Source organism: Gastrolobium bilobum, unplaced genomic scaffold (assembly GCF_033153095.1).
Source record: "Gastrolobium bilobum isolate Gb01-03AN ecotype WA unplaced genomic scaffold, APGP_CSIRO_Gbil_v1 utg38954, whole genome shotgun sequence".
In the NCBI taxonomy this organism is placed as follows: domain Eukaryota; kingdom Viridiplantae; phylum Streptophyta; class Magnoliopsida; order Fabales; family Fabaceae; genus Gastrolobium; species Gastrolobium bilobum.
In genome coordinates, this window is record NW_026896815.1 from 12,411 (window position 1) to 84,499 (window position 72,089).

Here is a 72,089-nt window from a genome sequence, read left to right on the forward strand (position 1 = left end):
TGTGTGTTTAGGGGGAAAACATGCACTGTTGTTTGGTTGTTTGAAAGGGCTTTGAATACAGATGTAGTGGAATGTTATGGAGTGCCATGTGTGTATAAAATGTATCGATTTATTTCTTTGTTGTAGGGGGCTATTTAATCGTTTGCAACCATCACGAATAAGAACATAGGTGTCATGGGTGGAGATCGCTCTACTGTAAGTGGGTGTCAAAGTGTGTTTTCTGTGCATTCTTCATCTTCATGTGAATCAAATGTCAAAATGCGTGACTGTGGAATGAGGGCTGTGCTACGGAAGTCTCGTATAACAAAAAATCCAGGAAGGAAGTTCTATGGATGCGCAAACTTCAAACAAAGTGACAATTGCAATTTCTTTGAGTGGGTTGATGATCCCATCTGCTCTAGCTGTTTAAAGAAGGATAATTTGATTAAAGCACTGGTGGTTTGGGTTATTGTACTCGTAATTGTATGTCGTATTTTATTGTACAAGATATGTAATTACCTTTCATTGCATCGGCCACAACTACAACTAGGGCATCTTCACTCCTGGCTCTTTTCTTTCCCCTCTTAGGGACAGAATTAGAAACAGGAGAATTCTGCACACCCTCTTGGGTAATAGTGTCAGGCATTTCTGCTTCATACATAGGGTTTTGTGTCAGATCCTGCATATACTCAAAGAAATCATCATTTATGCTCTCTGTATCAGGTAACACAGGAGCCTCTCTTTCCATTTCGTCAATTGCATCTTCAGGCCCTTCAGCATTCACTCCTGTGGCTACGTCTTTGCCAAATATTGGCCCGAGTTGTTCATAATATGGAAATGGTTTATTGTAAAGCCCTTTTGCATTCGTGTGAGTCTACAAAACAAAAGTGTAGTAAATAAGTAAGGGGAAAAAAATCAATTACGCAACATAGGTAAAAATATATCATGCACCTTCACCCAATCATCGTAGATGCCCTTTTCCACAACAATCATCTTGTCCTTATCGTTCCAGCCGAACCCAGACCCACCATTCGGACTTGTCATTTCACATATAGCACTGTAGTGTCTTTTCCAAAGTTTAATTTTGGATGTTATATGTGGGATGGCTTTTAATGTACACCCGGGAAGCTTCTGTTGTAATTGTTTCTCTAGGTGAACAGCAAATCCTGCCTTAAAGCCATTATCTCCTTTCCAAGATGGACCTATGTCAAGAAGACACTCCATAAGTGCCTTGTCTTCTTCAGCGGTCCAAGTATGGTGACTTCTTTTTGTCGACTGTTGACTTGATTCAGCCATCTATTTGTTGAATCAAAATAATATAGAGAAAGTGTAGAAAAAAAACATGAAACAATAAGAACCTAGATTGAAATCGAACTAAGATAGCAAAGTTAGAGCATTCAGTCAACCACAACAGCATAATTAACACAGTAGGTAGCATTACATGAAAACAGAAAATAAGGGACCTATGTCAGTTATGAGTACAACAAACGATGACAATATAAATAATTAACTACGAATAACAACGATAGAGATAATGCCAATCATCATGCACGTCTCCTCCAAGTGTTAAACATCTCTTGCGCCAAATTATCTCTCCAATTAGTCCAAGCAGTAGATGACTCTACATGAGTAATGAGCATGTTATCTCCAACATCAGGATGTGTCTCTTGCATATCCTCTGCATGGTCATCCATAGGGTCACTTGCCATTTCTCGCCTAATATGGTTGTGAAGCAAGCAACATGCAGTTATTATTCTGCACTGTGTTTTGACCGGATAAAATGACTTTGACCTTATTATCGCCCATCGCCCCTTCAACATCCCAAAACATCGCTCTATGGCATTCCTGGCGGAAGAGTGTTTCATGTTAAAGAATTTTTGTGGTGTTGTTGGATGTGCTCCCTGCCTCCACTCGCTTAGATGATACCTTTGCCCTCGATAAGGTGCAAGGAATCCTTCCCCATTCATGTAACCAACATCACACAGATAATAAAATTCTACGAATAATTTTTTTTTATCAACATATAATTCAAAATCTTGTGTAACCAATGTGTCAATCATGAACTCGTGATAAAATTGACCAACCTTTTGGCACCCGTAATCCATTCGTTCGAGATATAGCATCTCTGAGGACTCTCGAATCTGCAGCCGATCCCTCCCATCCAGGCAATACATATATAAACTGACAATCTTGAGAACAAACACCTAACACATTTGTTGCTATTTCACCCTTCCTAGTCTGATATCTAGGCTTATCACCTTGTAAGGGGTTGATCTTGATGTGTGTCCCATCCAGAGCTCCCAAACAATTCTGTATTAATAAAAATAATAAACAAACTAATCAATACACACACGAAATGTGAAAGTATGGCATTTCATGATGAAGAAGATAACATGACGAAAATTATTGTATACCTTAAACCATTTCCACTTCTCATCAGTTGAATTTTCGGGGACTGGCTGAGGTCGTTTGAGTAAAACTTTATGACAACGTAAAACAGCCAGCAAGACATTTGTGAACTGTCTGCTTATGGTTTCGCCAGACCTCATGAATTGTCTTTTAATAACTCTATTCTTAACATCATGCGCCAAGATGTGAAGAAATAATGCAACCATCTCTTCTACCCCCATGTGTCGGGTGGCTTCAAGCCTCCCAACAGTTTTCAGCATCTCACACAACTTAAAAAAACAAGTTCTGTCCATCCTTGTATTCTCAATACAAGCCCTGTCACTCATATAAACTATTCTATGGAAATTGATTTCCCTAGACGACGCCCTACCATAACAATCCCAAATTAATCTATTCCTGTTACTTCTCCGTCTTGCAATATTCGCCAATAACAAAGCACACATACTAATTAATATTGCAATCAATCGATTCAAAGACTCCAAATACGTTATGACTACAACAACGACACGCTTCTTCATTCCGTTGTTCATTGCCATAATCTATCACGAAGATGACAAAAGGAATAATCAAAACTATACGACAATACAGTAGGCAACAACGATGGAAAACGATGACAATATAATGGACATATACACAAGTCATTCTGACAAGCATAGGTTAATCACTTGATCAGCTATTTTTGAATAATACTTGAGTAAGAAGCACTTCAATTAACAACCATCGACTTATCATGGTATGTCCCAATTTAACAGTATCAAAGTTATATACCTGCCCTGATATAATATTTACCTCAACAATATTGACAACACATCAAATACCAAACTGATTTGACGTAGAATGTACTAGTTTAAAAAACAAAAAAAGTCAACATACATCCACAAATCCATATTAAAACATACTACTTAAAATCATAGTTTAGTTTGGTACACAAAATGCTTATTTTTCAAAATCTGTTATTGATAGAGATCCACAACAAATACAATATAAGGACTAATCCAATTCATTATTTGTTGGATAAGGACTTCACCTATTCATTATTTGTTGGTCAAGATATGGAGTCTATGTGATTTATTTTAGACTAATTCAATTGGGGTTTATAAATATACTTATCATTGACACACATGTCACTAAGTTATGATGCACAAATGCATACTGAGTTTTCAAGTCCCTAATAATCATAACTTGCAACCAGTTCAAATTAAAATAAAAAATAAATCAGTTATGTTGATGTTTTAGGCTATGTACAGAGAATTCAAAATATATCAAAGTTAAAAAATGTAATTCCTCTATATTTATAGTTATTACTTGTTTGGATTTTGATTCCAAAACTATCAAAATCTGCATCCAGCATCCAGGTCCCTACACTTTCTAATTGTTAGGGTTCTAGTTCCTTCCAACATATGGGGTATGGTGACCTGAATGTCATTCACACATCCAACTTTTTACATGGCTTTTTTAATTTGTCATATCAAATGTCCACCAATTGAATCCCCCAAGAAGGGTATCTCTCCCAATTGATGTGCATAGTTGAAGACTATATTCTTTGGAGTGAGCAAGCCATACAAGCCATTCCTCCAAGATGAATAGCTACAATATTTGGAAGCCAATCAATTACTAAAATTTTATGCCTCCCCTTTTGGCCGAACGAGCATCTGGGGGAAAAGATTTTAGAGGTGCCCAAATTATTAAGTATTTGTGATTCTGCATGTTTTTCAACCTGTTTTTCAAACAATAATCATTAATAAGTATTATATCTTTTAGTCCAAAAAAAAAACACTTCCCATCACTTCTTTAATAGATTTTTATTCTGACTGTGCATACAAATTTTACTGTATTAAAATAATAGAGTTTAAAAGAGAGAGACTGGTACGGTGAACAACACATGAATGTGCAGAACAAATGAATGCAAAAAAAAAAATGATTATTGTATCAATGGCATTTCACTAACTTGATCATTGAAAGCCAAAAAAAAATTATTTCAAGACAGCTAGTAAAAGATAACAAATGAATGTGCAGAACAACACAACCACAAAATATTGGTAGTGAACGACACAAATCAATTTAAATACCTACTGCAAACTTGAAGCTTACCTACAGGCCTTCAAACGAGCGCAACCACGAAGACTAGATTTTGGAGATACCAAACTTAGGTTTTCATGGGTGCTGAAAAAAAAAACAAAAAGGAAATAGAGGAGTCAGCTCGCCAGCGAAGACACCGGGAATATTGCCTAAACCACACAACTCATTCGCATCCATGAACGAAACAAGAATAAACGAGGTGAAGAACACACGAAGAAGCTTACCGACTATTGACGAAAGCAGCGCAAGAGGAAATGAGTAACAATGACACCAGATCTAGATTTGATGTGTGTTGGGGGTAATTTAGTCTAAAAAATAGTAGTTATCATTTCCCTTCGCGTTGCAATCGTCAATTACCACACATTTTTTGGTAATCAGCATAGTAACTTTTGTTTGTAAATGAGATTACCGGTAAAACTAGGATATCTAGGAATTGGCTTTTGGATCCTTGTACCAAACATGGTAATTATCATTACCACACAAGGTTTACTGGTAATCTCCCCAAAATCCTTGTACCAAACAGGTCCTAAGAGTATCAACAAATTTCCAATACATACGTATCAATACAAACCAACCAATTTGAAGTAAGCATTGCATTATTGAAATTTTGTCGTTCTCGTGGGAGGGTCGAAGGGTCGTTTCTCGTTTGTAGTTTGTCTTAAGGTCACGAACATGGTAATTAAAATTGTAAAAATCTAAAAGGAGAATAAAAAATTATAAAACGTAAAATTCAAACATAAAAAAATCATAAAAAATATTTGAAATTTTAATGAAATCGTTTTGATTAAAAATAAATCATAAAATAATAAAATCTCAGATTTAAATCAAACAAAACATTTATCAACCAAACTATGGAATAAGAATAATTAATTGTTTTATTGAAGGAGAGGTAGGGCCAAGATGGCATGTGAGCCAAGGACAAACAACGACCAATTGTAAGGGGAAAAAAATATAAATAGTCCGAGTTCCATTTTTATTTTAAAAAATATTTATTAGTTCATCAATAATTTAATGGGCTTTATATCGACATCAGATTTTGTAACAAAGACACTCATCACTGGAATCCATTTTTTTAAATAATAAATAAAAAATTAAAGTACACAGTTTAATGAGTTTATAACATGAGATTATATTTCTGCAATTATAAGAGAAATATAAATCCTTAAATTAATTAATCCAATTCAAATAAGATTAGACATATTATAAGAGGTCACTCTTCGAAAACCATTTTCTCTAATCCCGAACTTGAATTTGAGACGTAACTCCTCATTATTTAAACTGTTGATGTTATAGTTGAATCTATTACTGGTTCAACGGGACCTACTGGCTACCATGTGATAGAGTATGATAAATCCACTCTTTGAGAAAATCCTACAGGTCTCGTGATAAAATATATAATATTGGACATTGGTGTCGCTAACTCAGTCAACCGGATTCACGTGCTTCAACTATGTGATAAAATGTGTCTTATTAAGCCTAATAACAAAGACTTTTAGGCGTGACATAAAATATATAATATTGGGGATTGGTGCGACTCCCTCAACTAACCGGATTCATGCCCTTCTCCCGTCGATATTGACCATACTGACACATTTTTTAATATAATATACTTAAATGTCGTAGAGTTAAAAAAAATTTGAAACTGGCACCTCACTGTAGTTGCTAAACTAATCAGCTACTATGAGATACGTGTCACTTTTTAGTGGCTAGAAGGCCTGATCGCACCAAAGTAGCTCAGGTAGTCAGCTATTTTGGGTTGAATGAGTTGTGTGTCTAGTCATTGAAAACGTAACACGTGTTCAGTTCACAGTAACTAACTATCTCAGCAACTATAGTACTGTGACAGTCTGAAATTTTTTTTTGATTCCGTAACATTCAAGTATATTATATTAAAAAACAAGACACTACGATCAATGTCCCTCCTCGCATATGATAAAATGGGTCCTGTTATCTCTAATAACAAGACTTTTAGGCGTGGCAAAAAGGGATTTTGAGAGTTGTGGCTCTATCTTTAGATGCATGACCGGGCTGTGCTCCCGAGTTAATTCTGTGGTACATAACTCCTTTTACAGAACCACAAGTTTTCCTCTTCTCCTAGTCTCGCTGTTACTGTTCTCTTCACACCCGTTACAAACAATTATGGATAACATGAGAGCTATTATTCTCTTCCACCTCTATGCTTGGTTGCTATGCTTTTCTCAGCCACCATTACCATGTTTAGCAAGAGATACTTTAAACGCAGGCGAGAAGATAATAGGCAATGAAACTACCCTTGTATCAGCAGGAAAAAAATTTGAACTAGGCTTCTTTTTCCCTGTTGGAAACATCACTGGCGTCAAAGGAAGATACTTAGGGATATGGTATTACCGGCAAGATGGCTCAGAACCATACACAGTTGTGTGGGTTGCAAATAGAGACAAACCTGTAACTGTTGATTCTACTGGAGTTTTTCAAATTGCCAAAGATGGGAATCTTGTAGTAGCAGATACATCATCTGGGAAGAAGAACTACTGGTCATCCGAACTTAAAAACTCTTCATCCGCGAATAAGACAGTGAAGTTGATGGATTCTGGGAACCTAGTGTTACTAGATGAAGACTTGGGAATAAAACTATGGCAGAGCTTTGAACACCCAACCGATACGTTCTTGCCAGGAATGAAGATGGATAAGAATTTGGGATTGACTTCTTGGAGAAGTCTTGAAGATCCAGGAAGTGGGAGCTTCACTTTTAAGATGGCTCAAACAAGTGATCACACCCGTTTCATCATCTTAAACAATGACCAACTTCACTGGGAGAGTGAAGATCAACAGTACTCATCAAATTCAGAAGCAACCCCTGGTGACATAAGCATTGAAGTTTACTTTTTGTTGACCAACTTCACTACCCTAATAGCAAAGAACCTAAGTCTCATGAGCTATGAGAACACGAGGCTGTTTATTAATTCTACCGGTGTGATACAATTTAAGGTGAGGGGTAATTTCCAAGAGGAATCCAGTCAATGGCTGCAGCCCAAAACCATGTGTTTGATATATAATAATTGTGGGAATTTTTCTAGCTGTAATGACAATGACAGGATATGCAAGTGTTTGCCTGGATTTGATCCAATGTCTCCTCAAAATGATGTCATCACGAGAGAGGGAGATTCTTCTCTACAAGGCAAGGGATGTATCAGAAAAACAGCATCATGTGCAAAAGACGCCACATTCTTGAACTTGGTCATGATGAAAATAAGAAGCCCGGATAAAAAGGTAACAGCAGCAAACGAATCAGAATGCCAATCTATGTGCCTTAACACGTGTCCCCAGTGCGAAGCTTATTCATATGCTACACCTACTACACGGCGTGATCTTAATCCCACCACCTGTTGGATCTGGACACACAATTTAACTACTCTTGTAGAAGAGTACCTTGATGGTGATGATCGTAAGCTCTTTGTTCGGGTAGACAAATCAGACATAGGTAATGTTCTTGTAAACATCAGTATAATTAGTGCTATAGTGTTGTCTTTATTTTAATTCTTTTATTTTCTCTTAATATTTGACCACCCCGTGTTAGTTTCCTCTTTGTGATGGTGGTGGCAATTCTGTTGCAACAACTTAGTGTTATATAGTGATAACTTATTCTCTCCCCCTTATCGGTTGAAAATCTTCTCCATCTATTTATACTAGCGACTTTTACACACTTATTGGTGTGAAAACTTGTTATGCACTTATATTTGCAGAACCGACTCCAAAAACTTGTGAGCCTTGTGGAACAAACATAGTCCCTTATCCGCTGAGCACTGGACCAAGTTGTGGTGACCCAAATTACTTCAAGTTCAGCTGCAACAACTCAACAGGTCAGCTTAGCTTCTTCCCGAACACCACCGACCAAACCTACCCAATTACTAGCATGGACCCAGATTCGAAAAAGTTCTCTATTCTGCTTTCTCAGGACTATTCTTTCAATCGTTATTGCGGTGAAAGAGAGAAAAATCTCAGTATTTCTTCACCGTTTAGTAACGACAACCTGTGCTCTAACCAATTAGAGGTCAGTTGGCAACCACCGTCCGAACCCACTTGTGCAGAGTCCATTGATTGCCTCGGTTGGAAACATTCAACTTGCAAAGGAAACAGGTGTCTTTGCGATGCAAACTATTATTGGCATGGCGATCTCTTGAGTTGTACAGAAAGTAAGTAACTTGTTATGTTAGGTTGATCAAAGTCATAACAGGAGAATTTACTTGATTATTACATATTTTTTTTTTCTTTTTAAAACCTGAATTACTTGATTATGTTAGGTTCCATTTTTCTGCAGCCGTGGCAGAAACACACACATATATTTTTCGGAAGCAGAAATACTTTTCCCTTAATTTAAACACATTTTTGTTCTGCTGCCTTTTCAGAAGCTATATCCTCTTCTAATCCTATTCCTACTATAGAAGATTCAACAAGAAAAGGAAACTCCAAAAGCTCACTGTCTTTGACTCTTAGCCTAAGTCTTACAGGAGTGGTTATTCTAGCATGCACACTTATTTTTGCTTATGTATGCAGAAGAAAAATAGCTCTTAAGCAAGGTATATCAATTCCTTCTTTTTTTTCCCTCTTTTTTAATTGCTCTGAAATCTTGAATATGGATAAGTTGAATATTTAATTAAGGTAATTACATATCTCTTTGACGAATTTAGACAGGGAAAACATACAGAGAAATAGAGGGCGCTTTTATGACAGTGAAAGACATGTAAAAGATTTGATAGACATGGAGGGATTACAAGAACAGGACAATGAAGGCATAGAGGTTCCCTATTTTGATTTTGAGAGCATTTTAGTTGCTACGGATCACTTCTCAGAAGCAAATAAGCTTGGGAAAGGGGGTTATGGGCCAGTTTACAAGGTGATGATTTGACTCAACTTCTTCTTTTTTACCTTTCATTCAAAACCAAATTTGGAGTAATGGCATATGGAAAATGTTTTGTTTCAGGGTAAGCTTCAAGGTGGTCAAGATATTGCGGTAAAGAGGCTCTCAAGTGTTTCATCACAAGGCTTACAGGAATTCAAGAATGAGGTTGTTTTAATTGCCAAACTTCAACATAGGAACCTTGTTAGATTGCGGGGCTATTGCGTAAAAGGAGAAGAAAAAATATTACTTTATGAATATATGCCTAACAAGAGCTTAGACTTATTTATATTCGGTTGGTCTCTAAGTCTATTATTTATCACCGTCTTTTAGTATATTTAATATCTCACAATTACTAATTTTATTCTTTCGAATAAATGGAAATGTTTAAAGATGCAACACAAAGTGTACTTTTGGATTGGCCTATGCGGTTTGACATAATTCTTGGAGTTGCTCGTGGTCTTCTTTATCTTCACCAAGACTCTAGACTGAGAGTAATTCATAGAGATTTGAAAACCAGCAACATTCTTCTAGATGGAGAGATGCAACCAAAGATTTCAGATTTTGGATTGGCAAGAATATTTGGACCTAAAGAGACCGAGGCAAACACGGAGAGGGTAGTGGGGACTTAGTAAGTTCCATGTTTAAATGTGATTGTAAAGTTAATGCTTTTCTTGTGTTATGGTATCATTATTAATCTCTCTACTAAGTTTTTTGGTATATTTACACATGCCAGTGATTTTTACTTTTATTTTATTTTATTTTTTTGCAGTGGATACATGTCTCCTGAATATGCATTGGATGGACTTTTTTCAATCAAATCAGATGTTTTCAGCTTTGGTGTGGTTCTGCTTGAGATTATTAGTGGGAAGAAGAACACGGGATTCTATCAATCTAATTCAAGCCTTTTGGGTTATGTATGTTTCTTTTTCTTTCTTTTTTTGTATAAAAGGGTTATGTATGTTTCATCCATTGCACTTAATTTATTTTTCTCCTTAATACTTTTTATTTACTGATTTGTTTCTTAACATTAATTTCTCACCAGGCTTGGAGATTATGGGAAGAGAACAAGTTACTAGATTTAATGGATTTATCTCTAGGTGAAACTTGCAATCCAGACCAATTTGTTAGGTGCGCACGTATTGCACTCTTATGTGTACAAGATGAACCAGATGATCGACCAACCATGTCAAATATTTTGACAATGCTTGACAGTGAGACTATAACTCTTCCAATCCCTAAACAAGCAACATTTTTTGCACGTAAAGATCTACCCAGCACATCTTCTTCAAGTGTGCGGTTTGAGAGTAGCACTCAAGAAGGTCGATAGAGCATTATAAAGAATCATAGAGCATTAATTAATAATGTTGATAGTTTCCTTTTCCCGCTTTCCTTAGAAAAAATCATGTAAGCTCTATTTAGGAGAACAAAACATCAAGTGTCAGCAAATGGAAATGTGAATTTATCATAAAATGGAAATGTTGTAGCTTTGTTTTTTTTTTTTTTGGACAGTTATACTTCGCGGGAGGCAATCATGTTTGGAGTGGGTCCATGATTAAGGTTTTAATCCCCTCCCAAAAATGATACTGGAAAGAATCAAACATATGCTCTGAGCCTTCACCTGCTCAACTCCCATGTGCAAACTGAGCTACTGTCATTTGGTGTAGCTTTGCTCTTAGTCCATTCTTTATCGATGACAACTTTTTTATAGGGAAGATCGATGGCATAACGTATTTCCTTTAGAAGAAAATAAAACATATGTTAGCTTAGTAAATTTGAAATTCTTACTATTTTGAGTGGCTAAGGTAGGTGGTATATCCTAGGGACAAAGATGTCTAATCAAGAGACTAGTGAGTTGATCTTGAATCTAGATGCTCTCGCAGATATATATGGTTTGATACCTTTCAGTGTAGCAGATGATTGTACACTGATAATGACGGCGTTAGCCAAATGGGTGGTATATGTGCACAGTCATAGCATAATAATAGAGAGAGAATAGGGTGTTCATACCTGAAGGTTTTACCTCATATTTATAGGATTTACCTGTAGTAATGGAATTATGGACCTTTGGTGCCTCCTCTGAAGTCCCATGTCCAGGTTCATTGTTGTTGTATTTGGATTAGTATCCTAGATCGATGCTTTCCTTTAGTTGTCTTAGTTTCCTTTTTCCATTGCCTCTTCTTATACTTTATGTAGTATGGACCCGTATAAAAGGTCCATAATAGTTTCCCCCAACCCGATAGTCTGGGTGTCTAGGCTACCTGGGTACATATTATGTCTTATCTGCAACATGGGACTGACATTAGGATCTTGGATTTTGTGTCGAGCTATAGCTCGGTGTAGCCCGATATCTGTTTCTTCATTGCCTGCTATTGGCTGCAGTATCAATTTATTTTTCTTGTTTGAACTTTGCCTATTTGCTGTTATTTTGGCTTATTTTGTCAATGTCAATTCTGTCATTTTGAGAAATAACTTATTTGCCCATCAGCCTAGTAGTCCGGGGGTCCAGGCTACCAGGGTATGTCATACTTTCTGCTTGGCTTTGTCTCATCAAACTTGTTGTTGGCCTCGTATGGGACTCAATCGAATGTATAAATGAAGCTTAGTCTTTCTTTGATCGGAGTTTAAACAAACTTTAGACCTTAACCATTGTGGGGTCCCTGACTCTCTGACCTGAATGCATGTTGGGTGAATAAACGATCATAATATACACTTCAATCCCCCTCGAGATCTTGGATCCAGGGTGAAAATTTTGTACCTTTGTGTTTCTTGCGTGATGATGACATCTTTACATATGGTGGTTTTTGATTAGTGGGACGTGCTAAGACAATTATATGTCATCTTGGTGCTCTGTACGCATTTAATGTGCTTGTCCCATCAGTTTTAAAATCATTATATCCATAACGAATTTACTTTTTTGACCCCATCTTTTGCACTTTGCGCCTTCGGTCGTTACACTTCATTTTACTCCCCATTTTCATTTTCCATCTCCTCATCTTCACACTAAATTTCCCTGAAGTTTTTGTTCTCCTTCATCGAATCTTCGAAGTTTGCAGGTCCCATTGCTCCATTTTCTTTGTTAAGAACACTTTTTAGCCCTTAGAATTCCCCAAATCGGTACCTTCTTAGAACCTTAAACTTGGATTCTCACATGTATTTTGATTTTTAGCTTGTTTGTGTATTTCTGGTACTGTATTTCATATTCATGGTACTCTGCTTCTTAGAAATAACAATACCATTTAGAACCTTTAGTCTTGAATCTCCTGATATCCCTTACCCAGTGCTTTGTTCTAGGTTCTTAGGAACTGTTAGGCACTTTTTTTTGCATTTTTGGGTAAATAGCTCATACTTTACTTCCTTCCCAAATTTTGAAACACTTGGGAGATTGTTACATTTGGATTTCTGTTGACGATGAGAGGGCAATGTAATTCAAGTTGTCCACAAGGCTTTGGCCGTGGTGATGGAGCGGGGGAAGATGAGGCCGAATTTACTCGGAATCTTCCTCCTGGACCTAGATATTTTTTTGGGGCATAGATCGACCGGAAAAGGAGAAACAAGAGGCGATGCTTTGAGGTTATCATAGCGGGGTTAGTAGAAAAGAGATCTGGATCGCATCGCCCTAGTAGCCGAGGTCGTGGCTACTCTCTAAGATCTATGGTTCCATCTTCCTCGGATTCAATTGTTTAAATTCCACCGAGGTTGGCTATCCCAATCACCCCGAATGTTCTTGAAAGCCTGCGGGAGAGGACAATTGGACCAAATTTATTGAAAGCATCTCCCCATCAATCTGTGGATGGGGGGCCTCGTCTAAGGTTATTAATTCCAGATCGCCAAAATCGAAGAAGGAAGCTAAGGTTAATCCTTATTTTTCTTGCGTTTATTTGAGTCACAAGCTTGTCGAGCAAGGCTTGGACTCTCTTGTCGAGTCTACTTTGATGAGGTTTGTAACATCCTCGTCTCGAGCCAGTTCAATTAACATACATATGATACTAAAACATGCGTCAGCGGAAGACTTAACTTATAATCTTGCATTAACTTACAAAAATAGGAGCTAACTTTTTCCTTTTCTTTATTGCGTTTCATATAATATATAGCCTTACGTTCCAGCTTTCTTATCAATCATAATTTCTTTTCTAAACTTTCATCTTTCATACATGATCATATGCAATGGCCCTTGACTGACGTGAGCCGTCGAACTCACTCAAATTAATCAGGTTTGTAAAAATAAGGATCTGTAATAAAGTGGTCAACATGAATCGTCTCTCTCAAGGATTTTGCAAGGATCTTAATCGGTTAATTAAAAACAAAAAGTAAAAAGGGGTGAGGTTTGTGTGATTAAAAATAGAAAGTAAAAAAAAACAAGGATTTAAAAACCGAAATTATCAATTAAAAGCAATCAACCCGAGAGTTAGGATTCCAAGATATCCATCATTGGACAAAGGATTCCCAAATCGTGGTTGACCCTAAGCAATTCGGAATCCTTATAATTTCTTAGGAACCTCTCTTTAGACGATTGCCTAGCGTTTGATCAATACGGCGCATATACTCGCGCAATCGCGGAGTATCAGCCTGTTTGACTTAAAATCATCGGGTTAATCAAGCTAAACATTAAATATAACATTCAATCACTTACCTTAGCTGCAATCACAGAACTCGAATTCGAGTTTAAGAAAGAGAAATGATTTAGGTTGATTAAAGCGCAGGTCCTACAGATTCAACCGTGAAATCCTTAATTCTTGGATTGATTAAAGAGTGTTTAGCCTAGCATGGCTAACTCAAAATTCATGATTAAAAAGAAGATAGCAAAGAACAGAATAGAGAAGAAAAGAAAATTGTATTAATCTCTAAACTATAAAAACAAACTGAAAATAATTTAACAAAAATTAAAACTAAAATTGAATGACAAGGTCTCCTAAACATGCCTTTATATAGGCTCTACAATATTGACCTTGTATAAAAGTAAATAAAAGATAAATAATGGACTTGGGCCTCATAGCCATTGGATTCCCAATTACAAACTTAAATCCATTTAACTAATTAAAACTGCAGCAACTCGTGACGAACTCGGGATCAATTTTCGACCATCATATTGTCCGAACTGGGATTTCATGTCTTCATATCATTTGTAACCCTCTGAGTTAGCTACAAAACGCAAGAAGAATAGGGTCAATCAGATATCTGTGAAATAAGTTATGGTCAAAATATTGCAGTAACATAAATCTGGATTTTTATTACGAATTTCAAAATAAACCCAATTAAAAACCCAACAACTAATTTAACCCAAAGACCATCATTTACACACTAAACCATCCAAAAATCATTAATCAAGAGTAAAAATTAAGTGTCATAAATATCAATTATCATTGACCATCTAAATATAACAACAAGTGTCAGTCCAAACGAAGTCCAAAATCGAACAGTGTAACGGCTGTAAACCAAACAAATGGGCATTAAACCCCACTCTCATAATCCATACCTGATAAACATATTATATCAATCATAACATTTAATCATATTTTTGTCCAACAACGGACCTAATACCCATTCATGAGCAAATGCATAATTGGCTCAGTGCCACTATGTCTAACAACATAAATATCTCAGCACATGAACATATCTGAACACTACGTCGTCATATAACATGCCTGAATACACTAATGTACATGCATCAAATCTGAAAACATGTAAAAAACATATACAGACCATATACAGTATAGTGGATCAGACATTATGATCCCAAAATGAATAAAACACTACTAAGCAATAAATACATGTCCTCCAAAATAATGGCAGCACAATGCTACACACGGATCATGTCTCTACATAGTGATGACGAATCATCCAAAATATACATATCCACTACGGCGCCTCTAGCCACGGGTCGTATCCTTGCCCCGTGAGGGCTCACCGACTATCTGCACACCTGAAATGATGTCCCAAAATGGGGTGAGATAACAAATCTCAGTAAGCTCCAGGTTTATAGAGTAATCTCCATACCCTGGGCCCACTCCTTGCATGAATTCAGATACAAAGCATCATATAAAAAATATTATAATAGAACTGAGCATATTCATATATAATATTAGAGGTGTACGCCATCATTCCCAAGGGGGGACCCCAAGTGAAAATCGACGCACGTGTTCCCAAGGGTGGACCCCAAGCGAAACTTAACACACAATAGAGGGTACACAGTCAATCCCAAGGGATAACCCTAAGCGAAAATCAGTACGCATAAATTTATTGGCTAATAATCATCACAGTAATCACATTTAAACAAAACATATCATATTATCATATAACTTCATATAAATGCATCTATGCCAAGTATCAGAAGACAATCATACAATATCAACCATAGTTTACTAACCATGGTAGAGAACATAGATAGGAGAGAACTCCTTAACCATAGAGCTTACATTTTGAAGCTTTAACAATCCGCTTACTTGTCATGCAAGTTACGTACTTCCTCCAAAAGGATCCACAATTTTCGAATCCCTAGGAAAACCTAGAGAAGGAATTCAAAACGAAACTCAATAAAATGATACCATGCCATGTAATTATACAAGACACACACACTTTATTGCTTACTTTCTTTACTCATAAAGCTTATGCAAAATATACGCTAGCCTACAAGTCAAGACCATAATTCTTAAAACTTACATATTATACCATTTTAGGGTGATTACTTATTCAACAACAACCACATGGTTTCATACTCACATAGGGTCTTATAATGACATAATCATGCCTCTAAAACACTCCTTACAAATTTTAGAACATCCTAACCTACCAAGACCCCATATGGCCGAAGTTACATACAAAGAAGGCAAGGAGTTCCTTTCTTTGTCTTAACATAATCCATAGCTTAACATACTCTTGACTTGACCCTTGAGTCATTCAAACATTCACTTTAACAAACTTACAATTCCAAAATTTATTTTTTCTTTGAATAGTTGTAATGCATACCAAAGGAATTCTTGATATTTTCACATATTTAACGTACTAACATATCATCAATGATCATTTAAACTTCATTACCCCACTTAGGAGTACCTCTCTATGTGACTCAAACTAATTTTTTGCACAATGGACTCCCAATACCACCTATATGGCCAAAGCACAAAGATGAGCAATTTGAGGGAACTTTCATCAACTCAACTCATTTTAATTCATAATCATACCGATGCAATATATTGGAACCTCAACAAATCATCAAAACAATTTTAACATATTCCAACCTTATATAGACCCTAAAATTTGAACCTTAAATGGAAAGGTTCACAAGGGATTTTTCTTCATACATTCAATTACTCTCTTAATTCACAACATACTCACACTTATAAACCTTCACAAAGTGTACAATTTAATTTTTGCATATCACACCCTATAGGGCACACCATGGATGAAGCATAAGGGAGGAAATTCAATGGAATTTTTCCAACTTTCCACACATGTACATGTTCCCCTCATATTACAACATCATATACATCAATAATCCAAAACCAATTCAAATTTCAAACTCAACAATTTCCCACCAAAACATGCTCATAAATTTCAAGACTTAAATCATGAAAAACAAACCATTGGAATAGAGATTTCTTACCTGCAATCACTTGTACAAGGTCTAAGGAACAAAATCGTAGCTTAGCTCTATCAAAATGCACATTTTCTCTCTTGGATGAATAGTGTCACAAATTGGGGGAAGGGAAGAACTCTTCATACAAACAATTTCAGCCCAGAATAAGTAGAGGAATGGATTCCTTAGGTGATTTCCTAACAATTTCATGTAATGCACTTAAGCATTTGGTTGAGTGTGGGAGCAGAAATCAAAGGAGGAAAAATGAAAACATAAGCATCTAAGGTGGGAGGGGTTTCAGCCATGAAGAGAGAGAAGGGGAAGAAGATGAGTGAGTAGTTACCTTCTCACAATTCACTTAAACTTATATGACATGTAGCCAATTAACGAATGTTTTTTTTCTCATTTAATTTCACTTAACTTGACCCATTATTAACCCAAAGCTATGGATATAATTTTATTTTTCTGAGATCATTTACGTTCACTTTTATTTCCTAAGGAACAATATTAACAATTCATAGTTGGGTTTTTGCACCATTTTTGACGAAATGCATGGTTAATCACTAACTGTGCAATGTTTGCACGCAAAATCGTAAAACTTCTGAACTTATCATTTTTGGTCTAAACATGACTTGTTTGACATATATTGGACTTTCATATACTTATCACATCATTTATTCATTTATGGACTCTATCGATTGCTTAAACAACAATAGAAAATACCCGGCAAAAATTACTATTCACGAGATTTTCGCGAAAAGTGCCAGACTATACAAAATGGCATTCTAAACACATATTTGGCATCCAAATCTTCAAATTAAATCTCTATAATATTAATTCACCGTTGAGGGTCATTATAAGATCTTTTCATAATAAGGATTTTTTGAAACCTAATTTGACTCCTAGTGATGCAATTAATCCCATTACGATATCAATCGAGTCGTCCAATTTGTCTAGTAGTAGTTATTTTGATTTAGGTATGTGCGTCATTTTTTTATCCTAACTTTCCTTGTTCTAGGTATTTATGGAGTTATCTTTTGCAGAACTAGTAGCGGAGTCCCACTCTACCGAGTAGGGTTTCGAGCTTCCCTCCGTTGATTTGATTGCAATGCATCTTTGCATTGCAATGCATTCAAATCCTCATTATATGTTGCTTAGCAAAGAAAAATAATTATTTGGGTGTATATTAATCAGATTATTAAATCAAATTTTGTAATATTAATTTTATATATACAACTAGTTCAAGTAGGTTCAACCAGTGATCCACTTGTTCAACAGTGTCCCATTAACCCAAGACCCCGATCGAGTCATAGACCGGACCGAGTTTTATAATATTGCCTCCATTACATAAGAATATCTTCAATTTTTTTCTAGGTGATACTACTTTATCAAAAATAGAAAAAGAAATTATATAAAATTAATCATAAAGGAACAGATATAATAAATGGGTTTTGTGTCTATCATTTAACAGGAGAAGAGAGACTTTGTAGCTGACTCCAATTTTAGGTAGGACCTACCAACATTTATTTCTCTCTCCACTTACATGTGGGCTCCACATGCTCCCTTGTGTATGATATATGAGAAGCAATGTTATTAAACCCGGACCAGTCATCGATCCGGTCGGGATACCGGGTCAGAGGGTTGTAACATCCCCAAACGAGACGGTTCAATTAACATACATATGATACAAACAGAAACAGGGAAAGACTTAACTTACGAAAATACGAACTAACTTTTTCTTTTTCTTTAGTCCTTTTTCACATTATATATCACATTGCATACTTCTTCTAGTTTAATTTTCATTCGACGGAGACGAAAATCGGATAGAGTAACGTCTGTAAATTGGATAAACGGGGATTTGCGAATTCCACTCTCAAGGTATCCTGATAGACATATCATCTTAAACATATCATATAATCATATATAGTCCAACAACAGATCTAATACCCATCCATGGTGCATGCATAACTGGCTCCGTGCCACTATGTCTAACATCATACATATTTCAGCACATGCATATATCTGAATACACAAATGTACATGCATCAAATATGAAAACATGTACAAAACATATACGGACCATATATTGTATAATGGATCAAACATCATGATCCCAAAATGAATAGAACACTATACAACAGTACATATTCTCCAAAAATAACATTTATAATAAATAGTGGCCTCCGGCCACCCAGAACTCCATATCCTCATACTAGTACCTCTAGCCACGGGTAGTGTCCTTGTCCCGTGAGGGCTCTTCAATTAACAGTGTTCCTGAAATCATATCCCCAAATGGGGTTAGAGACGAATCTCTAGTAAGGTCCAGGTTTATGAAAAACTCTTTGTACCCTGGGCTCACTTCCTGCATGATAGTCAGATATATAATATACAAAACATCATATAAGAAAATATCATAACTGAACAAGCATATACATATATTTTATCAAAGATACACGCAGTATTTCCCAAAGGAGGACCCCAAGCGGAAATCAACGCATGCAAATTCATTTACAAAAATCATCACAATAATCATATCAGAACAAAGCCTATCATATCAAAGATGTACGTAGTCATTCCCAAGGGACGACCCCAAGCAGAAATCAATGTACGTGTTTCCAAGGGAGGACCCCAAGCGGAATCAGAACATATCAGAGATATACACAGTCAGTCCCGAGGGAGGACCCGAAGCAGACATCATGCATATGTTCCCAAGGGAGGACCCCAAGCGGAACCAAAAACATATCAGAGATGTACACAGTCAGTCCCTAGGAAAAACCCCAAGCAGACATCAGTGCACATCTTCCAAAGGGAGGACCCCAAGCAGAACCAAAAACATATCAGAGGTGTACACAGTTAGTCCCGAGGTAGGACCCCAAGCAGACATCAGTGCACAAGGATCAATGGTCAAAGATCATTACATAAATCACATCAAAACAAAACATATCTTATTATCTTATAGCTCTATATGAATACATCTATATCATATATCTCATACATATCATACAACCCGACCACAGTCCGTACACTATGGCGAAACATAAAGTAGGAGCGAATCTCATAAACATAGAGCTTACCTTTTGAAGCTTTATTGATTTGCTCACTTGTAACACAAGTTACCTATTTAGCTCCAAAGGAAATCCAAAGACGCTCAATCCCTAGGCACACCTAGAGAAAGAATCTGAAACAAAACTCAATAAAATATGCCATGTTATTACAAGACATACACTTTATTGTTTCCTTTTATTTCTTTACATTTATGCCAATCCACAAGTCATAACCAGTTTTCTTTTTACTTAATCATATTAGGTCATAAGTGGTGGTTCTTTGTTCAACAAATCTCCACAAAATTACACATATTCACTTAGTCTTATGATAGTCCTAAAAGGCCTTTAGAACACTCATTACTCCTCTTAGCACCTAAAAGCATATTTCTCCCAATTTAAGGCAAGGTGCCCATTACAAAGAACCTATAAGATTTCTCTTTGTCTAATGCCTAAACCCAAGCTTAGCCACCTATATAAATTATTTTACGCATAAAAGTGTTCTCACTTGGCGAAATAGTAACTCCAAACATATACGTCCTTTGAAAATGGCCAAAACTCATTTTAAGGCCATACAAAGGAGCTATCTTATTTTCTTTTTTATTTCACCAAAGCAAAGGTTCATACACCTTAGAATATTATTCCACGCATAAAAGTATGATCGCTTTGCAAAACAGTAACTCCTAGCACATACCTCCTTTGTAAATGACTAAGAGGAATATAAAGGAAATCATGTCAATTTTATGATTCCAATGCTTTAGTCCATCAAATTCAAGTTTATCATACAACCATAATCATCATGAGGTAATAAAACTATTTTTACACATTAATTCACCCATTTATGCCTCAAAACATAAGACACCACTAAGCATCATTCAATTAATTCACTCAATTCACAACTTACATATACATATAAACCTTCACAAAGTGTCCAATTATTTTTTGAACATTAAACCCTAATTTTTCACACCATGGCTGAACCTAATGGGAGGGATTCAAGGGAATTTTTCGAATTTTAAACATATGTTAATGTTTATTTCACATCCTATCTTCATTAACAATATTAATCCATCATAAATTTCAATATTCCAACTCAATAATATTCCATAACATATGCTCATAATATTCAAAACTTAAATCATGACATTTTCTCCAAAAACATAAGAGGAGAGTTTGGGCATTTACCTTAGAAGCTTCAAATCATTAAGAGGAAGGCGATCCAAGCCTTCAAGCCAAGAAAAATATCATTTTTCTCCTCTTATAAACAGTACCCGCGACCTAGGGATGCAGAAATCTCTCAATATAATGACTCCCAACTAAAACTATGCTATGGGTTTTGTAGAGGGTGAAATTTGACACACTTTAGGCTTTGGAATGGATTGATTTCATCAATCCTAGCTCAAGTTATCAAGGATTGAAGCTCCCTCAAGCATTTTTTTTCCTTCCCTCTTTACTCTTTGTATCGTCGCGTGGAGAAGAAGAAGAATACAAGGCTTTTAGTCAAATTTCACTTACATAGGTTAAGTGAAATTTAACTGGGTAAGGGCTTATCTATTTAATCACCTCTATTCTTTACCAAACTCTACCCAATGGACTAGAATATTTTTCCAGTTATATTTTTAACTTTACTTTCACTTTTCGGGTAACTTTGCTTACCCGCAATTTTATTCCTTAATTGTCATTTTAACTCCTTTTTCACCAAAGGTGACTTTATTTCTTTTACTTCTAATTATTCTTCAATATTAAATCCACAACTACTAGTGAGGGTTATTATATTCACCCCACCTTTTAAGGATTTTACCCACAAAATCAAACATAAGACATAACACATACCTGACATCAAACTCAGGGTAACGCTGGAGAATATCATTCTCTCGCTCCCAAGTAGCGTCTTCAGGAGTCAAACCTTACCATTGTACCTTGATCATGGGAATAACCCTGTTCCTCAATACTTTCTCTTCGCGAGCCAGAACCTTCAGTGGTCCCACAACAAATTTCAAATCTTTCTTTACCTTAATATCATCCTGCTGGACAAAGTAGGATGCATCAGGAACATATTTGCGAAGCTGACTAATGTGAAAAACACTATGCAGATTTGATAGATGTGGAGGTAAGGCAAACTGGTACGCCACAGGTCCCACCCTCTTGATAATCTGGTAGGGCTCAATGAACCTAGGACTCAACTTCCTCACTCCAAGAGTACTCCCAACACCTGTAGTCGGAGACAAACAGATAAATACATAATCCCCTTCAAAAAATTCTAGGGGTCGATGTTTTGCATCATAATAACTCTTTTGGCGGCTCTGTTCTTTCCTTAGTCGATCCTTAATCATTATAATCTGATCAGTAGTTTCCTGAACCATATCAGGCCCAAATAACTATCTCTCACCAATTTCTGACCAGCAAGTAGGTGCTCAGCACCTATGGCCATACAAAGCCTCATAGGGAGCCATGCCCAAACTGGCATGATAACTATTATTGTAGAAAAATTCCACTAGAGGAAGATACTTATCCCACACAGTCCCTGGCTCTAAGGCACAAGCCCTCAACATGTCCTCCAGGGTCTGAATGGTCCTCTCTGTCTGACGATCAGTCTGGGGATGATAAGTCGTACTCAGTCTCAGTTGTGTACCGAATGCCTGCTGCAATGCTTCCCAGAGTCTAGAAGTGAACTTAGGTTCCCGATCACTAATGTTACTTTCAGGAACACCATGAAGTTTCACAATCTCTTTCACATATAATCGAGCTAACTGCTTAGTAGAGAAACTCCTCTTGACTGGAATGAAATGTGCAAACTTTGTCAATCTGTCTACCACCACCCATATAGAATCAAAACCACCCTGAGTTCTCGGTAATGCCACTACAAAATCCATAGAAATACTGACTCATTTCCATTCCGGAATATTCAAGGGCTGCAGTAATCCAGAAGGTCTCTTATGTTCAATCTTAACTTTCTGACATGTCAAACACTTATTCATAAACTGAGAAATATCTTTCTTCATTCCCGACCACCAGAAATTTAGTTTCAAGTCTTGGTACATCTTGGTAGCACCAGGATGGATAGTGTACATACCCATATGGGCCGCAACCAACACCTCATCCACCATCTGACCCTTCGGAACAATGATCCAATCTTTATAAAACTTAAGACCGAACTTATCAGTAGATGCAAAGTCTTGTTCTTTCATAGACTGAACCTCTTCATCAAGTAATTGAGCCTCTTTAAGCCGCTCTACTAACGAGTTCTGACTACCGTAGTAGTCAGCAAATACAGGCTATCTTCTGTATTCACAGGAATATTGAGATCCCTAAACTTGTCAATTAAATTATACTCAGAAATCATCATACTAGCTATACAAAGCGCCTTTCTGCTTAAAGCATCGGCCACTACATTGGCTTTACCTGGGTGATATTGCAATTCAAAATCATAATCCTTCAGAAATTCCACCTATCGGTGTTGCCTCATATTCAACTTTTTCTGATCAAACAGGTACTTCAAACTTTTGTGGTCACTATAGACAACGAAATCGGCACCATACAAAAAGTATCACCAAATTTTCAGTGCAAACACTACGGGTGCCACCAAAATACAAAATAAATAGAATCCTCCAGCTTAGCCTACGGGCTTCTTGCCCGCCGCCCCGACACCACTGCTACCTCTTGAAATAAAGCCCCCAAAGTGGAGTGAGATATACGAATATATAGCAGTAACCCCGAGGTTTTGGAGAATACTCCGCCCAATGGCTCACTTCGATGCATATAAATAACATAACATAACATCTGAAAACGAGATAAAGCAAGGGATTTAGTGAAATAGGGATCATAGGGATACAAAATACGACGAAGCTGGAATGGTCAATGCCAAAACCACGCAACGTCCAGCCTATTGGCTCGGCATATAAGCCTACGGGTTTCAAACCAAGGCGTGTTCCCAGAACATCAACCAAGGCACCCTCCATCCATATCCACCTGAGACTTCCTAGTGTGCTCCTATCTGGATCACACACCACGACCCCAGGTCAACTGGAACTCCCTCTCGGAGACCTATCCAGTAGAAGTCCGTAACGCCCGAAGGCGAACAGTCTACTGGCCAGAGACACGGTACATCCTATGTACCACCACACATACAATATGCATGAACATGTTATCCTATATTATTTACATACACTTCCTACCATCACCCTCTACGGGCATGGTGGAATACATAAGGGGATCAAACCCCAGTACCAAGAGGTTACCTGTATAATCCTCTCCCACAGCTCCAACGTAATATATTTCCCGAGCTAGGTACACAAACAGAAATGCCTACACAGAGGACATTTCCAATTAATTTCCATTCACCGATACATGCAAATCATCAAGTACATATGCATGGTTCCAAAAGACTTACCTCAATCCCTTTTGGTCCGGGACCAAGGGCAACCAACCGAGCTCACGGTTCATGGTTCAAATCCGCGGGAGGCAACCTACATTGATTATATACAGATCTTTAATATACGGTGAATCCACCAAAGTCACAAAATGACAATTTTTCCTCCCCCCACAAGTGAGGTTCGGCAATTCATGTGTTAAAACACAATTTATTTTTCTAAATTTTCTTTTCATTTTTCTTAAGCATCCTAAGGTTACCCCAATGTCATTTTAGGTGCCAATTTGCATTCTACATCATCACAACCTCATTTTGCCATTAATTTCACTCTAGGTTCAATTTCCAATTTCAAACAATCCAACCATTTTTCTTATGGTTTCCAAAGCATCAATCTATCACACAACCCTTCTAATTATCCTTTAACATCACAACATACCAATCATACAATTCCACAACATCAAATCCCCATTTCCCCCCTCTTTGGCTGAAATCTTCATAGGCCCGTACCAAGGATCATTCCATTCAATTCAACTACTCCACACCTCATACAATCTTATTATTACATCATACAACCATACAACAACTCAATTACACAATCCTAAAACAATTCAAAATCACGAAGTGTTGGATTTCTCATCAAGATTTCCTTAGTTATGAGCACATTTCCTCGATAAATTTTATTGCATTTATCACACCAACACATCATTCTAAGACATATTTATCTAATACACAATCTCATTTTGAGCTCTCTAACTCCATAAATCAAGCATACAAGCTCTAGGTTTTCATGAAATTAAATCATCAAATTAATCCATGAAAGGTGTTGAAACTTACCCACAATTAAGTCACAAGACTCCTCTAATTGATCCTCAAGCAATGACTTGAGCAAACAACCCCAAATTCCCCAAAAAACTCCTCAAATTCGTGGCTGTTTTTTTCTTTATTTCTCACAAATGAGAGGGTTTCAAGGCTAATGGATGGTATGGTTGAGTCCGGATCGTCGTTTACTTGAAGATTGGTGACAAAGTTTCCTCAATTTGGTGGCTAAATCACCTTGAATCAAACCAAACTATTTCCCTCCCCCCTTTCCATGGTGAAACCCGCGGTTTTGAGAGAGAGAGAGAGAGAGAGAGTGAATGTGAGTGATGATGAATAGTGATGGAGCATGTGTGTTTAAGTGACTTAAGTGAGGTGGGCCCCACCGCCACCTCACGCGATTTCAAACTAATTTGAATTTCCCTCCGATTCCACTAAACGTCCATAATCTCATAACCTATTTAGAAACTCTAATTTTTAAAATTAACCATTGTCCTTTGATTACCCTTGATCAGATGAATCCTGAGTTTTCTGGTCGTTCGGAGAAACTGCAGTTTTAAGCTGTTATGCGTGCTGTAGGCACGCTTCCCCAAACTTACTAATTTCCATCAATTTTCATCACAAATCATATTTCCTAGTCATATATACCATTTATAACTTGTATTCAAAACTTAGAGTTCAAAATTCAATCGGCACGCTTTACGGTGCAACTGTACCGCAATATTTTTACCTGGTAAAAACACTATTCACTGAATTTTCTGAAACTTGCCTAACCACTCAATTTTTCGTTCTGAACCCATTTCCAGAGTTATTTTCATCATTTGATACCTCCTACTCAATTTTACCTTCCTAGGGTTGTGTGTTTGGCTAATTACCGTTTTATCCTTCTTTTGCATTTTAACTTAATTTTTAAGATTTTCACTAATCCTACCATTTAATCCGTATTTACTATATTAATACCTGTTTTAGAAATGCGAGGTGTTATAGCAAGTGTACCAAGAACCAAATGTAGGTTAGTGATAAATACTATAATTTATATCTTCACAACAAGGGTTTGATTCCCACTAGATGCAATTTTGAAATAATTCTATTAATGATATGATATATATATTAAATGGTGCATATTAACCAATAGCAAATTCAGCCCAGTGATGAGTTGTTGTTGAACATTTTCACGAGACTTGAGTTCAATTCTCAGCGGATACAACTTTGAAAATATTTTTTTCAAAACCGATTCACAGCATTGAACCTGCTTCTTGTGTGAATTATTTACTCTTATTTTGTCTCTCCAATAGTTGGTTTAATTTCCCAGATCAGGGATTGTGAGGCGAAGCAGAAAAACTTTGGATTCACCGTTCACGACACAAACTAAGGTTTCTTTGTTGTTAAAATAATATGTCATATATCACTCGTCAAAAGTAACCCACTATAGAGTCTTTGCTCGAGACTTGAGCTAAGCTGGTTGGCTGAGTTTAATAGTATTCATCCCGTGAAAATTGCACCACAACTTAAAAAATAAAAAATTCGAAGTATCTGGCCATGATTGGGAACCCGCTTGAGTGCTTCCAGTAGAGTACATCACATTGTGCCAAAAAACAGAAAAAGGATGACTAGTGCTTCCAGTAGATCACTCAATCATACCATCCAAATCCAATATATTGTTTTTTCTTGGTAGATTAGTCTAAAGTACTTTCGGGATTGGTGCACCCTTACCTTCGCCGGTTCAAAGAGGCCGAGAAAGAGGTAACGAAGAATGCAAGTCAACTTGTGTGGGTCAACAAAGACTAGTGGGTAGTAGTACTTTACAGTTTACACTAGCCAGGGAATGACCTTTATATTACCTAGAAACTGATGCCCCTGAAGAAAATTAATAATTGGGAATGATTTTATATTGGTTTAGATTTTAGAAAATAGATTGAGAGACTAGACAGGGACTAGCTTTCTACCTCAATCATAATTTAATTCAAGGGTTATATTACTCTCATGTTGCATGACATAATATAACTTCCTACAGACTCATCGATTTCCGTGCTTTTTTTTTTTTTTTTTCTTTTTTAATAAATAATGGGACCCACTACATGAATGTATCTATCACATGAGATAATATATCTCCTATTACATGAGAGTAATATAACCCTTAATTCAACTCTACCAAAATTAAAAAGTCAGAAAACATGCATGATAGCATACTATTGTTAGATCGCAGTCGCAGGATGTAAATATTCTTGACTAAATATCTTTTTGAATTTATAAAGAATCACCGTTTCTTAAATTTCATAGGAACAACAAATCAATTTTTCTTTTTCAAAGGAATTAAACTGAGTTTTGTATTTTTGTTGAAGACTCAAAAAAGTATTTACTCATATTCTTAACTCCATTTGAAATCAATGAATTTCGAAATCAATAGTTTTCTAACGGGAAATGATTTTCTCATATTGCAGGATAAATCAATAATTCTTAACTCCAAAGTGTAGAAATTAAAAATTCTACCCGCTCTTTTTTTTTTTAAATGATAGATCCCCTTTTCTTCCTTTTTAAATGATAGATCTGACATACTTTATATTTTGCAGCATGAGATAATATTTTCCTTCTTTAATATATATGCTAATTAGAATGCATATTTCTCTTCTCATCTCTGAATTTTGCTTGACCCCACATGTAATTCCCAACAAAGTGAACCAAATTCACATTCTTCAACATTAGCTCTGGATAAATGAGTTTTTAGATCCATAGGGACACCACTAGAAACATATTGATGCGTGATAGAAAGGATACCCTCTCAATATATTTTAAATTAAATATCACATGTAAGAGGATGTAGAAGAAAAAAAAAGTAAGCCAAGGGACCCAGATGAAAAAGATAAAATTGACAAAAACCCCACGAATTTGACCTCTCTGTCCCTTCTTGCTTTCCTCAATCAATTATTCAAATTTGGCAATAATATATCAATCATATAGCAAATCATTTTTGTAGTATTGCATTAGCATTTGCAGCAGGAATATACGTTTTTCTACAAGCTTCCCAGTGTATGACTGTGCTCTCAATATTTCGAAAGATTTTTGGCCTAAAATTTGATGCATCCAAATATTGAAGACAACACAATCCCAAAAAATATCATAGCAGCATTGATTACAAGCAATTCCATATGACATACTTTCGCACCTTCATTACATATGGCCCTAACTAGGACAGTTTGTTCAACTACCTCTAAATAATAATAATAATAATGTATATTATTATAAGATAGAATCATTTCACATAGATCTAAATTTTGGGAGGGGTTTTAATGCCAGAATGAATGAATTAAAATTAAATCCTACCTAAATATGCGTCAATTACTCCACCGATAAACACCAAAAGTACACTATTGTCTGCTAAATTGGTGAGGAACTTTACTTAAGGTTGCCTTTGAATTCAACTAGTGGGTTGGAGCTCTCTTGAAAACAGGGTGACTTGTATCACTGTGCACTGTACTTTTAGAAAAACTCTAATCATTTGTGTTCTTTCACATGGTAAACACCATGGGAGAAACCAGAAGGACAATTATCCTTTATTGTTCTTCTACTCACACGTTGTCTATCTTCCTTTTGTGTTCATTCTTTTTTGCTTTTAAGCATTGCTCAGCTAGAGATATCATAACCACTAACAACTTCTTACAAGATGGGGGAAGGGATACTCTTATTTCAGCAGGAGAAAAATTTGAACTAGGATTTTTCACTCCTAATGGAAGCTCTAGCGGTAGAAGATACGTGGGAATATGGTACTATGGGTTAACACCACAAACAGTTGTGTGGGTTGCTAACCGAGACAACCCACTTCCTGATTCTTGGGGTGCTTTTGCCATTGCAGAAGATGGGAATCTCAGGGTTTTGGACAAGAGTGGGAAATCATACTGGGGCACTAGTGTTGAAAGATCATCTTCACAGAACAGGACAGTGAAGCTAATGGACAACGGGAACCTTATTTTAAGTGAAGAAGAAGGACATGCTGTGAAGATTCTGTGGCAGAGTTTTGCTAATCCAACAGATACATTTCTTCCAGGGATGAAAATGGATGAGAGTTTAGCATTAACTTCATGGAGAAGTTATGAAGACCCAACACCAGGGAACTTCTCTTTTGAGCAAGATCAGGGAGAGAACCAGTATATCATATGGAAGAGATCAATGAGATATTGGAAAAGCAGTGTATTAGGTAAATTTGTTGGAACTGGTGAGATGTCTTCAGCAATATCTTACTTGTTGTCAAATTTCACCTTGAGAATATCCCCAAACAACACTGTTCCCTTTCTCACTTCATCTCTATATAGTGACACAAGGTTGGTAATGACTTACTGGGGTCAACTTCAGTATAAGAAGATGGATACAGAGAAAAAATGGTTGTTAGTTTGGGTAGAGCCTAGAGATAGATGCAGTGTGTTTAATGCATGTGGAAACTTTGGTAGCTGTAATAGCAAGTATGATTCTATGTGCAAGTGTTTGCCTGGGTTTAAGCCTAATTCCCAAGAGAGTTGGAATGCTGGAGATTTTTCAGGTGGATGTAGCAGGAAAACAAATGTATGTAGTGAGGATGCCAACAGTGACACGTTTTTGAGCTTAAAAATGATGAAAGTAGGGAACCCGGATGCTCAATTTAATGCTAAGAATGAAGAGGAATGCAAGTCAGAGTGCCTCAACAATTGCCAGTGCTGTGCTTATTCATATGAAGACACTGAAAAGACAAGGCAGGGGAATGTTGGTGATGCTGTTTGCTGGATTTGGTCTGAGGATTTGAACAATCTAGAAGAAGAGTATGATGATGGTTGTGACCTGAATGTTCGCGTGGCATTTTCTGATATAGGTATTTCTTCTTTTTATCACTCTCTTGAGTTCCTATAATGTCTTGGCTGAAGTCTTACACAGTTGAATGTACTTAGCAAGCTTAGATCTTTGGTTCCAGTCCATATACACACACATGCAGTCAATCGTTAGAAGAGCTAATATTAAGTATCCAGCTAAAATTAAACTAAAAACCACTCTCCAATTAAACCCGAGCGAGTGTGGGGTGAGAATCATCCTTATACATAGTCTTACCTTTACAAATAATTGCAAAGCTATTGTTTCCAGAGCCGAACTTGTGACTCACAAAGCAAAATTAAGTATTACACGTAAATTTGCATTTTGTTGTTTATTTATCTTCTCTTGCAAGTTCTCTTCCATGCTCACTTAATTTCCAATTGTTTTTCAAATATCACTTGCTCTTTTTTTGTTTTTTTGTTTTTGTTTTTCTTATACAATTTAGTGTCATTCTTAATGACACTCTTATTTGTAAATGTATAATTTAGTCTTTGAAATATGTTATTTGTGTTATTTTGATTTTTAAAAGTTTTTGTCTACGTAAATTGATCCAAACATTTGGAGACCAAAAAAGTAACATTTCTAAGAGATCAAAGCAATGTTATTAAAATCGACCCGATCATTGACCCAGTCAAGGTACCAGGTCACTGGTTCAACCAGTGAATTACTAGTTGAACCGCATGACCTGATGATTATATGTACATCTATAATTTATATTAAAAAATTATAAATATACTCAAATAGTTAAATAAAATAATATAAATTCTAAATACTTTAAATAAAAAATAATAAATTATACATTATTGTTCAATAAAGAATCAAACAAACATATAATGCTTGTGATACTGGTATTTCAGGTTCAGTAAATGACATCTCTAACTATAAATCAAATCAAAATTCCCTGCATAGTGCGTAACTGAGATAATATTAATATTGTATGTACATAATTTATGTGAGTCAATAAATAACAAATCACTAAAATATATCAATTATGAAGTTGTTTTTGGAAAAAATTGTTTTTGGATTTTTTTTTTTAAGAAATCAGACTGGGTCACCAGTTAACCTACCAGATCACCAATTTTCATCAAAATTAGCAGGATCGCACTTAGTCACACCAAATTTAGTACTTGACCCATCCAATATGATAACTTCATCGGTCAGGTTTTTACAACATTGGACCAAAATGTATATTTACTCTATTGACTTTATATCTGATTTTGAAGAACTCGCAAAGTAAAATCTATGCAATAAACTTTGATAATTAAGTTCTATTGATTTATAATCTCGCATTTCAAAAAATAAAAAATAATAAACTTAAAAAATTATAGCGTTTGAATAGTTAAAAAAGATATTATTAAATAATTTGAAATTAGGCTACTAAATACGTTGCCTACTCATCTCAATTTGCTATATGAAAAAATGGAGGTCACAGCTCCTTTAATGGAGAACTAGATGAGATTGTATTGTAATTATTGTTTCTAAAGTGCCAGAGGTTCTACTTGTGCAGAATCCAGTAGGAGCAGTTGTGGGACTTGTGGCACAAACTTCATTCCATATCCTCTTAGCACAAGACCAAATTGTGGTGACCCCATATACTCCAGTTTTCACTGCAACATTTCCACTGGTGAGCTTGACTTTGAGACTACTGGGGGCACCTATCAAGTGATAAGCATAAACCCAGAAACACAAAAGTTTTTGATCCACATAAAAAATGTAGTTAACTGTGATGGTCAAAACTCAATGAACAAGCTTCTACTTCTCAACCAGTCATCTCCATTTCATCTTACTGGCAATTGCCATGCTGATCCAACCACCTTTAGTTCTAATGCTCCCCTGAAACATGGAGTAGAAATAGAATTAAGTTGGGAGATTCCATTAGAGCCGATTTGTTCATCATTGTTGGACTGCATGGACTGGCCAAATTCAACTTGCAATGCTACCACTAATGGGAAGAAGAGATGCCTTTGCAATGCAAACTTTCTTTGGGATGGCTTCGAATTAAGTTGTGTTTTAGGTAATGGCATTATAATTATCTATCATTGCACGGATCCATCCATTGATCTTTCTTTCCTTTTCATGTTGATAGATATGCTTGTTTTTGTTATTGTATAATATTTATCTCTCCACATATTATACATTTTTTTATATCTTGCAGAAGGCAATAATAGCTACAAAACAGAAAGGCATATGTCATTACATAATATCCTTGTAGTCACTTTTACAACTGTGGTTGTCTTAATTCTTCTCTCAAGTACTGCTATATGTATTCACTTGCAGCAAAAGAGACAGGCCAAAACACAGGGTAACTTAATTTTCTCTAAAACTCGTAAAGTATTGCCCAATATTCAAGGGGATACTTAATCTAACTCGGATCCATAGTTCATCTGTTTGACTTCAGAAAGCAGGAAATATGTTCAAAAAAACTCTGGGATGAACTTGTATGGCAGTGAGAGATATGTCAGAGACTTTATTGAATCTGGTAGGTTGAAAGAAGATGATGCACAGGCCATAGATATTCCACATTTTCATTTGGAAACCATACTTGAAGCAACTAATGACTTTGCAAATGCAAACAAGCTTGGACAAGGGGGTTTTGGTCCAGTCTACAAGGTAATTAAGAATTTCTTGATACTCATGATTTTCATTTCCAACTTCATGGTTGGTGATAGTGATAGAAATGGATAAAACTTTTGGAACACTGTCAGGGTAAGTTTCCTGGAGGACAAGAAATAGCAGTAAAGAGACTTTCAAGTTGTTCTGGACAAGGTTTAGAAGAGTTCAAAAATGAAGTTGTGTTGATTGCCAAGCTTCAACATCGAAACTTGGTTAGACTTCTGGGTTACTGTGTGGAAGGAGATGAAAAGATGCTAGTATATGAATATATGCCAAACAGAAGCTTGGATGCTTTCATTTTTGGTAAGACTCTCTCTTCTATTCGAAATATTCTGATAACATAGCTTTTTTCATGTACTTGCAACATTCTCTTTTGAAGAAGACTAATGTAAAATGTCATGCCCCCCTAACGGACTATACGATATCAAAGACCGGAAGCAGTGTGTTCTATTAGATTGGGATATGCGGTTCAAGATTATTTTGGGGATTGCTCGAGGGCTCCTTTACCTACATGAAGATTCTAGGTTGAGGATTATTCATAGAGACATGAAAACAAGTAATATTCTACTAGATGAAGAGAAGAATCCAAAAATCTCAGACTTTGGCTTAGCAAGGATATTTGGAGGAAAAGAGACAGTAGGGAACACAGACAGAGTGGTTGGAACTTAGTAAGTTTCATAACAATGCATATTTCAGTCCCATTGAAGTAGCATTATAGCAATATTATCAAATGATACCAGGCATATGTCATATTTGCTCTACATTTCACAATTTTTGTAATGCAGTGGATACATGTCTCCGGAGTATGCACTTGATGGACATTTTTCAGTCAAGTCAGATGTATTTAGCTTTGGTGTGGTGGTACTTGAGATTATTAGTGGAAAAAGGAACACTGGATTTTATCAAGCAGAAAATGAATTGAGTCTTCTAGGATATGTAAGAATACTAAAGTGCTTCTAGGATATCTAACAACTATAGTACTATACATAGTTCCTATTACATTTCATACTTTCATTGAATTTCAGGCATGGCATTTGTGGAAAGTAGGCAAGGCATTTGACTTCATGGACAGGACACTATATGAAACATGCAAAGCAGATGAATGCTTGAAATGTGTGAATGTGGGTCTTTTATGCTTACAAGAAGATCCAAATGAACGTCCCAACATGTCAAATGTGGTTTTCATGCTTGGCAGTGAATCTAATACTCTTCCAAGTCCTAAGGAACCAGCCTTTGTTATCAGGAGATGCCCTTCAAGCAGAGCGTCTAGCTCAAGTAAAGTGGAAACTTTTTCACGTAATGAATTGACAGTCACTTTAGAAAATGGCAGGTAGCTAATATTGCTGCAATGTTCTCCAGGATTGCTCAATTTAAGGAAGAGTATTTGGGGTCAGTGTTATCCTTGGTCAAAATATGTAGGACATGTAATCCTAGTCCTACCCTCTAAGATATTTCTTTATTCTTACATGTTACTTTCTCATTATACATTCCTCCAAGCAAGCAATGGGGGAGCCATGACCCTCAAATTCATCAAACATTTCTCTTAGATTATATTTAGATTTAAAGTAAAGTATCTTTTTGGATCCTCAATAAATATTATGGGGCCAAATTTAATCAATTAAAAAAAAAAGTCAACTTGTGATTCCATTAAAATTCAAAAAAGATTCATATTAATCCTTTTAAGGGACTAACACGAGTCTTCTTTAAATTTTAGAGGGACCATAATTTCGATTAATTGAATCAATTTTGAATTTTTGAGGAATTATAAGTCAATTTTTTTTCTAAGGAATAAAAATAGGTCCCTTTGTTGAGGACCCAAAAAACACTTTACTTTTAGATTTTAAAAAAAAAAAGGTAGTGTAATATAAATTTTCCCTCTTTCATTTTTATTATTTCTTATGTACGAAGAAAACTTAAAGAATTTTTTAAATTTGATTATGTATCGCTCTTATTAAATTAACGTGAATTGTGAATTTATCATAACCTCTCAATTTTCTTTCTATCTCCTACTGCCTCCGAGTGAGGGTAGATTGAAATAGCGAATTAGGCAATTTCTCGTGAATTTCGTATTTGAATGGATTGGATCGATTTCTATATATCAGTGTCACAATGACAAAAGTTCACATGGATTTAATAAAAGGCCGCAACCAAATTGTTTTTGACCTTCTTATTTATGTATTTGTCAAACTGTTTTGCACGTCGTTTTAACCTAATAAAAATGTCCAGTTGAGTTAATCAGTTAAATAATGTACAACTTTCACTGGATGGTGCCGACGTTGCTAGTGCGAAATTGGTTTTATGAATAACACTGCTGTACATTGATTGTTCAATTACATTAAAATAAGGAGTAGAGAAATTTCTACTGTCACTGCATCACTTTTTTTGATACAGTTATCTATTTAAAAAAATAAAATAAAAATTAGAATCCGCAACATATCCTATTTTTTTATGAGTTTAGTGTTTGTCATTTTAAATTACATAAGTTGTGTTATTCTAGGAGAGAGACAGACACAGAAAAACAGAAATCACGGGAGAGAGGAAGTGAGTGATTTTTTAATTTAAAATTCAAATTTTCTGTGTCTGTATCTCTCTTAAAATGATATAATTTTCTGTCATTTAAAATAACAAACAGTTTTCTCTTTTTTTATATGTTGCTATAAAAAAAATTCTGAAATAACAGCAAAAATACATTTCCCAAAAATAAAAGAAGAAAAGAAAAGGGGAAGAGAGAAAGAAATGGGTTTAAAACAGGATAACTATGCTGGTTCAAAAAGTTGGTGCGGGGTGGTGTTTGGTTGAAGGTTTATTTTGGGATTGATGGGAAAGTGTAAGTGGATATTGGAAAATATCATGTTTGGTTCAGATTTTTTCAAAAAATACCAGACAAATAGGATAAATGGAAAAATGACTTTTGTGTTGATTTTTAGATTAAATTCACTGTTACAGAATACCACTTGAGATGTGGTATTTTGAGATAACTGGAGAAGTGAAAAAAACAAGTGTAAAGTTTCTCCTGAACATAGATTTTGCATATTTAAATAAATTTCCCTGGTAATATTTGGGTCAACCAAACAACTTTTTTTACATTTTCCTACCAAACTCATTTTCCAACCATTTTCCTATCAATTACATTTCTCAAATAAAAAAAATTTCTCCCAAACCAAACACTACCCAATGGTGTTCACAAACTCCAAAGTTAAAAGAATCCACCGACTTCGCTCTCCAAGAACCAACCAAGCATGACAAATTCCTATGCTTAGTTTGGTTGGGCCTTGTAAATAAATAATGACCAATAAGCTGTGCATTTTGACCCCAAATTTTTGGTTTTGTTTCCCTTTTGAGTTTTGACTACAAACTCTAGATGTAAAACTACTGATAGTAGTTTTTATTGACGTTTGAAAGAGGAGAAGTTTTTTCATCCAGAAATTTTAATTTTTAAAAATATAATTTTTATATTCAGTTTACGATAATATTCGAAATATAAAATTTAAAAAAAATTTAATTTTTCAAAAATTCTAAAAAATCCTGCGTACCAAACACCGAGTGCGTATTATATTTTCCCCTCCAACCAAATTCTATTTAAAAAATTAAGATTTTTCATTTCAATTAAATAATTTTTGTTAGATGTGATAAATGTTATACATAATTTTACACATCTATCTCGTGTCCATATGTCTCCGTAATCAGCAAAAGGAAAAAACGAATCAGAATTCTTCCCCCCCGAACATAAATATATGATTATATGAATAAAATATGGTATAATATAGGTAAGGAACACATTAAATAACAATGTGAAAGCTGATTTCTTATAAGAGAAGTCATGTGAATTGACGGAAACACCCTTCACAACCTTCTAGGAAACAGGGAAGCAACTACGGTTTCTTGTGCAGAATCAATGCTGATCAGCTAATAATTCTCTGTTTCTTGGCTGTCATAGCAGCAGGGATCATTGCTTATTTGCTTTCCTCTCTTTCCTTGAAACCCCTTCTACTATCTTTTCCATTTTTCTTATTCTTCTTCATCTTTTATTACATATATATATATAAACAGGACTATTCTCCAACCTCAACAAAGAAACCCACATTGAAACATTCAATATATTCATATTCTTTTGTTTTCTCTTTGACATCACAATCAAACAATGGCTGGTGTGGGCAAAGGATTGGACTTTGAAGACTTGCTGCCGGTGATGGCCAACAAGCTAGGTGGGGAAGGTTTGATAAAAGAGCTTTGTAATGGGTTTGAGTTGTTGATGGACAAAGAGAAAGGGGTGATAACGTTGGAGAGCTTGAAGAGAAACGCTTCTCTACTGGGTCTGCAGGATTTGAAGGAGGATGAACTCGTGAGCATGATGAGAGAAGGAGATCTTGATGGAGATGGGGCACTTACTCAGATGGAGTTCTGTGTTTTGATGTTCAGGTTGAGCCCTGACTTGATGGAAGAATCATGGTTTTGGCTTGAAGAGACTCTCCAACATGAACTCAACAACAACATCAACAATTCTTCAATCTAGTATCTAGGAACAATAACTGATCAGTGGTTTTCCCCTCCCCTTTTATTGTTTCAGACTTTCAGTTGTTTCATATACAGTTCATGTCAATATTGAAAAGAATAGACAATTTTTAGATACTTTACTTTCAATGTTTTCTTACCAGATGCACCCAAGAAAAAATAAAATTAAGAACATTGGGTAATTGATAATGTTTAGTAAACATTATGATTTTTTTATTAAGGAACATTCTCGATGGTATTGTTTCCATTCATAAGAATAGTGGGATCTAATTCAAGATTATATGCTAAAGTGCTTACACTCCTTTCATTTAGATCGACATTTAATTTATACCTTTTAATTCACTCAAACTTATTTTTCTAGAAATTTTTTAACAATATGTCTGCTTTTACTATAGAAATTCTTTTTCTACCATATTTATAAAAATAAGTAGATTTCATAAGTTTTTTTCTCTCTTTTTTTAACAATGAGACCTACTCACTTAGTCACTTTTATGTAGGGATGTAAAGAGACTGAGTTGGACTAGATTTTGGTTTAAATAAATTAAATTTATTTAAAATACTTTAGGCTTAGCTTGGTCTGTTAGTTTTATATAGACTCAAATTATAAGTATGATCTGACTTATATTTAAAAAATAATATTTTGAACTAGGCCGATTAGTCTTATTAAGTTTATTAGGACATTTAATAATTAAAATAATATTATTTTATTATTTAAAATTATTATTTTAATAATTTTTTTATTTTATTTAAAATAAATAATATAATCTAAGGTGACTTGTAGGTTTATAGATCTGTACTTTAAAATAAAGTTTATGACATGTTTTCTAAAATAGTCTATTTTTTAAAATCTTAGTCTGTTTTATTAGATTATATATAATAAGTCGAGTTTGATCTAATATAAGCTAGCTATAGGTTTTGTTAGGTCGGCTAGTCCATTTATATATATATTTTTATGGGAGTATAGTAAAAAGAAAAAAAGGAAAATTCTACGGTAAAAAAAAAAAAAAAAAAAAAATCCTATTAATAAACAGAAAAAAAGAAAATTGTGGAAAATACAATTTCGCTTTAGTACTTATTAGAGTAAATACAATGTAATCGTCCGTGGAACTTTCATAGAATCCCGTCAATAATTCATTAGTTGGAAATAGCCGTTGGAACGTGTCAATTTGCATACAACCTCTATTTCTTAAAGTTTTAAGTTCAGAACCCATCCTCATCCTATTCTCCCCTATTTTTGTTTTGTTCTGTTATTTTTGTATTTTATCACATGGTGGAATCTTTTTTTTTTATAGGAAGATTGCTGTGCCAACCCGATCTGCTACAAATATTAAACTTTCAAAGCGGTCGGCAGTATTGAAAACAATTTTAAACAAGAAAAATATTCTTCCCTTTCTTGTCTTCAACAATTTATTTACAAAACAAACATTATTAACAAATCTCTGAGCTGAGGGCCTGAGGCAGCTTCTATTATGTAAGAGAAGACCCATTCATACATATTTCTCTTTTTTTATTTTATCTTATTTATTTATTTATTATTATTATTTTAAGTGCAGATCTCCTTTCTCAAAATTGTGATATGATTCAGCTCACTTGCCACATTCTTGATTGCATCAGGCCCATAACTATCACTACTTGTACAACTCTCAAAGCCCGTGAAGAAAGTCAGGATGAAAAGTGGTATTGAGCTGTCATCATATAAAATTATAGGAATTAGTATTTTTCCTATTATATAAGAATTTTTTATTATATATATATATGAGATCTATTTTTTTTTTTTTCTCTTTTCTTCACATAGCCCGAAATAGGCCTCATATATACTTATGTGTATGTAAGAGATACAATTATTTTCTACAACATAAAAAATATTAATTTCAAAATTATATTATGATGAATTACTGTTATTCAAGTATTTTTATACACTTTGGATGTTAAATTAATGATTTTTTGATCCTTTTTTCTCTCATTAATTAATTAATAATCATTTTGCCCTTATACAGAATTATCTATCAATCTGCTCTTCTTTAATCGATTAACTTGAATATTTAATCGATCAAATAGTCAAAATAGGCAAAAAATAGTTGACTCAAGATCTAATCGCTTAAATCTTCCTCTTTAATCAATTAAATATCTCTTTTATTCAATTAAAATTTATATTTAATCGATTAAATATCTTATAAGCGTAAAAATATTTTAGCGGTGAGGCTAGCTTAAAGAGTAGAAAATTGGAGTTAGCTTAAAGAGTAGAAGATTGGAGTTTTTCAATATATCGAATAAGAGAAATGTACTATGTATCCAATAAATTGGTGGTTCTGTATATCCTCATTGACGTTGATTGTGGCATATGCCCATGGCAGCACAGAGGAAATTCACTATGATCATTGAAAATTACAAGGAGTAATTGCGCAAACTCAAACCCTAATCCCAAATTCCCAATGCACCCAGATTTACAGTAGTCTACAACCTAAATACTTATAGGACCATAAACTTCCTTGTTAGGTCACATTGCATGCTTTTCTGGGTAGGGTCAAAATCAAAATTAAGTGCAAGCCACTTTATAACAAATTTGTGAATTTGTTTAGTTGAGAAGTTTGATTATTCATGAATTCTATCAGTGGTGTTGTTAAATTCTTAACTGTAATTTTACAAAAGTTAAACGCGATAGGAGTTACCTGCTTAGTTACCCAACTAAATACAAACACCCAACATATAATAGAAGGGAGGTCAATGCAAATGATTTGGGGCAGAAATTTCAGCTCTCTTCATCTGTATAGCATTTTATAACAATGGTCTATGTATACTTCCTACCATCAATGAGTTTCAGCTCATTTGAGAAATACAATCAGGACCAAGGTTAAGAGGGATTTAATCAATCAATGCTTTCACGTTCATTTGGGATATTTAATCGATTAAATTGATTAAGAGGGATATTTAATCAATTAAAGAGGGGGATTTAATCTATTAAATCTCGAGTCAACCATTTTTGCTTATTTTGACCATTCAATCAATTAAATATTCAAGTTAATCGATTAAAGAGGAGCAAATTGGTAGATAGTTCTGGATAAGGGACAAAATAATTATTAATTAATTAACGAGGAGTAAAAGGGTCAAAAAGCCTTAGATTAATCCTGTTTGAAGAACTGAATGAGCAAATAAAGTGTTATTGAGGTCACTTAAATAATTTATAATAATTAGTTGAACATTTATTAATTAACTTGTAATAACTAATGAAATATAAAGCATTACAATTATTAACATTTAATTAATTTAATTTAATGAATTTGTTGTAAAATATATGGATGACCTCTGATTTTCCCATGCCTTTTGATATACTTTATAACTATTACATTAATGATGTATTAAAATGTAATTACTCTCTTATTAATGAATGAGAATCAATATTCTAACCTATTTGTATGTCTCTTTTCTCTTATTTTCTCTAATCTTTTTATCAATTTTATAACACGTTATTAGAATGAATGCCCTTTCCGTCTCCTTCGTTGTTGTTTTTCTCACTCAATTATTTTCCATTGATGTTCTCTCTCTCTCTCTCCCTCTCCTCTCACTCTTTCTCTGCATTTTCCTGGAAAATCCATTACTTTCCTGGAATTCAATATTCAAATTTTGATCACGTTGCAAAACATAGATCGCGCTAGTTTTTGTATTGTGATATAATTCGCACATGCACTTCATGTATGCAAGACAAAGACAGAGCAGCATCATCCGATCTGTCGCTGAGTTCGCCGGTGAGTCGAGTTTGACTCGCGGAGCAGATGACTTCGACCAACTGAACCAGATCGGCGTCGACGACAAATTGTAGTTGTCGACTCACTCTGCTCTAACTGATTTGATCGAAACCGACTGCGTGTAAGAGAAGACGGTGGAAACTGGTTCATTGGTGGTTTCGACTTGTGGGTTTGATTCGGTTCCTAGCATCTGGGAGGTCTTTGTTACGGGTCTGCATATTGTTACAAATATACATCAGCCCAATGAGAATGAGGGAACCTAGCCCAGTGTTGAATTTGCAAGGCCCAATCGTATTAAAAGGGTACCAGCTTGGAAGAAGGATTTCGTGTAGCAGAGCATTAGGTCTTTGGTGTATGACCTTGAGTTGCTGTTAGTGTGTTGTAATAAATGACGTGGCAATTGCTGCGCATTTTAGGGAGTCCTTTAGTTTGTTGCATTTTTAACGATAGAGCATGTTGATATAATAGCATGATGCATAGAGTAATGGACACCGGATTATTGAATATTGAATTAGCTCTTTCGTCTTCTATTTGGGACTTTGTTCATAACAAATTGGTGCTTTCACTATGGACTCATCAGACACTTCTTCGGTAACAATGAAGGTACAGGAGCTCGCTAAGGAGCTTACAACCATGTGTTTGGAGTTTAATTAATGATTGGATCTCCGGGGCGAAAGCATCATCACCATCGATCAGTGGTTGAGAGAGCTCTCTGTTCCTCCGCTAAACCCTCGCTTCCAGGCGACGAGTTCTTGCACTCAACCTCTCTGGAGTGATGGCTTTGATAATCCCTAATTGTTAAAAGGGGTAAAATTAGAGATCCCAATTTTTAATGGGTCAAATCCCTACAGCTGGCTCTTCCAAACGGAGATGTATTTTTGTTTGCAATAAGTTCCGGACCATCTTAAGGTTTCCCTGGTTGGATTACACACAGATGGGGTTGCCTCCGAGTGGTATCGATGGATTTTTCTTAGCAATTAGGTTACCTCTTGGCTTGAATTTGCTAGCGTTGTGAAGGAACGATTTGGGGCTTTCGAGTATTGTGACTTGAAAGGTTTGCTCTCAAAGCTTTCTCAGCAGGGCTCTTTGGCTGCATATGTTCGTGAGTTTGAATGTCTAATTAATCAGGTTACGGAGTTTCTCAATGCTCAATTCATGAGTTTCTTCATTTTTGGTCTGCATTCTGAGCTTTACCGTGCCATTCAACTTCATTGGCCATTGTCTCTTCACCAGGCTATGCAGTTTGCTGCTGCATATGAGGTGCATCACTCTGAACTTCGTCCGTCGATTATTTGACCAATAGGAAACATACCATCCTTGCCAAATCGTCCTCGTTTCTTCTGCCTCTCCTTTGTCCCAGGTACCTGAGAAGCCTGCTATATCTGGTACTTCCCCAATTCTTGCTTTACCTTCTACGTTACTTGTTAAGAAGCTCTCATTGGAGGAGATACAACGGAAGCGTGACTTAGGTTTATGCTTCACCTATGATAAGAAATGGTCATCTTGCCACAGGTGTAAGGCCAAGATGTTGGTGCTCTACGGGGATCATATAGAGTCTGTTGATGAGGGTGAAGAAGAGATCTTGTGGAACACTGACACAAATACTATTGAGAAGCTTGATGTTGCGCTGCATTCCCTTTCTGGCTCAATGAATCCCCGTGCCATTTTTTCACTGCTTCTTTGTTGAACAACTCTGTCTCTGTTTTAGTCGACTCGGGTAGCACACACAACTTTGTGCAACGTCAATTGGCTGATGAATTGGGCTTACCAAAATCATAATGCAGAAGCATGCATGTCTTCTTAGGGAATGGAAATTTTTGTGTGTATGATAGATGGTGCATGATCACTATGTTGCTGTTGCAAGGTCACGAGTTCATTGTTGACCTTTATGTGGTGAACCTGACAGGTTTGAACATCTTACTTAGAATGCAATGGTTAAGTCAGCTAGGACGTGTCACCTATGACTACAAGGATTTTTCCACGTAATTCTTATGGCAAGGCCAACTTATGTGTTTGAAAGGGAGTTCTGGGGGCAATGAAGGACCTTTTTGCAGTAGTTCGTGTCTCACCCTGAAGGTGAGGGCTGAGGCAAAATCCAAACCTGACATCGTTGTTGCTGTAGAGAAATTATCTGAGGAAATTGTACATGTTCTCTTGGAATTTACATCGGTGTTTGCCATCCCCCAAGAGCTTCCTTCTTTTCATGGTGGGGATCATTCCATCCATTTAATTGAGGGAGCAGCCCTAGTTAATGTGAAACTATTTCGATATGCTCACCACCAAAAATCTGATATTGAAAAACAGATTTCTGATCTCTTAGCGGTGGGTTTCATTCAACCCAGCAAGAGTCCCTTCTCGTATATGGTTCTTTTAGTAAAAAAAATGATGGTTCATGACGAATGTGTTTTGATTATCGTGCTTTGAATCGCGTTACTATGAGGGATCATTTCCATATCCCTATAATTGACGAGTTGTTGGATGAGCTGTGGGGCGCTATTTTTTTCCAAGCTTGATTTACGCGCAAGCTATCTTATGAGTTCATATCTTCAACATGCAAGATCGAAAAGAGACGAAATCTCAACATGCAAGATTAGAGAAATAGAGGAAGCCAACTCGAAATTAAACATGTTTTCTATATTTCTTATTGAACCAGTTAACAGAGAAGTATATATACAACCAGTTCTGGAGAAGAATTAAAGAACGAAAGAATGGGACTAACTACTGTAACTAACCTCTAACTGAACTAACAAAAAGAAAACTAACTAATTAAGTTACATTGGGCTGGGCCCTTTTATTTGGTGAGCCCAAGTTAGTTGAAACCGACAACAAGCTACCATCAGATTCGCATGCTACCAGTTGATGTGCCAAAAATGGCTTTCTGCACTCATGAAGGGCATTATGAATCCTAGTGATGCCCTTCGGTTTGACCAACGCTCCTTCGACGTTCTGATAATGCATATTTTGTTACACTTATTTATTACTCTTGGTTAGTATTTTTAGGATTTATTTGAGTTAAATAAAGGTCTTTTGGGTCAAATTAGAATTCTAGATTTTAATTGGGTTTAATTGATTTTCGTCAGAATTTTTCAAATTTAACTTACTTTTGTATTTTGGTTATATCTCACTCTACGGATGTCCGATTGACTCTATTCTTATTGAATTTTGCACCTAACAGAAAGGGCTACAATTGCTATTTCATCTAATGAAGCCCAATTCCGACGGGAAGATGGTAGAAACCTGAGCCCAAGATGGACGTGTTTTGTTGAAAATTTATTTTGACGTTTGGACTTGTAAATTAAATTAGAACCCAATGTGTTTAGGGCACAAGGTCATGTTTTAATGTTTTATTTTATTTTATTATGTTTTTATTTTATCTATGCGCCGAAGTGGTGGAACCCTAACCCGTTCTGAATGTGAGTTATTTAAGGGAAACTTTAGGAAACCCTTCGACAGTTAGATTTTTGGAGAGTTTGAGGATTGACAAATTGTCTCTGGAAATTCCAATTGAATTTTGTTCTTATTCTTCATTTTTTCTTCTTATTTTTTTTTAATTTTTAATTTTTAATTATGTTTACCTTAGCATGCGAGGCTAAGAACCCTTTAATCAACCTAAGGGTAACGAATTCCATGGATTAGTCTTGAGGATCTGCGTTTTCCTTTAAATCAGATTCGTTTCCCTTCCAAACTCAGATTGATATCGTGCAATTGTGGATATTCAATCTGAGATTCGCGATTGGGATTATGGAAAGGAATTAATTATCAGATTTGATGATTAGATTGATTAACCCTATGACCTTAAGTCAAACAGGCTAATACTCTATGATTGTATGAGTAGAAGCGCTGTATTTGATCAAACCTTAAGCGATCGCTTAGAGAGGGTTCTCAGTTGAAAATAAGGATTCTGATTCAATTGAGATCAATCACGATTCTGGGATCTTTTTATCTTAGGAAAAAGGTCCTAGGAATCCTAGCCTTAGGTTGGTTATTTTAAATTACGATTTTAAATTCATCTTTTTACGTTGTGCTTTATTTCAAATTGAACAAACAAAAATCCCCTCTTTATTTTCGATATTTTACAGAGCGTTTTTAATTTCTAGCAGGTTCTTTGGGAGACGATCCGAGTTGCCTATCACTACAAACCTAAAGCTCGGTAATTTGCGTGGGTTCAACAGCCAATGTCATGTTCCAAAACCATGAACCACATTTTTTGTCCATTCCTATGCATGTTTATCATTGTGTTCTTTGATGACATCCTTGTTTATAGTTCCACCTTGTTTGATCATGCTGGTCACCTTCGCACTATCTTAGAGTGTCTCCATTAGAATGCTTTCTCTGTTAAGCTCTCCAAGTGTGCTTTTGCTTTAACAGAAATCGAGTACCTCAGTCACATTGTCTCTGCGAAGGGGGTTAGTGTAGATTCTAGCAAAATCGATTTCATGCTCAAGTGGCCAACCCCTCAAACGATGAAACAATTGCGTGGGCTCCTCGGTCTAACTGGTTATTATCGCCAGTTTGTCCAAAACTATGTTGTTCGGGCTTCTCCGTTGACTGGTCTTTTGAAGGGTGATGGTAAGTTCAATTGTTTCCCTGCAGCTGAGCAAGCTTTTCAAGAATTAAAGTGTGTCTTGTCTATGAAACCAGTCCTTGCCTTGCCCGATTTCTCTTTCTCATTTGTAGTGGAAACTAACGCCTTAGCAATGGGGGTAAGAGTTGTTTTAATCCAACATAGTCAACCTCTTTCATATTTTAGCAAGAAGTTGAGTTCTCAAATGGCTTCTGCTTCTACCTATTTGCGAGAGTTATTTTCCATCATCGAAGTAGTTAAAAAGTGGCGACAATATCTCCTTGGATTTTTTTTACCATTTACACGGACCACAGAAGCATCAAAGAATTGTTCACACAATTTGTTCTGACTTCTGATCAGCACAAATACGTTTGTAAATTATTGGGCTACTCCTTCACTATTGAGTACAAGACATGCCATTCGAACGTCGTGAAAGTAAAATGGCCTTGAAGGCCGATGCATGTGAGAGGGAAAAACAAATTTTTTTCTCAAGCGGAATCACACATGCAATCAAGATTCATGCTTTAAGACAGCATGATGTTACCTTTGTTTGTGATTCGAACTCCAAGTTGATCAATGTCAGGTTTGAAGGGTTCAAACCCTCTAACGTTGATCCACACACCCACGTCAAGATGCAAGAACTCTTTTTTTGAAGAACCACCAATTGATCACCACAAAGAGGCTTGCTATGCGCTCAATAGGTGAAGGAGGAGGTAAGGTGAATGTGTTTAGAAGAGTGATATTTTCAGCAAAAAAAATCACAAAAGTGGCGTATAGAATGGAGTAGAATTGGCTAGGTGTTTTGTGAAAAAACCCTAAGGAGAACCTACCCAAATTGGTGCACAAGAGTGTGATGAGAGAGTCATAATGCAATCAGATTTTTCACTTAAAAAACTGATTGAGGTGGCGAACAAAGAGGGAGAAAAAGGTGGAGTTGTTGCAATTCAAAATTCTCAACAACCTACCTTTGAATCCTCATGAGACTAGGTCTTAACCTAGTCAAAATTCTGATCTAATGGCCATCATATGGCTAGCCATATGTGCGCCCCCTTAGCCCCAGAAACGGTCCAGATACGTTGAGCAGTTGCATTCAAATTTGAACCAACTCACTCACTGATTCTCTCAACCAACCAAATCTGATTGGAGCTTATTTGGTTGACTAGATGACACTTATAATCACACCAAATCAGTGCCCCAAACAGCCCTTGGTGATCTCCAAAGATCTCCTCTTGATACAAGGGATTTGTTCCAACAAGATCTTATCTTATCCTTTTGTTATGAAACAACTTTTCATAGCCAATTCAAATTCAAATTCAAACATTTCAATTCAAACGTTCAAACATTTAAATTCTAAATTCAAATTCTAAATTTAAATTCTAAATTCTAAATTCAAATTTGAAATTCAAAATTCAAAATTCAAAATTCAAATTTCAAATTTCAAAATTCAATTCAAAATTCGAATTTCAAAATTCCAATTCAAAATTCAAATTTCAAAATTCAAATTCAAAATTCAAAATTTAAATATTTGATAATTAATTTAACTAATTAAATTAATTAGTAATGTCTTGGACCATCCAAGCCCATTACATGATCCATACGCCCTTTTCCTTTTTAGGTGGGCTTCCAAACTTCTTCTTGGGCTAACAACCATTATTAGGCCCAATACCTTTAATGCTAGATCATCATGACAATAAGGTGTTAGTGTGTGACCTATTAGGTCTAACATAGCTACTGACATAAATGGGCTCGGGCCCAACAAGCCCACAACCCATTTAATGACAACACAGAGCACTAGCAATGCTTTGTTGCCCCAGAACTAGTTAGATTAATGACTTGATCATCCTATTATACATATTTGGTTACCGTATATATTTCCTTTCGTCTCGGTTAAATTCCCATTAAACCTAGGGTAAGGAAATGTATCAACCCTTGCGGTTTAGGGTAAGCTTTATTCGAAATAGGGAATCTTCAATTTACTGACTCTAAAGGTAGATCATCTCATGATCTCTTTTACTATGCATAGATTCTCGAGTCCTAGTAAATGTCATCCTGATTTCTCCGGTTTACAGATAACCTAATCTCACACAAAGATTTGACAAATTCCTTCAGCTTATCACCCTAGCCCTGTGCTCTTTCAGGACAAGCCCAACAGTGTACATATGAGTCTCCATGTTTCAGGAAGACGAGGTATACAATCAAAGCATGCCTTCTAGAACACAGTCTAGGTAATAACTTCTGGTCTAAGGAAAGACATACCCAAATATAAAGAGACTACTCTAATGATACTATCTGTGAGATTTCCTCATAGAGTCTCTTTGTGGGCCTGTTTAGTGCGAGCTATACTCTTATAGGTCCACCCACGACTTTAGCTAAGACATCTCCATATCTGTAGCACATGAGGTCTTTACCTTGTATCCAAATACAAGTAGATAAGTCGTGCTAGTCTTACTCGAGATCTCTGATCCTCATTCTCAGTGTCTCTAGACTAGGAACATAAAATTAGGAATAAACGTGCGGTATCCTTGAATCCTCATGTTCGTGATCTCTTCACAGATACTCAAGAGATACATGTTCTATTCGAAGGGGTTTATCCAGTTACTCATATAAAATATTAACAATAATATTGAGACAAAATATGAAACAGGATAAATAGTGCTTTTATTTATTTGCGACAATATAAAAGGTCCACATATGTCCTAATCTAATCAAAAGATTGTCTCTAGGACATCCATATACTAACACGTCGTAGCTGATGGCCTCTCGTGCCAATTCGAAGGCACTAATTCTAAAGGACTGACAGATTTTTCCACTACTGTCGGGCATGTTAATGTTATGTTCTCTCAACCACTGTTTGATATTATTTCTCAAATTCGGGCTGAGAATTCTTCGGAACCTGACCTGCTGTCCATTCATAACCCCTTGGCTTTGAGAAAATGCACTGAATTTTCCATCACATGTAGGAATGGCATCTTATTTCACCATACGCGGTGTCTTTTGGGCTTTACCTCCTCACTGAAGGATGTGTTATTAGTTGAAGCTCATAGTACCCCAATTGGGGGGCACACTGGAGTCACGAGCACACTGTTGTGAGTCAATGCCAGGTATGCCAATTTGTTAAATTGGTTCATGCCAACCCTAGTGGTCTTTTGCAACCACTGCCCATACCCAATGGTGTCTTTGAGGATCTTTTATTGGATTTCATTACTTGATTACCCACTTCGAATGGGTTCACTTGCATTCTGGTTGTCAATGATAGGTTAACAAAATTCATTCACTTCGGTCCCTTCGCTACCTCTTATACATCTGTAGTTGTAGCTTGATTATTTTGTGAGATGGTGGTTAAAATTCATGGCTTCCCTCGTACCTTGGTTTGTGACAGGGAACCTATTTTCATTAGTAGCTTTTGGCGACATCTTTTTAAACTGAGCAGAACAAAACTCCTCATGAGTTCTTCATACCATCCTCCGACCGACGGCCAAACTGAGGTAAAAAATCGGTACTTGGAGCAATATTTATGGGTCTTCTATAGTTATCAACATGGCCTTTTTTCCAAATTCTTGTGTTGGGCAGAACTGCATTACAATACTGCATTTTATTCGGCTATAGCCATGTCTCCCTTCCAGACGTTGTATGGTCGTACTCCTACTATGCTCCCTCATTACTCACTGGGTTCCTTGAAGGTTGAGACTTTGGATTCCCTGTTATGTCAACGAAATGAGCTCTTTGCAAATCTCAAGAAGAACCTGCAGCTTGCTCAAAATCGCATGAAGTTGCAGGCTGACAAACATCGTACATATCGTACCTTCACTGTTAGTGACTTGGTTTGGGTTCGCCTTTAACCATATCATTAGGTTTCTGTAGTGCAATGCTGGAATCACAAGTTGGCAAAGAGGTATTTTGGGTCTTTTCCAATAACACGTGTTATTAGTCTTGTCTCCTATGAGCAAAAATTACCAGATGGAGTCCGCATACGCTCCACCTTTCATGTTTTAGTTTGAAGCCCTTCCATGGCTCTACTCAATTAATTGTTCATTTACCAACTGAAGTTGTGGACAACCGACCAGTGCAAACTCCTCTTGCAATTCTGATGGGTTGCATTATCAAGGTTCGCGGCATTCCACAATGCTAGTTCCTTGTTCAATGGTCAAATGCCCCCCTGAGGATGCTATATGGGAACCTGAGTGTGCTTTCAGACATGCTTATCTAGCTATGGACCTTGAGGACAATGTCCTTTTTTAATGTTGAATTAGCAAGGCCCAATCGTATTAAAAGGATACCAACTTGGAAGAAGGATTTTGTGTAGCAGTATTAGGTCTTTGGTGTGTGACCTTAAGCTACTGTTTGTGTGTTGTAATAAATGACATGACCAATTGCTGCGCATTTTAGGGAGTCTGTTAGTTTGTTGCATTTTTACTGATAGAGCATGCTGATATAATAGTGTGATGCATATTGTAATGGACAACAGATTATTGAATATTGAATTAGCTCTTTTGTCTTCTGTTTGAGACTTTGTTCCTAACAGTCTTTCTCAAGGCGTACTAGAGCCCCGATCACGAATCAGGGTGCGATCCGAAAACACAAACTGTACGATGCCTTTTGTAGGCCATGAACATAAAAGAAGGAAAAATTAAATTTTTTATGTGGAAGAAGCAACCTTTGCCCACCCTCAATCATGTTTAACCCATGAATCATGCAATAGACATGTTAGGGTTTAAAGTAGATACCTTTATTCGGATTATTATTCCTGATCAAATGCGTTCTTGATCAATTCTTCAGACTTGAAGAACACAAGTCCTCCGATGGAAATCCACACCACCTTGTTGTCTTGTAAGAGAAGAACACTTCTTCGAATGCCCAATCTTCTTCAATGGAGGTTGCTAGACTCAAGAGAAGATTAAAGATTGAGTAGTGTCGTTGGTTATTCCAAAAGAGAGATAGCCGCCACACTGATGTGTGTGTTGGCTAAGGTTTCAGTGGAGAAAATAAGAGAAGAAGAAGAGATACAAAACTAAGGAATAAGAGGGGCTATATATAGATGTGGCGACTCATTAACCTAAGACTAGGTCAAATCAGCGCCCTCATCAAATCCCAATCTTATTGGGTAATTTCCTTAATTTTATCCAATCAATCCAATTGATTGGTTTTCTTAATTTCAGCCAATTAATTTAATTAATTGGTTTCCTTAATTTTATCCAATCAATCCAATTGATTGGTTTCCCAAATTTCAGCCAATTAATTTAATTAATTGGTTTCCTTTAATTTTGGTCAATCAATCCAATTGATTTGTTTCCTCAATTTCAGCCAATTAATTTAATTAATTGGTTTTCTTAATTTTGGTCAATCAATTCAATTGATTTTTTCCAACCAATCCAATTGATTTGTTTCCAATCAATCTAATTGATTGGTTTCCTTTATTTTCTCCATCTTCAATAATTCTAATTTAATGACTATATTTAAATTTCAATTTCATATTCGAAATTCAAAATTAGAATTTAAATTAATTTTATTTAAATTCAAATTTCCAATTCGAAATTCGAAATTTAGAATTCAAATTAATTTTATTAATTTAACATTTAAATTAATTAGGTTACATCATGGATCAAATTCAACTTGACTCATGATGCCACCTACTCTCTCTTGGCCCAATATGTGGGCTTTTCCAACTTAGGCTCATTATGCCTTATTGGGTGCAAAACACATATGCTAGAATTCAAGACAACTTAAGGTGTTTGTGTGCGACCCATCAGGCCCAACATAGCCACTGACATAAATGGGCTTGGGCCCATTAGGCCAAATCCATCTAATGACAACACAGAGCACTAGCAATGCGTTGTTGTCCCAGAGCTAGTTGAGTTCATCGAATGATCAACCTGTTATACCTATTTGGTTACCGAGTGAATTGTCATTTCGTCTCGGTTATCCATCCCATTGACCTAGGTCAAGGAAAATGTATCAACCCTTGCGGTTATCCATCCCATTTCGTCATTTCGTCTCGGTTATCTTCGTTTACGGACTGTAAAGAGTGGACCATCTCATGACTCCTTTACTATGCATAGATTCCCGAGTCCCGTAAATGTCATCCTGGTTTCACCAATCTACGGATAACCTAATCTCTCACAGAGATTGAAGAATTTCTTTAGCTTGTCACACTAGCCCTGAGTCTTTAAGGCATGCCCAAGTAGGGGTGTGCAAAAAAACTGGTTTACTTGCCCTGCCCTTGGTCCGACCTTGACCCGACCCATATCGGTAAAAAAATATTATCATCAAAATTTGTGTCTAAAAACATATCGGTAAAAAAATTTGACGGAATATTTTTTTTGTCAAATTTTTTTACGGAATCTAAATTTCGTCAAAATATTTCACAAAAAAATATATTCATAAAAACTTTCGACGAAACACATTTTCATCGAAATTCTTTGACGGAAAAAAAATTCATCAAAATTCTTTACAAATTTCAAATTTCGGCGAAAGTTTTCGACAGAAACATTTTCATTAAACTTTTTGACAAAAAAAAATTTCGTCGAAATTTTTAACGAAACACATTTCTATCAAAAATTTTCGACTAAATATTTTCGTCAAGTTTTTTGATAAAGAATATATCCATCAAAATTTTCAACGGAACACATTTCTGTAAAAAAAATTCGTAAAAATTTTTGACAAAAAATATTTCGATAAGAAATTTTGACAGAAAAAATATTTTGTCTAAATTCTTTAGAGAATCTAAATTTCTTCGAAAGTTTCAAATGAAACATTTTCATCAAAATAATTTCAATTGAAAATTTCGACGAAAGACATTTCTATCAAAAAAATTTGAGGGCAAAAAATTTCATTAAAATTCTTTACAGATTTCAAATTTCGGCGAAAGTTTTCGAAGAATATTTTCGTCATCAAAAAATTTTGACGGCAAAAAATTTCATCAAAATTTTTTACAGATTTCAAATTTTGGCGACAGTTTTTGATGGAAACATTTTCGTCATCAAAAAATTTTGACGGCAAAAAAGTTCATTAAAATTCTTTACAGATTTCAAATTTCGGCGAAAGTTTTTGACGAAAAAATTTTCGTTAAATTTTTTGACAAAAAAAAATTTTCATCGAAATTTTTAGCGAAACACATTTCCATCGAAAATTTTCAAATAAATATTTTCGTCAAGTTTTTTGATAAAAAATTTCCATCAAAACACATTTCTATAAAAAAAATTCGTAAATTTTTTTGGCAAAAAAAACATTTTGATGAAAAAAATATTATGTCAAAATTCTTTAGAGAATTTCAATTTCGTCGAAAGTTTCAAATGAAAAATTTCCCTCGAAATAATTTCCGTCAAAATTTCATCAGAACACATTCCCATCGAAATTTTGAACGAAAAACATTCCGTCAAATTTTTTGACAAAATTCTTTTTTCGTTTAAAACATTTGATGGAAGAAATCATTTTCGTCAAAACTGTTGACAAAAACTAAATTTCAATAGAAAATTTTTTTTTGTAAAAATTTCGACGAAAAAATAATTTGTGACGAAATTTTCGTCTTTTGCAACGTAAAAATTTCAACAAAATTTTGTGATAAAACCAAGTCAAAAACGGGTCAGGTCAGATTTGACCCAGTTCAGAAACCAAGTCAGACCCACTTCAGAAACCAAGTCAGGTCAGATACAAACTGGTTCTGAACTAGTTCAACAAAATCCAATCCAAGTCAGACCTGACTTGGATCAAATTAAAGCGGGTAGGGTCAAAATACCTGACCTATAAAAACCAAGTTGGGTCGAGTCGGACAAAAATCTGACCCGACCTGACCCATGCACAGCCCTATGCCCAAGAGTATACCTAGGAGTCTCCATTTTTCAGGCAGACAAGATATACAATCAAAGCAAGCCTTCCAGAGCACAGGTCTATACGACAACGTCAGGTCTAAGGAAAGACACACCCAAATAATAAGAGACATTACCTATTGATATTATCTGTGAGATTTCCTTGTAGTGTCTCTTTGTGAGTCAGTTCAATGTGAGCTATTCTCCAATAGGTCCACCCACGAGTCAGCTAAGACATCTCCATGTCTGTAGCTCACGAGGACTCTACCTTGCATCTCCATGCAAGTAGCTGAGTCGTGCTAGTCTTACTCGAGATAACCAATGCTCATTATCGGTATCTCTAGACTAGGAACATATTTCCGGCAATGGACGTGTGGTGTCATTGAGCCTTCATGATCGTGATCTCTATCACAGATCCTCAATGTGACACCCGTTCCATTCCAAGGGCTTTATCCAGTTACTCATATTCAATATTTGAGACATGCAATATGAAACAAGATAAATAATGCTTTTATTCATAAAATTTATTCATAACTAATAAAGAAGTCCATGGATCCATCTGACTCTCAGATTGTCTCTAGGACACCTATGTACTAACAATCTCCCACTTGGCCTAAAGCCAATCTGACCGAAATCCATTTTCTAAAGCCTCATAATGACTATCATGTTTTCTCTGAGAAAATCTTTTTGTCAGAGAATCGGCTAGGTTATCATCTGTGGGAACACAATCGATATTTACATCCATCCTATCACTGATTACTCTAATCACGTGATATCTGCGGAGCACGTGTTTTGATCTTTGATGAGACCTGGGTTCCTTTGCTTGCGCAATTGCACCATTGATGTCACAATACAACTGTATGGGCTCACTAACGCTGGGAACCACCCCAAGTTTAGTGATGAACTTCTTGATCAACATCGTCTCCTTAGCTGCTTCTGAAGCCACTATATATTCAACCTCTGTCATTGAATCTACTATAGTCTCTTGTTTGGAACTTTTCCAAATCATTGCTCCACCATTTAAGGTGAATACGAACCCTAGTTGTGATTTACAATCATCTTTGTCACTTTGGAAGCTAGCATCCGTGAACCCTTTCACTGCTAGCTCATTAACTCCACCATACACCAGAAACATATCCTTAGTCCTTCTCAAGTACTTTTGCGGATTTTTTTGATTGCTGTCCAGTGACCCTCTCTAGGGTCTGCCTGGTACCTGCTCGTTTTGCTTAAAGCATAAGAGACATCTGGTCTTGTACAGATCATGGCATATATACTAGTCTTACCCGAGATAACCAATGCCCATTATCGGTATCTCTAGACTAGGAACATATTTCTGGCAATGGACGTGTGGTGTCATTGAGCCCTCATGATCGTGATCTCTATCACAGATCCTCAATGTGACACCCGTTCCATTCCAAGGGCTTTATCCAGTTACTCATATTCAATATTTGAGACATGCAATATGAAACAAGATAAATAATGCTTTTATTCATAAAATTTATTCATAACTAATAAAGAAGTACATGGATCCATCTTACTCTCAGATTGTCTCTAGGACACCTATGTACTAACACAAACCCCGCAAGCTCCACAACAAGATGCTCGACGTCTAGCATGTCGCCACCTTGTGAAACACCAAAATTGACATTCCAGAAAGTTTTTTTCATCTTTTAAATCAAATGGTAGTGCTAGAAATTATGATTGTTGTAACAGCTTGTTACGTACCAGTATTGTTAACATTTATTATGATATTAAGTGCAGTTACAATCTTAGTAGTTTATTTAAAAATACGAGTAAATTTTTTTCTTTTCATTACATAAGCATTTGAAAATAACATAAACCGTAATGATACTAATTGTGATCATAACTGAACTCTCAACGCGGAATTAATATTTTACTTGTTTAACTATCATACAATACTTATTTTAAGTTACTAAGAGGTTCTCATAAACCCACTTATCATAAATCTCACTTTTGCACTTTCCAAAATCTGAATACGCTTCTGTGTTTTTGATATTGGGCATGAACTACACATTATTAATTTTCCATATTTTAGTATGTTAAACTAGACTCTATTAATTTTCTAACAAGGTATCACACATCTCATTTAGAGTTCTCTAACTCTGGTTATGACCGTTTGAATTTGGACAAGCAAAGTTGTTAACCAACTCCAAACAGAGCACCAATCATCCCTCACCATTTCTACGATTTTGAATGACTTACTCAACCAAATGCTCTCAAATTTTTATACAGAATACTAGACACCTTGATCTTCAATTTGATGTATCATAAGCCTAATTTGAGTAAGAATTGATGGAGATATAAGTTTTGAAATTCATCCTATAGAATGCTATACAACTATAAATGGAACCAAATTTTGTGACAACATAGCTGGCACCTCAATCTTTAAAATGGTGTATGGCATGTCCTAATTGGACATATGTGGAGGGAGATATGATCTCCCAAAGTTGGCCTAAAAACTAATCATTTCTTAAAAAATTTGTCGACGTCTCCTTTGTTTTATTAACTAATCCTACTTTACCAAAGTGTGTTCTAAACCATTAAATTGTACCTAATTGACAAAGGTTGCACACAAGGATCAACAAACCTTGGTGCTCTTACAAACCACAACATATTTGCATCATTACTCAGTCACTTTACAATCCACTACTTAAATCCATTTACAACTTATTACTCATTTCAATCACATAATTTCAATTACATGCATTTGACATATTTTAATACCATCATAACCTATAATAAGCCTATTGCCCTTTCATCACATACATGCTTCTTAAATTACACAAGCTCCATAATACTTAAATTACATTTATCCAAATATAACTACTAATCAAAGTGCTCCAAATATAACAATAATTATACAATACTAGATTTAGCCAAAATATAACATGAACAACAAAAGTATGGTACATGTCACTCATGCAATATAAAATATTCAGGCTCTAAGTCTAGCCTATACAAAATAATCCAAAATGCAAAATAACATGCTCTCCACATCCTCAACCTATGGGCCTCTTGTCCAGGACTCCAGCACCGCTACAACCACCTGAAACATAGTCTCATAACGCGAGATGAGATATATGAATATATCTCAGTAATCCAAATACTCTGGATGATCACTCCACCCAATGGCTAACTCAGATGCAAAATGATAATAATGAAACTATGCACATATCACACAAATCATATGGCCCAATGCCCTACGACATATAGCATATCATCGGGCTCTCATCCAAAATGTATCCACAGGATAACATTCAAGGCACCCACAACTATAGCTCCCGAGCCATTCCTAGAGTGCTCCTCAACAGATCACAACTCTATAGCCCGAGGCCAACTGGAACTCCCTACGGAGGCCTTTCCAGTGGAAGTCCCCTACGACATGCGACAACTATCTATTGGCCAGAGATACGGTACAATTCTATGTACCCAATCAACAACACATGCATGATTTTGTTATACTTACACTCTTACATTAAACAACTTCCAACCACTACCCCAATGGGTATGGTGGAGCATACATTGGGATTAACCCTAGTACCAAGAGATCGCCTCTTTGAAGCTCTCGAGCTAGGTAGCTTCAATCATAAGTTACTCCAAGCTTTACTTCTACAAGAAATGCCTACACATAAGGTCATTTCCACAACATTTAGTACCACAATGACAACCAATTAGTCATCCAATCAATCATGCATACAAGTGACTCAATCACTTACCAATATCTTTTTGGTCAAAGACCGAAGGCAATCCACAATCTCCAAGCTTTAGTCTTCTAGGATTTCGTCTGTGGGAGGCAACTTACAATGATCACAAACATATGACCATCAATCCACTTGTTAAACAAGTCAAAATACAAAATAATGTACTTCCCTCCCTCACATCACACCATTCGGCCATCAAGGCCTTTTTTCTACAATTCAAGTTGTTAATTTTCGTTTGTCATTCCTATGGTATCCTTAATCACTCACAACAATATATCCCTCACTTGATTGCATAACTTTATAACTTAACATCATTTCCCCCAATTTACCCAACAAGGTCGTGGGTAAGGCACTAATGGTGCAAGGGCTTTTCCTTGCAATTTCAAGGTTCAATGCACATTCTTAGGTCCACATTAGTTCATTCACATATCTACTAACTCAATTTCTTAACTCAATCATTCAATTGCACATTTTCACCCTAAATCCCCTATATGGCCGAATTCATGACACCTAAGGGCCAAGTGATTTTTCTCACAAACCCCAATCATCACGCACTCATACAATCCACTTAAACTTGATTCAAATCATAAATCGACTCAATTACATAATTTTTGCACCACTTTCCTCCTAAAATGCCTTAATGGCCGAAATGTTCATGGAAGTACACTAAGGGATTTCTAATTTATTTTCACACATCCAATGCACCATACACCATGTAATTACCCATTAGAGTAAATACCCTTTTTGGTCCTCAGCAAATTTTACGATGCCCGTTTTAGTCTCTAGCAAATAAAAAGGCTATTTGTGGTCCCTAAAAAATTCAACACAAAGGAAACTTCTTGAAGCTTCACAAGCCAAGAACAAGATGGCTCTTACCCAAACTCCGAACTCAACACTCAAACTGACCTCACACAGTGGACAACAACTCAGAAGATGCACTCTCACACCCTCACAATGATAGCTCTCAAGTGTTTACCAAGAAAAAGAGGAAGAAACCAAGTGAAAAGATGACAACTTGGCTCAAAAATGAAGAAGAAAGGCCATGCACCCAAGCACCAGCTGACCAGCCACCCAAAAACTCACGTACAACTGATATGCCTAGGGTTTTGAGCCAGAAATGTTGTATATATAGCCCACTTAAGCCTTAAACACATTGTATTAACTTTAATTGCTACGCTTAGCATTTTAATCTCAAACTCAGAATTCTTAACCTACTCAATTTTACAAGAATTATCATATTTTTCGGAGCACCTTTTCAGTACGCGCTTTTCATAGCCAGTACCAGTTTCTGGAACCAGTTCTCATTATTTTAACTTAAAACTCGTTTTACAAGTTCTATATATTATTCTAGGAATTATCATGGACTTATTATAATTTTCTGGGATACTTTTTCGGTACGCATTTATACCGACTAGCAGAACCGATATCTGCACTTTTCTTCCGAAAAGCGACTTTCAGCATTCTTAACCACTTTCTATAATTATTTAAGCCTCATAATAATTATTAGGGTCAATTATGGAATTATTTCCATAATTAACGGTGCAGGTTCTTACATAAGGCATATTTCCTTTTCATACAATCAACATACCTGATGTTCACGTTAATATTTTTCCAGACTTAGTCTTGCCTACCAAACACCTTAGTATCTCTGTTCCAGCAACTGGTTTTGTTCCTTCTGTATGTGTGATGGATTCTACTTCAAGGGCACTACACTAACTTCTTCTTCAATACATGAATCTGTTCCGGTTAGTGAATTTACTCCAGTTAGTGAATCAGCTCCAAATTTAGACATTTCTTCTTCATCAACAGCGGCTGATCTGGCATCAAATCCACCTCTGCCCAGATCTAATAGGTTATCAAAACCACCTACTTATCTTCAGGAATATCACTGCAACCTTTTAAATCATAAAGAGGTTCCCTCTTCACAAGCTAGACATCATATATCTTCTGTGCTATCTTATGCAACATTATCTTCTACACATAGAAATTTTTCTCTTAATGTTTCTTCACATTTTGAACCTCAATTTTACCATCAAGCAGTTAGCTCTCCACACTGGCGTGATTCCATGGCAGTTGAGTTACAAGCCTTGGAAGCTAATCACACATGGTCTGTAGTTCTTTTGCCTCCTGGAAAACACTCTATTTGTTGTCATTGGATTTATAAGATTAAGTTTAAGTCTGATGGCTCCATTGAGAGACATAAAGCTCGACTTGTGGCAAAGGGCTAACAAGAGGGAGTGGACTTTCTTGAAACATTTTCTCCTGTAGCTAAGTCTGTTACTATTAAGTCTCTTTTAGCCATTGCTTCTATTCAACATTGGACAATTCATTAATTAGATGTTAATAATGCATTTTTGAATGGTGACCTCTTTGAAGAAATCTATATGGATCTACCTCTTGGTTACAAATTTCAGGGGGAGCATTTTCCAAAGGGCAATAAATATGTTTGTCGCTTGCGTAAGGGCATTTATGGCTTAAAATAAGCCTCAAGGAAGTGGAATTCCAAGATTGCAAATGTTCTTTTGCAACATGGTTTCGTTCAGTCCAAATCTGACTATTTCTTATTCACAAAAGGTGTTGGTTCTTTCTTTGTGGCTTTGTTGGTCTATGTAGATGATATCATACTTACTGGACCTGATCCTGTAGTGATCACATCTCTAAAAAAATTTCTTCGTAGTCATTTTAAGCTCAAAGACTTGGGAAACCCGAAATATTTTCTAGGTCTTGAAATTGCTCGTGCACAGAAAGGCATTTTTCTTTCTCAAAGGCATTATACATTGCAGCTTCTTGAAGAGAATGGTTTTTTGGCTTGTAAACCAGCATCTATTCCTATGGATCCTCACCTTCAGTTAAATGAAAAAGATGAAGAATTACTCTCAGATCAATCCCAATTTTGCAGCCTTATTGGTTGTCTTCTCTACCTCACTCTTTCTCGTCCTGATATCACATTTGTCGTGCACAAGTTGAGTCAATTTATGTCTCAACCTCGTACTTCTCACTTGCAAGTTGCTCATCATTTGTTGAGATACCTCAAAGGCAGACCTGGGCAAAGGGTCTTCTTTCCTTCTTCATCTTCTATGCAACTTAAGGCTTTTAATGATGCAATTGGGGTGGATGCCCAGATTCCAGGAAGTCCGTGACAGGCTTTTGCATTTTTCTTGGAGATTCTATGGTTTCTTGGAAAGCCAAAAGCAAACCACTGTTTCAAGATCATCAGCAGAGGCTGAATATAGAGCCGTAGCAGCTACTGTTGCTGAATTATGTTGGTTAACTCAACTTCTATAGGAATTGGGATTCAAACTTAATTCTCTAACTGCACTTTTTTGTAATAATCAAGCAGCTGTACATATTGCCTCCAATCCCACTTTTCATGAGCGCACTAAACACATTGAAATAGATTGCCACTTTGTATGTGACCAAGTCGCTTCTGGAATTATTAACTACTGCACATTCGATCCAATCTTCAACTTGCTGACATATTTATTAAGTCTCTGCCTCCTTCCTCTTTATTTCCATTACTGTCCAAGATCCATCTTTAGGGGGAGTTTTATAGTTAGTTAACTTGGTTTAGCTTAGTTTAGTTAGATTGTAATTAAAGTGTATTTTTTATTTTCATCTGACATCATCTAGTATTCTATATATATACTTTTTACTTCATTTTGTTAATATATAAGTTTACAATTTTTAATCTCTTTTCTCTCTCATAAACACTTTCCCCTTTTTTCTCTGGTTTGTGTGTAATAGTTGTTGTTAGATATGCTGCACAACTGAACAAAGCCCAGTTCCAATAACTGCTGACATATTCTAATGACAAACACTTCAACATGAAGCACCCGTCAATTATGATGATTGATCATAGATAATGAAGACGAAGAGATAATGGAGTGTTTTCATCTAAATCACATAAAACTGGTGGAAATAAGTTTTTATTCAAGATAATAAATACGAGAAAAGTGAACTTGAATGTTTATTGAAAGATTTTAACAATATTGTGGTCCAAGGGGAGAAATCCGAAATCAGGTTCCTGTCTGGTCAATCTTCATTTGCTATAACCAAAGAGTGTCTATATAATTTGTAATATGATGTTAACTCTTCCTGTTGGCTTGCCTGCCATGTTTTCCTGCTTCACCTTTGCACACATGAAGACTGACAACAATTACCATTTTACTTTCTCTGTCCCCATGATCATTTTTGCATTTCAAGTAGAACTATTGTACCATACCATTAGTTCAGATAATCATTAGTAAAGATGAACTCTTGGAAATGATGGTTCTTTGTAACTTGTAATTATAACAGATCTACATCTACTGTGCTTTTTAAAAAAGGTGTAGCACTTTAGCTCAGTGGTGCCTTATAAATGGGTTCTTACCTCGTGGTCTTACTATTGAAACATATTTCCATTAGCTTCACGTTAATGACCTCCTCCTAATCACTTGAAGCAAAAGAGAAAAATGTGGTGATAATCTAACTAGTGACTATAGTACTGTGCATTTCGAGTTTCAACCTACCATTTCATGGAACTGAAATCCTAGTGAGGGACAAAAAGGGTACCACATAATAGAACCTAATAATGTCTCTCTCCCTTCCCTTTCATCGTGAGGATAAGAATCAGGAAGACAGAAAAACAGTTCTATTTCAGATCAATATGCGCATAGGGGGCAGGGGCACATGCTCTGCTAGCCTCATGCAATCTACTTTTTGTTAAAGGTCTTCATCATACTACCCTCCAATAAATAGATTTGCTTTGCAACTTTTTGTTTTTTATTTTCTTCAAAAAAAAAAATTCTTCTTAACACAACCATGTGAACAAGCCAGAAACATTAGAGATTTGCAACTCCATCACATACACTGTTAGTACTGTTTATATTAGAAAATTGAGTCATCCACAAACCTGTTACATTTGGATAACACATTTTTGTATCCTGTTTGGCCATTCAATTTTATCAACGTTAATGTGGAAGTGCTCCCAACCTTGGTTACCCTTCCTTGTGGATCTTTGATATTTCTCCTAAGATATATAGCTAGTAAAAAGGATAAATGTCCCTCAAAAAGGTAATCTGGAATACATTGTATCCTCCACTGCTAGCTCAAGCTAGTGTAGGTCAAGAGCCAAGGTCCCACTCCGAAGTGTTATTCAAGCTCGTAACACGAAAAGATGGGCACAGAAGTTTATCTCATAGCACTTACCACATAGGGTGTAGGCTTTGAAGTTGTCATAAACAAAATGAATCCCATTGTGAAAGTTGCTTTAGGTTTATTTTGTTCGGTAAAGAATCATTTCTATCTAGAAGCTTGAGTTATTAATTGAAGCTCTGTTAATAGTTTTTATATTTCTCTAATACGGGCTCTCACACGAGAGTTTATTGGGCATTAAGGATGGATAATGTAAAGCCTATCTATCTGTGTTAAAAAAAATTTATAAGAGAAAGTGAGAGTGACGAGGATCAAACTCGTGACACCGAGACTCTAAAATCATGTAAAGAAATTTCAACCCAAAAATTTAAACTATTAAATAAAGACCATCAATGGTTTATATACTTTTGTAACTTAGATAATGGGTTGGTAAACAGTAAACACAAAAGTTATCAATCTTTGTCATTTTATTTTTTTTGGTTGATCCTTTTTCTCGCTTTTTACTTGTCCGTTACTTTAGCCAGCATCACAACAAATTCAATCAATGGCAGTGACCGTGTAATGTACATATGTTTTATAACGTAAGCAGATATGAGAGTCATGCCGACAATTATCATTTTGGAAAATGCTACTTTTGAGGCCATCGAATAGTGCACCACTATGGGGGAACACAGAAGAAGGAAGCAACTTTATATCGTAGCTGAGTATGATTAACTTGGTGGGAAAGAAAATACGAATTTTCATCAATTCAATCTTTCTTAGTATCAACCAATGATCATTGACCAGGAACCAAAATTAGTTTTCTTAGTTTGGTTAAAAATAAGTAATGTTTCCTTTTTACTTTGGTGAAGCCAATTGAACGTTTTGACTTCCTTTTACTGAACAAACTGAACTCAAGCACTAAAATTAGTCTCTGGTTGAACAGGTTGAATTCTTTTTATACATACAGAAACATGATAGATGCAGTTAAGAAAATAGTAGAACATTTATGATATCAGTTACCCTCACCTTGAAGTTGAGTCCTGATCAATGATGCACATAAAAATAACCTTGTTATGTGTCCCAACTTGTTATGTTCTGTATGTAGAGATGTATTCCCCATTATAACTTTTCTGATTTGATTAATGGTTGTGTTGATTAGAATTTTCATTGGTTGTGACGAGAAGCAGATGGCCTCAACAAGGGATCATTTAATGCATCTTCATGGGTCACCAATTAATTTTCAGCCATGAACACATGATAAGGAAATATGATCATAATTATATTAGAGTACTGATAAATTAAAATGTTGTTTAGCCAAAAATGGGAAATTTCATCTTTTATTAGACCGACCCTGGCAAGTGGCTAGTGCCTCGAATAACGAATCCTGTTTTTGTAAGTACACCTTGAAAATGGTATTACAAATTAGTAGTTGTTACATCTTGGATGATCAATGAAACAACCAATTGAATTTACACTAAAATAGCAAATGTTGCTATTCTCTGCGCACATTGATGAGAAAATTAGAGGCCAACTTGTGGGTGCAAACGATTAATAATTTGTAATATCCAAACTTAAGTATTCATCTCAATTAGTCTGCATTTTACAAAATTGAAAGGCGTCTTTCCTGCAAATTTGCATTATACCTACTCCGATAACTACCAGTTCTCATGGGCTCATGGCTCTTAATTTCCTTAAAACATGAAGCAAACTAACATGCCTATAGCTATCTATACTTTTAAATGAGAAACATGATCATGAACAAAATTACCACGCAGTTTGCACACGAAATACTCACACTGGGGAGGAGAATCCCTGTAATATAAAAAAGGTTTAATGTTTTTATTTTTGCTCTAATTTTTTTTCTTTCACATTCGTAAAAAAAAGTAAGATCTCACTAATATTTTATTTCTTTTCTTTTATAATATGATTCATTCATTTTTATTTGAATATAATTGATGTAAAAAATCTTGGGATACACCACTGCAAAAACTAGCTCAAAAGGACCATGTAAAGAACCTTGGGATACACCACCCCAATCAAAGGGTGAGAGTGCCCAAGACCTTATAAACTTCACATCAATTGCTCATACAACTAGGGGTGTAAATGGGCCAGGCTGGCCCAGCCCAGCCTACGGCCCGGCCTACATTGAGCTCAGCCCAGGCCCGGCCTTTCAGAAAAGTAGAGTAGGCTTAGGCTTATAAAATTGTTTTTTTTAATAAATAAGCCATATGCCAATTTTGTCAAGCCCAGCCTATAGCCTTGTAGGCTGGCCTATTTAATTTATTAAAATAAAATAATAAAATAATATTTATTTTATGTGGCAAAGACACAAAGTACCAAATACCAATATCTCTTACTTTTTGTGCTATTTTATTTTATGAAAGGAAAACTTGTCTAATGTCTCCAAATTTTACATGCTGTTGCAGCTTAATACCATGGAGCAATGGGTACCTTGCTGGATTTTGATGTTGCTGATGAAGATCTTTCAATAATACTATTCTTTCCCTTGTCTTGATGGTGGTTTAAAGATTTTTAGATAAATGACATTCTCTTGTAGACTTTATTTCAGCTTCCAGTAATTGTATTTTTTTTATTTTTCCTATTTCTTTGACTTTATTCCTCTATGATATACATTCTAGAGCTGATGTATTATGTTGACTCTTTCTTGTTTGTATTTTTTTTCTTATGAGAAGTACTAGTGCATGCATGAATGGAACTTTCTTTGCTTTATACAATTATTTTTTTTGCTTAGTATATTTAGTGGGAGGCCTACAAGGCCTGTAGGCCATGTCAGGCTTTCTTATTTTTGAAAATGGGCCGGGCTTGCCTACAAATAAAGCCTTTAATAGGCAAGTAGGCCAGATAGGCTGAATTTTTTTTTGACGTAGGCTTGGGCCAGGATGGCCAAAGCCCAACCCAGCCCAACTCATTTACACCTCTATATACAACAACTAATGTGAGACTATATATCTCAACACGTCCCCTCACATAAGAGCCCATTGGGCTTGAAGAGTGGATGATGCAACAAGCCCACTCTTCAAGCTCAATGAGCTCTCGTGTGAGGGGGCGTGTTGAGATATATAGTCCCACATTGGTTGTATGAGCAACTAATGTAGAGTTTACAAGGTCTTGGTCACTCTCACCCTTTGAGTTAGCTTTTGTGGTGATGTATCCCAAGATTCTTTATAATAGAAAATTATTTTCTTGAGAAAAACAGAAAATAATTAAAAAAACTCTAAATAATTAAGGTTTAAGGTGACAGGAACGTGTCAAGTTTGATCTCTCCCCCTGCAAATGGTTGCCAGTTGCAAAACAATCTTCTTGGTCCTTGTTTGTAGGAGAAGAAACAAAGTACCAGCATTTTTGGAGCTAAAAGTTGAACGGGTGTACTATATTTTTTTAAATAAGAAAGGACGAACTGACTAATAAAAATTATAAAATTAAATAATAAAAAAATATGTAAGTTTTATGAAAGCATAACTTGTATTACTTAATTTATGACTTTTATGGGCATGTAATTTTTATTATTTTAATATAAAAATTATAATTAAAAAAAAAATACAATCGACCTTTTGCCTTACTATGCGTTTGTATCTTTACTTCTTTTGCAGGATAACTAAGCACAAGTGTTGAAAAGTATAAATGATGTAAAGACAAATTAAATAAATGGTGCACATACGGCCCGAAACCTCTGCCGTCACACTTTATTCTAGTGTACTAACTAGAGTGAAGTAAAAAATAAATATCGAGAGAATGGAACAATATTGCATATACACGTATTCACAAAATTTTATTTATGTCTATGTACCTAGTGACTAGAGTTTGGGGTAACGCACCCGAACAAACAATTTTAAAGAAATTTTTTAAATGCATTAAAAAATAAAAATAAGAAGAGAAAAAAAATTATTCACATATATCAAGCTTTTCTATTTAGACATATCTTATTTTTGAGTAAGTACTCTTTTAGGTTCTTAACAAAAACACGAAACCTATTTTAATTTTTTAGAAAAAAAAATGTCAATTTATGGTTCTTTTAAAATTTCAGTTCTTTGAAATTGTGATATCTCAGGAATTCAAAAAGGACTCACATTAATCCCTAAAAAAAAACTAATATATATACTTTTTTTAAGGTATTAAAATGGGTTCTGTATTTTTTATTGAGGACCCAAAAGGATATTTACTCCTCATTTTTTGTAAATGCTATTTCAAGTTAGAATAAAGTATTTTTTGGGTCCTCAACAAATATCACGAGACCCAATTTAATCCCTTAGAAAAAAAGAAGTCAACTCGTGGCCCTCTGAAATTTAAAATAGACCCCATGTTAGTTCTTTTGAGGGACTAACGTGGATCTTCTTTAAATTTTAGAAAGATCAAGATTTTGACTAAATGTGTCTATTTTAAATTCCAGAGTAACCACAAGTCGATTTTTTTTCTAAAGAATTAAAATGGACTCTTAATTTTTGTTGAAGATCCAAAAAATACTTTACTCTTCACACTATTTTAAAAGATTTTTTTTTTTTTTGTGACTTTACTTGCACACATAAACAATCATATAGGTCCGCCGATGCATAACAATTATCTCTCTCACCCAAAATAATTAAATAAAATAATGCAATTATCTAACTATGTATGATAATTTTAAAAGTTAAAGTAAAAGAGAAAGTATTATCCAACCTTTATAAAACTTGTGAGTGATTTGTGAAAAATTAAGTATTATCATTAATTATTCTAAAACAATATTCATGAAGACATGCATTTATACATACGAAAGTGGTGAAATTCCATGAGAGAACGACGGTCAAAGGTGGAGCGGAATACAACAAAATCGAGTATGAGCCTCACCTACCCAAGCAATAAATAAACAATAGAACTGTGATCTCGGAATAAACATTCTTACATTGATGAAAGCCCCAAGAGTGAACTTGCACTCTTTGTGCTTAAGCAAGGGTCTTAATATATATATATATATATATATATATATATATATATATATATATATATAAGGTAGGATCCTTTCAAATTTTAAATTTGACACTGGTGTCAAAGGATCTTGCCTCTCTATATATATATATATATATATATATATATATATATATATATATATATATATATATATATACAAGGTAGGATCCTTTGACACTGGTATCAAATTTTAAATTTGACATTTCATCTGAGAGCCGTTAGATCAAAAAAGATCAACGACTCTGATTTGTAAGCATGTGAATATATATATATATATATATATATATATATATATATATATATATATATATATATATGAACATGTTATATTTACAAACTTTTTTGTTTATAAATTTTTCCAAATTACACATTTTTCTCCTCGAAAAACATTAGTTTCACTATGTTCTCCAGGGAGAAGATAGTGTAATTTGTAAAAATTTGTCAAAAAAATTTATAAACGGATCTTTCTCCATATATATATATGGGCAAGATTCTTTGATACCAATGTCAAACTAAAAAGTTTGACATCAAATCTTAATAGTTAATTTCATAAATCTAACAGTTATAATTTATTAAGTAATACTTATTAATTAATTATTAATTCTGAATAAATTATAATTGATAGATTGACGAAAATTATTGTCAAAATTTTTAACTTGACATCGATGTCAAGCATCCTATCATGAATTTAACGGTTATAATTTATTGGATCATACTTATTAATTAATTATTAATTTTGAATAAATCATAATTGTTAGATTAACAAAAAATCAACGATCAAAATTTGATGTCAATTTTTTTAATTTGACGCCAATATCAAACATACATATATATATATATATATATAGGTAATACTTTTCTCATTTTATATAAGATAAGAATGACTTTTACAAAAGAAATAATTGAAGAGAGAAAAAAAAAAATTATGTGAGAGAAAAAATTTGAAATAGAACCCAAAAGATGTGTCTGTATTAATAGTCTCTCATATAAAAGGGGAGAAATAAAATAGGGGTGTTGAGTTGAATGTTGGAAAAGTGGGGAAAGGGTGTGGGCCATAGGGTGAGCCCAATGGGTAAGAAGCACGTGGATTTTGAAAGTGACTGTAACACGCGAGAAGGAGACAGCCGGAGGTATGCACGCTCCGGGACCACACCAAGTCAACACCTTACTGTTATACTGTTTCAGTGTCTCCCCCTCCCGGCGGTTAAGGTAGATCTACCTTCACAAACAATTCTACTTGCTCCATCTCAGAACTGTAAAATTATAAACAAATTCCATATATATAAAATTTTTTATGTCATGTAAGTAGGGTAAATATTTCCAGTAAGTAGGTCAAAATTCATGCTTATTATAAATTCATGTATATATTATATTACGTCGATTAATCCAAAGAATATTAAATTCGATTATTAAGAATAGTAACTCCTGTTATCAAAAAAAAAAAAAAAAAAAATAGTAACTCCCGGGAGAATGAAGAAATTCAAATCAAAAACCGGATTAACCAAGTCCATTAGAATTTTGGATATTGGTTGATATTTATAAAAACAAAAAAAATTAGCAAATTAAGATGCTTATAAAATAAAATTTTGTTTTATGTACTTAAATAATCAATTAACTCTCTTTACATTTTGTTGCATGTTTTTATTGGGGTATAGCGGCTTGTACGTGTGGCTTGAGCCTTGAGCCATTCATTCCGTGCAAGGCCAGATTGAGTATATCTCTTTCTCTTTCTCATTTGCTGTAGTGTCAAAGCATAATTCAATATTAATTTATGGGTAATACTTTTCTTATATTGTATAAGAAAAGTATTATCTTTTACCTTCGTATTTTTTAAATGAATTTTATAAGATTTTTATTTTTATTTTTTTCTTAATTAAATATGTCAATATTTAATTAAATACTTTAAATTAAAAGAAATATAAGTATAATGTTGTAAGAAATAAATTATATTATATCATTCGTATAGTTATGTACTTTGGGAAATATAAAGTTATAATATTAATTTTTTTTCTCTCCTTAAACACTTTTCAGAAGCTTGTTGAGTGACATGAAAAGAAAAAAAGATAACTTTAATATTATAACTGTGTAGTGTGTACTTCTTGTAGTACACAGTTATAAGGAGATGACATCACGCAACTTATATGCTGCAAGATGACATTGGATGGACCCTTAAATTAATGATATCATTATCGAATTAATATAAAAAAATCGTTTTATAGTTATAATTATATTATTTAATAAATTTAGAGATTGTCTACGTAAATTGTTAATTAATTAACTTCCATCTTTACTTAGTCTACTATCTAATTATTATCATCAAGAGTAGCGTTAGTCGCGTAGACAACAAAAGCTCAAGCTCACAAATCTGACGATTCTAGTTATTTGATTTATTGTCTCTTCCTGCTCACAGAAAAATATAAAACAAAATAAGTCTCTGAGATTTATGGGCAAAAAAATTAATTTATTATATTATAAATATAAAATTATAAATTTATGGTTGTTTTAAAATTATTTATGCATGTATTACACAATGTCACGTTCAATTTGAGCATCACATTTCACGTCTCATTTAAGCATGACACCCAAGTGGGTCATGCTTCAATGAGGCGTGACATGTGCTGCCCAAATTAGGTGTGACACATGCATACATGATGCCCCCAGGGCGTGAATAATGCAAAAAAATCTATATAAACCCTTATCACTCTATACACTCTTCACAACTCTTCTCTATCATCAATTCTTACATTTACATACATAATTATTAGCTTAAATTTAGTCTTTTATTTTATTATTCCATTTTAAAATGAGTTCACACTCTGATTCTGTTCGTGTTGTGTTATATTACAATGGTAGGTAAGTGCAGTGGCGAATACAGAAAATTTTATTTATGTCTGCACACTTAGTAGTGATGGTTCGGGAGCAACGCCCTAGAAATTTTTTTTTTAATTTTTTTAAATATATTAAAAAACAAAAGAATATAAACAAAAAAAACAAAAACAAAAAAAAAACTTCAACTTAACATAAAAAAATAATAATCAAGAGTCATATAAAGGTGATTCTTCTTTTGTTATTTTTTCTATTCTCAATACTCAGAATTTTGAGATCTATATTTAAGAATAATAATAATCACAATTTCAGGCAATGATTATTTATTGAGATTTTTATTCTTATAGCGATGCAAAATAATTACAAGATTTATTTTCTTTACATGCATTGTCATCAAATTGCATGTTATCAAATATAAAAGTTGGACGATTAATTGTTGTTATTGTCAAAGTTATTTATTTTTCTTAAATAGCATATTATGGACAAAGGGTATAGAACAGCTAACAAGGATATTAGGCGATGTAGTTAATTTTTTTTCCTTCTCAAAAATTCATGTATGCACTTGCAGACATTGACCCCAATGTGGGTCCACCGATGGGTAAGTGGAAGATTGACGAGGTGTCATGTTTGAAGGTGAAAAAAGGCCGACACGTATCAAACGCAACGCAACTATTGACAAACTACATCAGAGAATTCATCAGAAGTTAACTCTTCAAGGTAACCAATGTATCACTCAGATCACCACAAGGTTATGGCAATCTGATCAATACATTTGTTTGCAAGTGGTTGATGATGAAGACATCGAGATGATAATGGAAGAATTTTTCAACCAGTCAAGGAAAAAAAAATTGGAGTTGTATGTGGACATTGTCGGAGCAAAGGATATAGTCTTACCGGTGAGGTCAGTTGCTTTAAATGCTCCACGTCATGCATCAACATTCACTACTCATGCTTCTCCAGTTGCTAACATTTCTGAGGGAGATGAAAATGATCCTACTTGGGTTATGCATGACGACGACGACAACGATAATGATGAAATATCGCAATGGAAGAACGTCTTCTGGCCGAGGATGCTAGTGCTTTTGAAGGAGATGACAGTGGTGACAAGGGTGCGTCTCAAATCCCATTATACCATGAACTAGTGGAGTCTCAAATCCTGAAACTCAATGACACGGGCTCCGCCCAATTAGCAGAACATCATAAATGTATTTTAAAGAATAACTCGTATGTGATTTTGGGTGTTTAAATAATGTATTAACAAGTTTTAATTCCTATATGCACGTGGCCATGCTCTTATTCCTTTTTGGGAAGGAATTCCACATTACACACATTGATTGGAGTTATCGGAGCAAACAAGAATCATGCACTGATGGTTAGGTTTCGGATCGGGATCAATACAAAGTCCGTGGCAACTGGGTGACAAGTTATTTGTGAACCAAGAATTTGCGCCATCGTGAAAAAAATATTTCGATCATGATCCCCAGCTGCATCACTCCACCGACCCACAACCGATCGAAAAATGAGATGCGTAGGTCGTATGTGCCATGAAACTCACTGGCCAGAGGCCTGGCACCAAAAATAGCCTCACAAACGGTAGGCCAATCCTCGAATGTAGATCCGGTAATGACTTGTCCGTCAGTAGGAAATCCCAGTATACCAGCCACATCCTGCAAGGTGATACTCAACTCACCCTGTGTGATGTGAAAAGTATGTGTCTCTGGTCTCCACCTCTTGACCAGAGCACTAATCAATGCGACATCCATAACACCTCGCAATTCTAAAACATGTAATTGTATATTAAATGAAGATTAAAGGGTAGGATTAGTGAAAATCCTGAAATTAAGGCCAAAATACAAAGGAAGGGTAAAACGGCAATTAGCCAAACATGTAACCCTAGGAAGGTAAAATTGAGTATGAGGTCTCAAATGATAAAGATAACCCTGGAAATGGATTCAGAACGAAAAATTGAGTGGTTAAGCAAGTTTCGGAAAATTCAATGAATAGTGTTTTTACCGGGTAAAAGTATCGCGGTACAATTGCACCGTAAAGCGTGCCGATTGAATTTTGAGATCTAGGTTTTGGATACAAGTTATAAATGGTATATAAGACTAGGAAATATGATTTTTGATGAAAATTGACGGAAAGTAGTGAGTTTGGGGAAGCGTGCCTACGACGCGCGTAACAGCTTAAAACTGCAATTGCTCCGAACGAACAGAAAACTTTGAATTCATCTGATCAAGGGTAATTAAAGG

The 72,089-nt window shown here is 35.3% G+C and overlaps 4 protein-coding genes across 6 annotated transcripts; 3 read left to right on the plus strand and 1 right to left on the minus strand.

Moving 5' to 3' along the window:
- Positions 1–1,523: 1,523 nt before the first annotated feature.
- On the minus strand, positions 1,524–2,924 carry LOC133302178 (protein ALP1-like). The gene is made up of 3 exons (XM_061501924.1): positions 2,394–2,924; positions 2,064–2,289; positions 1,524–1,975 (listed from the first exon to the last, which is right to left on the minus strand). The coding sequence occupies exons 1-3, from the start codon at positions 2,922–2,924 to the stop codon at positions 1,524–1,526; spliced, it is 1,209 nt and encodes a 402-aa protein (XP_061357908.1).
- A 3,522-nt stretch (positions 2,925–6,446) lies between these two features.
- LOC133302176 (G-type lectin S-receptor-like serine/threonine-protein kinase At4g03230) lies at positions 6,447–10,790 on the plus strand. The gene is made up of 8 exons (XM_061501919.1): positions 6,447–7,927; positions 8,190–8,639; positions 8,853–9,023; positions 9,135–9,340; positions 9,428–9,638; positions 9,737–9,974; positions 10,116–10,260; positions 10,389–10,790. The coding sequence occupies exons 1-8, from the start codon at positions 6,487–6,489 to the stop codon at positions 10,671–10,673; spliced, it is 3,147 nt and encodes a 1,048-aa protein (XP_061357903.1). The 5' UTR covers positions 6,447–6,486; the 3' UTR covers positions 10,674–10,790.
- Positions 10,791–28,766: 17,976 nt separating this feature from the next.
- On the plus strand, positions 28,767–33,925 carry LOC133302177 (G-type lectin S-receptor-like serine/threonine-protein kinase At4g03230). Of its 3 annotated transcripts, XM_061501923.1 has the most exons (10): positions 28,828–28,879; positions 28,987–29,115; positions 29,188–29,982; positions 31,486–31,992; positions 32,134–32,287; positions 32,399–32,588; positions 32,684–32,894; positions 33,022–33,259; positions 33,377–33,527; positions 33,617–33,925. In XM_061501923.1, the coding sequence occupies exons 1-10, from the start codon at positions 28,870–28,872 to the stop codon at positions 33,923–33,925; spliced, it is 2,694 nt and encodes an 897-aa protein (XP_061357907.1). In that variant the 5' UTR covers positions 28,828–28,869. The 3 variants fall into 3 exon arrangements, with proteins under 3 accessions (XP_061357905.1, XP_061357907.1, XP_061357906.1); XM_061501922.1 differs by having other exon boundaries at positions 28,987–29,982; XM_061501921.1 differs by having other exon boundaries at positions 28,767–29,982.
- Positions 33,926–36,732: 2,807 nt separating this feature from the next.
- Positions 36,733–37,104, plus strand: LOC133302179 (calcium-binding protein KRP1-like). Its single transcript, XM_061501925.1, has one exon. The coding sequence runs from the start codon at positions 36,733–36,735 to the stop codon at positions 37,102–37,104; it is 372 nt and encodes a 123-aa protein (XP_061357909.1).
- Positions 37,105–72,089: the final 34,985 nt, after the last annotated feature.

Bases quoted from the DNA above. Each gene is read 5' to 3' on its own strand.
- LOC133302178 (XM_061501924.1), bottom strand. From the start codon at position 2,924: ATGGCAATGAACAACGGAATGAAGAAGCGTGTCGTTGTTGTAGTCATA. The intron at 2,290-2,393 runs GTATACAATAAT...TTATTAATACAG, and splicing joins AGAAGTGGAAATGGTTTAAG to AATTGTTTGGGAGCTCTGGA. The intron at 1,976-2,063 runs GTTGGTCAATTT...AATTATTCGTAG, and splicing joins TGGATTACGGGTGCCAAAAG to AATTTTATTATCTGTGTGAT.
- LOC133302176 (XM_061501919.1), top strand. From the start codon at position 6,487: ATGACCGGGCTGTGCTCCCGAGTTAATTCTGTGGTACATAACTCCTTT. The intron at 9,341-9,427 runs GTGATGATTTGA...GTTTTGTTTCAG, and splicing joins GTTATGGGCCAGTTTACAAG to GGTAAGCTTCAAGGTGGTCA. The intron at 9,975-10,115 runs GTAAGTTCCATG...ATTTTTTTGCAG, and splicing joins GAGAGGGTAGTGGGGACTTA to TGGATACATGTCTCCTGAAT.
- LOC133302177 (XM_061501922.1), top strand. The intron at 32,895-33,021 runs GTAAGACTCTCT...ACGATATCAAAG, and splicing joins CTTGGATGCTTTCATTTTTG to ACCGGAAGCAGTGTGTTCTA. The intron at 33,528-33,616 runs GTAAGAATACTA...ATTGAATTTCAG, and splicing joins AATTGAGTCTTCTAGGATAT to GCATGGCATTTGTGGAAAGT.
- LOC133302179 (XM_061501925.1), top strand. From the start codon at position 36,733: ATGGCTGGTGTGGGCAAAGGATTGGACTTTGAAGACTTGCTGCCGGTG.